Consider the following 67,963-nt stretch of genomic DNA (forward strand, 5'->3'; position numbering starts at 1 on the left):
GAGTAGTAATAAAGTATCTAGTTAGAGGAAAAGTGTAATAGTAGTAAAATATCGATCTATTTAGAAAAAAATGGAACATAAGTACCAAAGAAATAGTAGAAACAAAACACACACACAACACAAAAAGCTGGCCTCCTTTTAATATCTCCAACATAGCAATCATGCTCCACCCCCCTCATCCCACCCCCACCTCACCCCCATCCCCCAGGGCATTGGCACAGCCCTTCCTCTAACTAGTACACCCTGCCTCCCATCCCCAATTCTTCTGCCAGTTTCATCCTAAATGCTGCTTCCTCAGAGAGGCCCTTCCTGCTTCCCTGTGTAAAGTAGTCTTTTTCTGTTGTATTTTTTAATAGCAATTTTCATCACTTTTGATTATCTGATTTATTTGCTTATTGAGTCCTTTCATGTGACTTCCCCACTAAATTATACGTTTCATGAGGGCAAGAATTACCTTTTTTTTTTTTTTTTAACTGCCATACACTAAGCCTCCAGGACAGTAAGTAGTACAAAGTAGATGTTCGATAAATAATTTTTTAATAAATCATGAATATTAATATTTTCATTAGTTGAACAGTTTGAACCAACATCATAGAGGATAGTTATCTTAAAGACTTCTAAAAAATGATGAAACACGTAGTTTCTGGAAAATTTGCAAGAACAGACTTTACAAATGGTGTTCTGTGAACCATAGTCTGCAGGTCATTTGTAATCCAGCCAAAATTTCTGGTGGCTCTAATTGCCTCATGACTCTGTATCTTGTAAAGAATAATTCTAGTCTTGATATATGAGAAAGACTAAAGATGTTCAATTTTAAAAAACTATTTCAACGAGGTCCTATTTTAGAGGGTTTTCATTACATACTTTAAGAAACTGTTTGGCATATTAGGTATCTGTGGAAATAAGTCACTAAGTCTGCATGAACATGTTGAGATGAAAGCATTTGCAAATCATACCTTTTCAAATGTGGTTAAATGATTCTCTATACTTATCTATTACAACTCATAATCATTCCTACTGTTCAAAAATATTAGGGTTGAACACAACATGAAAATGGAAACATAAGAAAGATTAGTATTCATGACTCATACTACTAACTTAACCATTTTCTTTAAATTTTTTACAATTACCGTATGTTTCACATCCTGAAATATATTATTTAATATGTAATATTATTGATACTGAAGGCACAAAAATAATGTACAACCATTATTCTAAAAAATAAGCAGGTTCCAGTTGTATCTTTTGAAATTTAGACTTATAGCTAATGAAGAATGTTTAGAGTTAATTTAATATTAGATCGTAACCTTGAATGTAGTAAATAAAATGAAGAGGAACTATCTCTTCCAGAAAGCATCACAAAAGATTTTGTTTAGCAAGCATATTTGAAACAACTCAGAGCTAGAATTACTTCTAGGCTATCACAAGATAAATTCATTTTGCTTGGATTTTGATCCACCAGTAAATTTGAATTGGGGAGAGTGTCATTTTGATATTTAATACAAGAACTATAACTTGGAAAGTGAGTTCTACATGGCCTGAGACATGTAGAAATTATGTGAAAATAAGTAACTGCATACTGTTGTGTATGCAGACCGTTTCACACACCTAGTGTGAATCTTGGGAAATCTAACAGAAGCCACAAATGAAACACTTCAATAGCAACAATCCCGTAGCCTTTGGGCATATTTGGTTTTGGACTCCCTCTAGTGGTTCAACCTTTTGGCGCTTCAATTGGTACTCACTCCATAGAATCACCAAATTTGGGGTCATATTAAAAACAAATAAGCAAAAGAACCACATAACTACTATTAGAATGGTTTTCGACAAGGAGAAAACTACATCATTGATCATAAAAGACTATTGTAATTTATCCTTGGTAGGATAAATGTGGACATTAAGATAGTTGAAATAATAGTGTTGCAAATGGTTCCACCTAAAGGGACTCAGTGAATTTCAATGGCTGACTGGAAAAGCTAGTTATAGTTCTGAGTGTGGATAAGGGCCAAAGGCCCAGAAACAAGATTCCTGGTTGCTTTTACTTGCAGCCTATGGTGAGAACTGGACCTTTTAGAGAGAGGGTGAAGTAAATATTTCCTGGGTATATGGCCTTATAAGGTCAGAGAGCCCAAACCAGCATGTAGTTTCCTGGCATCAAATGCTGAAAAATCTTGATTTAATTTATTTATGTTGGCTTTGGTTATGGCTCTCAGCTATCTTATAAAAAGTCTCCTACCTCTTCCATGTAACCATACTCCAAAGATGAGGAGGAAGACTCATGTTTATTCCATTAACCTTTCACTTCCTGGATAGTTCTGCACTGTAGATATACATAAATCTACCAACTGTTTTATATGAGAGCTCTCCACATAGTTAATACAGTTAAGTCTTCTTTCCTCTGCCCTCCCCTTTTCTTTGCTCCTCAAAGCTTCTTGGTACCAGAATAAAAGAACATCTGTGAAGTACAGGCCCTGTGATAGAATAATTTGATGGGTATTTTATTCACCCCTTCAGGGGTTAGTAAAAATATTGGCTTTTATTTCAGAAAATACAAAATTTTTCTTGAAATGTTTGATTTTGGAGTCTTTGTTCTCCAAAAAGAACAGAAGGCAATAAGATAATGAGAAAGAAGAAAATGGTATGTAATGGGTGACTTACTCAGTTCAGAACCTCCCCATAGTATGCTTTTTCCTGATTCCTTTTAAGATGTTCCAGCACTGGGGATGTCTGGGTGGCTCAGTGGTTGAGCATCTGCCTTTGGCTTAGGTCGTGATCCCAGGGTCTTGGGATCAAGTCACACATCAGGCTCCCTGCAAGGAGCCTGCTTTTCCCTCTGTCTCTGTCTCTGCCTGTCTCTCTGTGACTCTCATGAATAAATAAAGAAAATCTTAAAAAAAAAAAAAAAAAAAAAAGATGTTCCAGCACTGGAGCTGGAAACATAACAGCAGAAACCAGATAAATAAATGTGGAATCTAGAAGTCAGTCATAGTGTCTGCCCTGAGATTTGAGTAGAGTAGGGGGAACTGGCATTGGTCTTAAGATCCCAGGTCTCACAATACTTTCCATTAAGAAGACATTGCTATAGAGTCCACAATAGATTATTTGCATAAGCAGAGAGAAACCCACCAGGCCCCAGTGACTTAAGCACTGTGCAATATGAATTTTGTAAAACATAAACTTGGGTTGCAGTGAAGTACAAAAAATAGAGGTAGAGAGATGTAAGATAAAAACAAGGCATATTTTCTTGACTTTGAAGATATGCAGCTCTTTTTCCTGAACAGAATTAAAAAGGATAGGAAATATATTCCAGCTGATACAGAGGAAGAGTAATCCTCTAGAACAAACATTATTAAAATGTCTATACTACCCAAAGCAATCTACAGATTAGTGCAATTCCTATCAAAATACCAATAGCATTTTTTTTTCACAGAACTAGAACAAACAATCCTAAAATCCGTATAGAACCACAAAAGACCCTGAATACCCAAGGCAGCCTTAAAAAAGAAAAACAAAGCTAGAGGTATCACAAATCCAGATTTCTTTCTTTTTTTAAAGATTTTATTTATTTATTTGAGAGAGAAGGAGCAGTAGGGAGGGGGCAGAGAGTCAGAGAGAGAGAAGCAGACTCCTCGCTGAGCAAGAAGCCCAATATGGGGCTCGATCCCAGGACCAGAGATCATGACCTGAGCCAAAGACAGACGCCTAACCGTCTGAGCCACCCAGGCACCCCCACAATTCCAGATTTCAAGTTATATTACAAAGCTGTAGTCATCAAAACAGTGTGGTACTGGCACAAAAATAGACACATAGGTCAACAGAACAGACTAGAAAGCCCAGAAACAAATTCACAATTATATGGTCAATTAATCTTCGATAGAGGCAAGAATATGCAATGGGAAAAAGATAATCTCTTCAACAAATGGTGTTGGAAATACTGGACCACTTTCTTAAAACCATACACAAAAATAAATTCAAAATGGATTAAGGACCTGAATGTGAGACCTGAAACTTTAAAAGTTCTTGAAGAGAGCACAGGTAGTAATTTCTCGGACATTAGCCATAACATCTTTCTAGATATGTCTCTTGAGGCATGGGAAATAAAAACAAAAATAAACTGTTGGGACTACATAAAAAAAAAAAAGTGCTTCTGCACAGCAAAGGAAACAATAAAACAAACAACCAAACAAACAAAAAAACTAAAAGACAGCGGGTACCTGAGTGCCTCATTTGATTAAACGTCTACCTTTGGCTTAGGTCATGATCCTAGGGTCCTGGGATTGAGTTCCACATTGGACTCCCTGCTCAGTGGGGAGTCTGCTTCTTCCTCTCCCTCTCCCCCTCCTCCTGCTCACACTGTCTCTCTCTCAAATATTTAAAAACAAACAAAAATAAAACAGAAGCCTAAAAGACAACCTACTGAAAGGGAGAAGATATTTGCAAGTGACATATCCAATAATATCCAATAAAGGGTTAATATCCAAAATATACAGAGAACTGACACAACTCAACACCAAAAAAAAAAAAAAAACCCCACAAATAATCCAATTTAAAAATGGGCATAAGACATGAACAGACATTTCTACAAAGAAGATATACAGATAGAATACATGAAACAATGCTCCGTATCACTCATCAGGGAAATGCAAATCAAAACCACCATGAGATATCACCTCACACCTGTCAGAATGACTAAAATAAAACACACACACACACACACACACACACACACACACACAAGAAGTAACAAGTGTTGGCAAGGATGTGGGGAAAAAGGAACCCCTGTGCACTTCTGGTGGGAATGCAAACTGATGTAGTCACTGTCGAAAGCAGTATGGAGGTTCCTCAAAAAACTAAAAATAAAACCACCCTATGATCCAGTAATCACACAACTCGGTGTTCACCCAAAGAATATGAAAACACTAATTTAAAAGGATATATGCATTATTGTAAATAGTATTTATAATAGCCAAATTATGGAAGCAGCCCATGTGTCCATCAATAGATGAATGGATAAAGTAGATGTGGTATATGTATGTAGTAGAATATTATTCAGCCATAAAAAAGAATAAAATCCTGCCATTTGCAACAACAGGGATGGAGCTAGAGAGTATAATGCTAAGCAACAGAAACCGGTCAGAGACAAATGCCATATGATTTCATTCAAATGTGGAATTTAAGAAACAAATTAACGAAGAAAAAAAAGGCAACCCAAAATACTCTTAAATATAGAGCACAAACTAATAGTTAGCAGAGAAGGGGTGGTGGGGGTGGGGTGGGATGGATGAAATAGGTGAAGGGGAGTAAGAGTACACTTATCTCAATGAGCACTAATATATGGAATTGTTGAATTACTATGTTGTATACCTGAAAATAATATAACACTGTATATTAAGTATACTGGAATTAAAATAAGTTTACAATTTTTTGTTAAGTTAAAAAGAAAAAAGAGTAATCCCCTGTGGGGAGGGGAGAACGAAGGTGGAAAGAGAATAGCAGGCAGTAGTCTTAATAATGTAGACAGGCATCCCCTCTAATACAGACCTCAGTACTGCTGTGCAGCAAATAGGCAATAAGCACCTATCACACCAACAGAAGAGGTTACGATCATGCTGTTGTCAAAGAACATTTAAAGAAGTGTAGGGAAGGAAAAATTCTCTCCCTGCCCTTCAAGATGGAAGAAGGGAGTAAGTCCTTCTTCCAGTTGGAGTAAGAATTAAATTTACACAAGACCGATTAAAAGGAGGAAACGCCTAAGTTTTATTATTATGTGCTCAGAGGCCCAGTAATGAAATCGAGACCAAATAAATAAATAAATAAACCAGGCAGAAAATTTTTATACAAAGAGACAATAAATCTGTGAGGAATTGACAAGATAAAAAAAAAAAGAGAGAGAGAGACGTTTGGGAGCTTTAATTAGTGAGGAATTCTAAGTGGAATTTGGGCTGAGGTAGTAGGTTAGTAAAAAAAAGTCACAAGGTTTGTTTCCACGGCTTTCTCCCCTTTCAAGTTCGTATCTCTGGTGATGAGGATGTCTTCTTAGTACAGAGAGGGTACCTTTCACATGGAGGTTTCTTTCTCGCTTTCGGGGACAGGGGAGAGTCAGTGCCCTTGTACCAGCCGTTCCCCAGGTAGCTTCAATTCAAAATAATCCGTATGCCATTGCGGGCCAGTCTGGCCGGCCTGCCCTTGGCCCCCGCAGGAGTACCGAATCCGAGCAGGACGTGCTGGTGTGCCACAGCTGGGTCAGACGGCCTGCGTTCCCTTCTTTTCTCTCTCCCAGGGATTTGAAATGCTCCGCTGTGCTTTTCCAGAGGAGGGCCGTGCCTGGACCTTCCCAACACGTAAGAACCCAGATCCAACGGAGGTACCAAGGCTGTATTTCTCAACTGCTCCAAGTCACCTTAGATGTTAACATGAGGGCAGCCCGGGTGGCCCAGTGGTTTAGCGCCGCCTGCAGCCCAGGGTGTGATCCTGGAGACCTGGATCGAGTCCCATGTCAGGCTCCCTGCATGGAGCCTGCTTCTCCCTCTGCCTGTGCCTCTGCCTCTCTCTCTATAAATAAAATGTTAAAAAAAAAAAGATATTAACATGAGAGCGCTCCAAAATATTGTGCCCGTAGGGACAGATGATGATTCTTCCAAAGCGCAGGCGGTGATGCTCGAGTCTGAGCGCCAGGGACAGGCGACTCTGCGGGGGACTCTAAATCACCCAGGTACATGGTTAAAGCCCTCCTGAAACTGGCGTAGGAGGCCTCCCGGATACCCGTAACTAAGGCTTTCCCATACGGGTCTGGAATGGGAAAACCGCTGGGTTTAGTCAAATCCGACACCGCCCCACCGGCAGTCGGAGCATCATCACGTAACTCCGCGATTGGCCCTTTCGGCCTCCGCTCCCCGGCTAGCAACGGAGGGTTGTCCCCGGCGCATGCGCGTCACCTGCTTCCGGCCGAGGAGCTGGTGTGGCGGCCCTTCCGGTCCGTGGGGAACTCCTTCCCCCAACTTTCCTCGGCTTGAGTGTGTGTGTGCGCAATGGCTCCGGACTCAGGTCCCCCTCCCGAAGAGCCGCTCTTGAAGGCGCTACCCTTAGACGCTAGGGACCGGGGCACCCAGCGCTGCCGCCTGGGCCCGGCCGCCCTCCGCGCCTTGGGCGCGCACCTGGGCTCGGCGGTGAAGATCTCTCTGCCCGACGGCGGCTCCTGTCTCTGCACCGCCTGGCTGCGGCGGGACGGAGCCGACGGCTTTGTGCAACTGGATCCGCAGTGTGCGAGCCCCGGGACGGCTGTGGGGGCCTCCGGGTTTCGGGGGAGCCTCAGCCTGAGCAGCCTCCGCCTAGTGCCCTGCCCGTCCCTGCGGCTCCTCACCGTGTGGCCGGTGTTGAGGGAGGGCGCGGACGCACCGGGTGCCTGGAACGCGGCCGCCGTGCTGGAGGCGGCGCAGGAGCTTCTGCGGAACCGACCGGTCTCCCGGGGCCACGTGGTGGCCGCTCCACCGGGGGCCCCCGGCCCGGTGGCCGCGCTGCACATCGTCCGCGGGGCGCCCAGCCCGGACCCGGCCGGCCTGGTCACCCCTCGCACCCGCATCAGCCTCAGCGAGGTGCCCCCGTCGGGAGCGGAGCCGCAGCCCGAGGTGCCCCTGGGGGGCCTCTCAGAGGCGGCCGACTCGCTCCGGGAGCTCCTCCGCCTCCCGCTCCGCTACCCCCGCACCTTGGCGGCCCTGGGGCTCGCGGTGCCTCGAGGGGTGCTCCTGGCGGGCCCCCCCGGAGTCGGCAAGACCCAGCTGGTGCGGGCGGTGGTCCGGGAAGCCGGTGCGGAGCTGCTGGCCGTGAGCGCCCCCGCGCTGCAGGGCGCGCGGCCCGGCGAGACGGAGGAGAACGTGAGGCGGGTATTCGAGCGCGCGCGGGAGCTGGCCAGCCGCGGACCCACGCTTCTCTTCCTGGACGAGGTGGACGCCCTGTGCCCCCGGCGGGGCGGCGCGCACCGAGCCCCCGAGAGCCGCGCGGTGGCCCAGGTGCTGACGCTGCTGGATGGCATCCGTGGGGACCGGGACGTGGTGGTCGTGGCATCCACCAACCGGCCGGACGCTCTAGACCCAGCGCTGCGCAGACCGGGGAGATTTGACCGAGAGGTAATTAGGGCCGGGCTGTGCGCCCTCAGGCCCTGGATGGAACCTCGGCCTCTCCTGGTCTTGGGTGGTGGCCTCCAGGCGTTTGCCACTTAGGCTTGGCAGTCAGTGAGGTTTCAGTGGGGCCGTTTGTAATGCAGAGAACACGTCCTCTGCCCTTAGGAGATCTGTGAGCCTTAATGAATACCATCGGTACCGTTAATTTTTAAGGGAACTAGGTCAGCTGTGCGTGTATTACATTCTCTTGGATTTGGAATGAGAATTAAAGTAGGATGGCCTCAAGAAAGAAGTGTATTGAAATAAAAAGGGAAAAGGCAGGGAAGAACTAAATCAAAACAGTCATTAATTCTGGATTTGTTCATTCCTTGTCAGGAGGCCAGCATCCTGTCCCACGAGTGAGAAATTACCCACAGTTGCTCCCTGAGTTGCCAGGAAGATTTGAGTATTCAAAGCTGTCCTCTATTTCCTGAGCTTTAGTCCCAAGTTGATTTTTTTTTTTTTTAAGATTTTATTTATTCATGAGACACAGAGAGCCAGAGACATAGGCAGAGGGTAAAGCAGGCTCCCCACAGGGAGCCTAATGAGGGACTTGATCCAAGGACCCCAGTTTCACCACCTGAGCCACCCAGATGCCCTTGATTCTTGATTAAATAGCTTGAATCGTGATTAATTTAAGTGATGCTTGAACTTTGTGTTAGGGTTCCGAAGAAAAGGATGATAGTTGCACACTTCTGATTAATCTCTGCAGAACTTGAGCACATTTATTTTTTGCACCATCTAGTACTTGTCTCTTGAATCAACTCCATAAGGCCAGGGACTTAGACTGGTTCACTGTTGCATCCCTGGCTCCCAGAACTTGATAGGTTCTAAAAAATAACAAAATATTGTTAATGATTATATGGAGGGCCCCCAGTTGACAATGGTTCGTCTTAATGGTTTTTCAACTTTACAATGGTGTGAAAACCATACACATTCAGTAGAAAATGTATTTAGAATTTTTAATTCTGGTCTTTTGCCAGGCTAGCCGTATGCAGTAAGATGCTCTCTTGTGATGCTGGGCAGCCAGGAGATCATGAGGGTAAACAACCAACACATTGACAACTATTTTATACTCATACATTTTCTTTTTCACTTTAGTACAGTATTCAATAAATTTTTTGAGATACTTAAAACTTTATTATAAAATAGGCTTTGTGCTAGTTGATTTTGCCCGACCATAGGCTAATGTAAATGCTCAGAATACATTTAAGTAAACTGAGCTGTGATACTCAGTAGGTTAGGTATGTTAAATGCTTTATCCACTTACTGTAATTCCAGCTTAACAGTGGATTTGTTGGGTTGTAACCCTATCTTAAGTTGAGGAAGCTCTGTACGTAATTTTCATTGTATAACTATCTGGCCAGTGTTACTCCTCTGGAGTTTAATATATTCAGAATCTATGGTATGCTTAAGAGTACATCGTTCCAATTCCAAATTTGTTCACTAAGTTTTCACATTTGAGAGAATAAAAATATTACATAATATTTTAAATTGGAAACTTTTAATTTTTCTTTTTTTACTTTGCGTATAGGTTGTCATTGGGACTCCCACACTTAAACAAAGAAAGGCAATATTCCAAGTGATTACCTCAAAGATGCCCATCTCCAGTCAAGTGGATTTGAGTCTCCTTGCCGAAATGACAGTTGGCTATGTCGGTGCAGACTTGACTGCACTTTGTAGAGAGGCTGCCCTGCATGCTCTCCTTCACAGTGAGAAGGTAGGAAGTATTGATATATGACCATGTATGTTGATCCCTTCATTAATATGGCATTAATTTGGGGATTAAACAAATGGTAAGTACATTTTCTTGCTACTTTTGATACCTTCCACAGCTATTTCTTACATATTTTTTCACATCTCCTCTCTCTGGGACTGGCATATGGGGGGACAGAGGGCTGAGTCTTCTAGGTCTATCAGGGCATGTTCCCCCATTCCCATAGTAACTCCCTAGTGCTGAAGCCCAGAACAGCCAGGAAAAAGACAGGATGGCTCCAGAAGAATCAAACATATATTTTTTTTAATTTTTAATTGGTTTATTTTGAAGCAGTTTCAGGCTTAAAATAGCAGAAATAGTATACTTTACCCGGAGTTTCCAAATGTAACATTTTACCAGTTTTGCTTTATCTTTCTGTCTTCATCTGTGTTTTTATATATATTTACATATAGATATCTCTCTCTTATGTATATATTTTGTGAAACATTTGAGAGTATACTGTAGTCATAATGGGCTTTTATCCTTCAAATCTTAAGTGTATATTTTCTAAAATCAAAGACTTTAATGACCATACAATTATCAAGATGAGGAAATTAATCCTGACACGATAACTTTTACCCAGTATCTATAGACCTTATCCAAATTTCATTATCTGTCCCATTAATTTCCTTTATAGCAGAAATTTAAAAAGGAAAAAAGAATAATAGTAATCCTAGATTACATATTGCATTTAGTTATGATGTCTTAGTATATTTTAATTTAGAACTATTCCTTAGTCTTTCTTTTATGCCTAACTTTTTAATTTTTTTTTTTAAGATTTTATTCATTTATTCATGACAGACACAGAGAGAGAGAGGCAGAGACATAGGCAGAGGGAGAAATAGGCTCCATGCAGGGAGCCCGATGTGGGATTTGATCCCGGGACTCCCTGAGCCAAAAGCAGACACTCAACCGCTGAGCCACCCAGGCATCCCTAATTTTTAATTTTTAAAAAAAAAATTTATTCATTTATTTGAGAGAGAGAGTGATAACATGAGTAGGGGGAGGAGCAGAGGGAAAGGGACAGACAGACTCTGCACTGAGCACAGAACCCAATGTGGGGCTCAGTCCTCTGACCCTTAGGATCATGACCTTAACTAAAACCGAGAGTTGGACACTTAAGTGACTGAGCCACCCAGGCGTGTGGCTAACTTTTTAAGACTACACGTCATTTATTCTGTAGACTATCCCTTAGTTTGGGTTTGACTGATGTTTCCTCATGATTTGATTCAGCTTTTGCATTTTTGGCAGGAGGATCACAGAAATACTGTTCTCATTGCATCCGGTTTTTTCCTTATTAATAAATAAATATTTTGTAGAGAAAGTAGTAACCTTTTCTAACCCAGGAGAAGATTGGACTCCTGGAATTTTTATTTAAATTTATCTTTGGTATTGAAATCTTTAATTCATGACTATTTTTTTTAAGATTTTATGTATTCATGAGAGAGAGAGAGAGAGAGAGAAGCAGAGACATAGGAAGAGGGAGAAGCAGGCTCCCTGGGAGGTACCTGATATGGGACCTGAACCTGGGACTCCGGGATCACGCCCTGAGCTGAAGGCAGACGCTCAACTGCTGAGCCACCCAGGCATCCCCATGACTACCTTTCTTAAAAATATTTAGGATGTTAGCTTAAATATAGTAATTTTCAGCACCATGGATTGGAAAAATCTCTTCACCATGTATATAATAAGTAATCCTTAATCCCTAAACACCTTCAGAAAAAAATTAATTTTAGCCCCCAGAGGATTCTGGGATGAAGTTTACAATCTCTGTTGTAACTATTATAACATTAAAATTGCCCTTTGATCTTATAATTTTTAAAAACCAGTTTTGAATTAACTTCAATTATAAGAGGACAATCCAAAATTTTGAAAACTTTTTACCTATGTAATTTACACCCTTGCTCATTTTCATTTATTTTTACATGTACGCTGAAGGTGGGAAAGGAGTTATGTGAACTTATAAATTCTCTTCTGGATTTAGAACCAAAACTGCTGTCAGATCCCTGGGTGGCTCAGCAGTTTAGCGCCTGCCTTCGGCCCAGGGCATGATCCTGGAGCCCCGGGATCAAGTCCCACATCAGGCTCCCAGCATGGAGCCAGCTTCTCCCTCTGCCTGTGTCTCTGCCTCTCTTTCTCTCTCTGTGTCTCTCATGAGTAAATAAATTTAAAAATATTTTTAAAAAAAGAACCAAAACTGCTTGAACATTTAATGATACTTCTCATGCGTGGAGGTGTGAGTATATGCCTTCTGAAGGGAGGATGAGAGTACCAGGGGCTGAAGGGAGATTTACACTTAGGATTCCCTCTGCTTTTGAAGTTCCAGGTTTGACCTTAAGCACCCTGGCTTAGGTGGACCAGCCAGCTGCTACTTCAGGAGCGGCCTGCCCAGGCATAGTTACCACAGGTGATGACTGAGTTCATAAACAACCAGGGGAAGTGGAAGGAAGAAAGGCAAAAAGGAAGAAGGGACAGGCATCTAGGAAGGTACTGGCTTCATCTTTTCCATCTTTACCCCTCAGGCAGCTGAGGAGCAGCTGCTGCTATCAGGGCAGACAGAGGATATGTTAAAGTTTGTGAAAAGGCTAAAAAACGTCAGCTTTTTGTGAAGTACTCCCACTGAAGGATTTAGAATTTAGTTTAATACATACATGTATATACACAGAGGGGAAAGAATTTTGTCTGTGTGAAAGGGTTATGACAGGTGAAATAATGTACATATAAGTGATCTTTGTTGATGTTGCTTAAAAATTAATTAGTATTCAGGTACCCAACATTTAATACTCCTAGCCAGTTAGAAAAAAAAGAAAAAGCTGTTTAAAAATGGTGTTCTTTGTGAGAAATTAAACCAGATGAATACATTATAAAGAAAGTAAAAATTGCCTGAAATCTACCCCCGCAGAGATTAAAATTTTTAGGAACATTGTTCAGAATAGCTCTATACATATATATACTCTTACATAATCTTCTATAAATGGGATAAAATAGTTTGTTGTTGAAAATGGAAATTTTTTGACAACTCTATGTTCAGAATTTGATATGAGGGCAAATCTCAAATATAATACAGGTATTACAAATACAAGCAGTTTTTAACAAATCTGCTTTACTAAAATGATAAAGGAAATTGCAAGAAAAATTCTCTAAAATATAATCTTAAAGCTGAACTTTCTTCTTTCTTTAAAAAGTTATTTATTTGAGAGAGAGAGAGAACATGCCACGGGGGGGGGGGGTGGATGGGGGACAGAGGGAGAGAGAATCTTAAGTAGGCTTCACACTGAGCTTGGAACCCAAGGTGGGTCTAGATCTCATGACCCGAGCTGAAACTAAGAACCCATGCTCCACCAACCGCACCCACTCAGGCACCCTGAACATGGCATTTCCAAACATAACATAAAACCTAATGGCCAAAAAGGAAAATATTTATTAATTTGACCATTTGGAGATGGCAGAACAATACATAAATAAAGACAAGACAGACAGACTGGGAAGAATTTATTTGAGACACAGGGTGTGCGGGAGGGAGAGAGAATCTCAAGGAGACTGCACTGCACATGCCCCTCTCTGGGCTATGACAGAAAGACCAATTACCTTGATACAGGAAGAACTCTCACAAATCAATGTGAAAAGACCAACAATCCAAGAGAAAATGGGTAATAAAATATGAACAGGTAGTAGACAGTAAGAGGATTACAAATAGCCAGTAAACATGAAAAATTCTCAACTTTACTTTCTTTAAAAATTAGTCTTTCGGGAGCGCCTGGGTAGTGCACCAACTCTTGGTGTCAGCTCAGGTCCTGATCTCAGGGTCATGAGATAGAGCCCACAGAGGGGCATGCTCAGTACAGAGTCTCCTTTAGATGCTCTTTGCCTCTCTCTCTGCCCTTCTGCACACTGTCTCTCAAATCAATCAGTCAATCAATCAATCAATCTTAGTATCTGTTGCTTAAGCAGGCAATAAATAAATCTTTTTTAAAAAATTAGTCTTAAAAAAAAAAAATTAGTCTTTTTCAGGTTTTAACTCTTTATTTTGAAATAATTAAAAAGTTTAGGGAAAGTTGCAAAATAGAGCACTCCCAATAAACCCTCCATCCAAATTCATCAATTTTTAACATTTTGTCAAATTAGCTTTATAATTCTCCTTTTCACTCCTCTGCCTGTAAATGTATATGTGCATACATATTACCTACTTTTTCTGAATCATTTGAGGATGAGTTGCATACATCATAACCCATTCATTATCCATTTCCTAAGAAAATGTATGTCCCCACATGTGACCACAGTATGGTTATGTGTAATCATATTTAGGAAATTTAATACGGATACAGAACATCAGATCTACAGCCCATACTTTGATTTTTGGTGGTTGTCTTGATCTTTTTAGCATTTTTTTCCCCTTTAGTACAGGATCTAGTTCAGGATAACATATTGCATTTAGTTTTTAGTTTCTTTTAATCTGTAATACTCCCGTAGCTTTTTTTTTTTTTTAAGAGGGAGATAAAATGTTGCGGGGGGGTGGGGGGGTGGGGGTGGCGGTTGTGCAGAGGGAGAGAAAGAGACTCCACACCCAGCATAGAGCCCCACACAGGGTTTGATCTCATGACCTGAGCTGAAACACAGGAAGTGGTTGACATCCTCTAGGGATGAATAGTGGAGAAAGCTGGGGGAGGAGACATTTAATTTTTTTGTATTGTGTATGTAAATTTTATAATGATAACAATAGATTTATAAATTCAGAAGAACATTTAAAAAAAGAAAGAATTGTGCTCCTGTACTATAAAACAGGCCCATGTAGTTTTTGGTCTGATTTTGCTTTTGGGGATTTATTTCTTTAGAACAAGGACAACCCAGCTATTGATGAAACAGACTTCTTTGAAGCTTTTAAAAAGATTCAACCCTCATCATTTCGAAGTGTCATTGGACTGATGGATATCAAACCTGTTGACTGGGAGCAGATTGGTGGCCTTGAAGATGTAAAACTGAAGTTAAAACAGGTGATACAGAATTTGCTTATGCCACTAGAATAGTAGGGTTTAAGTGTAACAGTTTTATGATGAAGACAAAGGGCTTAGACTATCTTGCTGACATTGGTAATGCCATCCTGATATCACAATCCAGGGGGCCTTTTTTCAGTCCTTGTTTAACTGGCCTTCTAGAGACATCAAATACCATTTTTCATAATTTCCTACTTCACCCTTCTTTTATTTTTCCTTTAAAGACTTTATGATAGAGAATGGAGTCAGCAAATGTTTTCTGTAGAAGGCCAGATAGTAAATATTTTAGGCTTTGTGAGCCATCCAATCTCTTTTGCAATCACTCAACTCTGTTTTCATGGCATGAAAGCCGCCATAGATAATATGTAATTAGTACTTGTATTCTGGTGGAATTTTATTTATAGATACTGAAATCATGTAATTTTCACATGTCACAAATATTCTTTTGATTTTTTTTTTCCCGAGTATTTAAAAGTGTAAGAATGATTCTTAGTTTGTGGGTGGTAAAATAGATTTTTAGGTTGTAGGCCTGAGTTTGCCCTGAAAAACTGGTAAAAGCACAAAATTATAAAACAGTATGGTCTGGGTGGCCACTGGTTCTCACTGTGGCTGTGAGGGACATAGCTCTCCAAATGCTCTCATTTGCATTTCATTTTTAGAAATTAATTTTGTTAATTTACCTTCAGGTAATTCTGCCATAAGCAACTAGGTTTCTCAAACCACACAAACAAAAGACTGATTTATAAGTATCACTGTAACTTACTCATCTTAGCTAGAAGTTACTCTGCTGTGAAACGTAGATTCCTTGTGTCTATAGATCAGTACATTTATAATATTCCCTAATTTTTTATATGCACTGTTGCATTTTTTTAAAAATACTTATTTACTTGAGAGAGAGAGCACAAGCAGAGGGGCAAGGGGCAAGGGGCAGAGGGTGAGGCAGACTCTCCACTAAGCAGGGAGCTGGATGAGGGGCTCAACCCCAGAGCCCTAAGATCATGACTGATCTTCACAAAGTACTTAAGAGATTAGCCACAACTTCCTGTTGTAAACACTGTTTCTGTAGCTTTCAGCTGTCAAGCTTTCCTGACTTTCAGAACACTCCTTTCCCGTACCTTAAATGTTAGTGCTCCAAGTTTCTGGGAGGCCTCCTGGAAGAAACTCATTCCATGAGTTCATGATTTTGATATCCAGGTCTTCAACTGTCCCTGAAAACTATTAACTTGAAAAATCTTTATATCCAGCAAAGATGGATTTTTGTTTGTGGTGGTGGTGTTGTTGTTTTAAAGATTCTATCCATTCATTCATGAGAGGCAGAGACATAGGCAGAAGGAGAAGCAGGCTCCCTGTGGGGAGCCTGGTGTGGAATTCTCTCCTAGGATGCCTGGTCATGACCTGAGCCAAAGACAGACACTTAACCACTGAACCACCCAGGTGCCCCAGTAGTTCTTTTGATTATTAGAATTGCTTAGCTGCCTGCCTACCAGGTAACTTATAGGGATCTCAAAGAAATTCAAAGCTCAGCTATTCAGCCCCTTCACACCTGAGTTCCACACCTCTGTGAATATAGCCAGCCGCCCGTGTCCTAATCAGAAGCCTGGCTCAGTCACTTGAGCATCTGATTCTTGGTTTCAGCTCAAGTCATGATCTCACGTTCATGGGATTGAGCCTCATGTTGGGCTCCATGCTCAGTGCAGGTTCTTTTTCCCTCTTTCCTCACTTCCTCCCCCTCCAGGCCCTCCCTATTCATGCATGCTCTCTCTCTCTCTCTAAAATAAATAAATAAAATCTTAAAAAAAGAGAGAGAGAGAGAGAGAGAGAGAAAGAAAGAAACCCTTCTAAATGCATGGGTCATGCCATATGTGCATGTAATTTCTCTGGATTTAGAACATAATCCCTACAAAAAAAAAGTACATAATCCCTGCATAAAAGAGAGTTACATTTTATGTTCAAATCCATCCTTTCAACACCATTGCCACTGCCTATGACACATCCAGCTTTATTATTTTTGCAGTCTGAGTCATTGTGAGAGAATTTAACTGGTCTTCCTGCCTCTAGTTTTATTTCTTTCCAGTCCATTCTCTATACTGCTTCCTCAGTGTTCACTAAAACTTTCAAGGTGCAGCACCATCTGACTCCTCTTTCCACTTCAACTCTATTGCTCCTTGCTTCTCCTGTTCTCCCCTTTGTTCCTGCTGACTGGTGAGATGAATTAAGAGTTTTTGTCTCTGTGCATACTATTCCTTCTCTGTGGAAGCCCTTTGCTGACCTCATTGTTAGTTTATAAGCCAGTCCCTCCAACTAAAATCTGAGTTCCCTTGGTAAGGACTTTTTTGTAGTTTTGTGGGTGAGGGTTTATACCTAATCAATCTACACTGCCTGGGGCAGTCTCAGTTCTGCTGCCTCACTAGAAATAAGACCTGGGCAAGTTACTTAACTTTTGTAAGCCTGAGCTTCTGCATCTGTAAAATTATGATGATAAAAATCACCTACCTCAGAGATAAAGGGGACTTGTTTACTATTTAGTTTAACATTTGTGGAGTGCCTACTTTGTGAAGGTGTCGTTCTAGGTTTGGCTATTTAGAGGTGAGCCGTATTTACATTCTAGCAAGAGCAGAATGACAAACCCAACATGGAAAAATAATAATTTCAGATAATGAATGAGCAAGTGCTCCCAAAGTAAAAGATGGACAGTAGCATAGAATGTCTGGGGTGGGGTAGGGGTTCTGCTTTAACTAGAGTGATTAAAGAAGACCTCTTCAAGGAAATGACATATGAGCTGAGATGGAATGATGAGGGATGGCCACACAGGGATCTTGAAGGAGTGTTCTGGCAGAAAGAGAAAAGCAGTAAAGGCCCCGAGATGGGAACATACTGGAGTGTTTGGGAAATAGGCTGTATAAAGCTTTGTAATCACTGGTAGGAAGGAGTTCAGATTTGGATTTTATTCTAATTCTGATGGGAAGTCATTCTTGAAGGATTTGAAGCAGGAAATGATGTGACCTGACTTAAGTTATAAGATCATTGATGGCTGTGTGGAGAATGGACTGCATTTCCAGCTCATAATAGGTACCAGAGAATTGTTGAGTGAAGAAATGAATTTACTGAATTATTTGATGTTTTATTATTATACTAAAATAATTATCTCTTATTGTATACCATCCCTTTTTGTGTACTTACAGAGTATCGAGTGGCCTCTTAAATTCCCTCGGGAATTTGTTAGGATGGGCCTTACACAACCAAAGGGAGTTCTCCTGTATGGTCCCCCCGGATGTGCTAAAACCACCCTGGTGAGGGCCCTGGCCACAAGCTGTCATTGCTCTTTTGTTTCAGTGAGTGGTGCTGATCTCTTTTCTCCTTTTGTTGGAGATTCTGAAAAAGTCTTATCTCAGGTTTGTTCATTTATTTTCTCCCAAGTACATAAGTGTCCTTTTGAATTTTCATGGAATGCCTTAAAAATAAACTTATTATTAAAAGTATTAGTGGCCTTTTTTCTAATTAGAAAAGTTATATTCGTTTATAGAAAATTTAGAAATTTCACTTCATCACTTTTATGGAGTTTTAAAACTCCATAATATTAACTATCTTTTGAAAACATAATTTTTAATCTGTACATAATACTGTATGGTTTTCTATTCTATTTATTTATTCCCTAGTTCTTAGACTTTTAGCACCTTTCTCTGTTTACAGTTTAAAAATTATAATAGTAATGCAGAAAGCATATATTCACTAGAATACCATATAACATATGGCTTTTCAATAATTTTATTTTCCTAACAAAAGGTATTTCGACAAGCAAGAGCAAATACTCCCGCAATTGTATTTTTGGATGAGATTGATTCAATCTTGGGCTCCCGATCCATCAGCAAAACAGAATGTAATGTTCAAGAGCGTGTTCTTTCTGTTCTCCTGAATGAATTAGATGGGGTAGGACTGAAGACTACAGAAAGAAGAGGAAGTAAATCAGATCAACAGGGTAAATACAAGGAGCTGAAAATAAATGAAGAGGTATTTATTAGCCAGAATATACCAAAAACCCAGGCCAACATTAAGTACAATGCATATACACTAGCTTTTCCTATGCTGGATTCATCTCATAGAAGGAATTATATAATTTTGGTTTGACTCTTGGAATTTTCATAGAGCTGCTAAAAATTGGCTAGGAAAGAGGTAAATTTTATATTTGTAATAAGTTATCTTAAATACATATGAACCTGAATTTTATTTTTCCTAAGGTTTAGAAATATGACTTTACATATTGCTAATGGGAAAGGGAGTTTATTCTTATTTTTATATCATGAAGAGCCAGTGTTTATCCCTTTTTTAAAAATTTAAACTCAATTAATTAACATATATTATTAGTTTCAGAAGTAGAGGTCAGTGATTTATCAGTGTTCATCCCTTTCTAAAAATTTTTATATGAAACAAAACAAAATATTGTTATTACCAACGATTTTAGTATTCAAACTTCCAGTTTTCTTGAGGAATGGGTTTCTTTGGTTATAATGAAATTAAAATAACCTTTGGAAGTCCCTTCCTCCCTTTCTGAGTCTCTTCCTTAATAGTGTTTGATATAGTTAGATTATCCAACAGATCATTTTTCTTTTGTTCTCTCCCATTTGAAAAATCATTCCATGGAAGGAGAGTCTTACACATTAGGAACACGTGAGACTAGAATTTGAAGGGATGCATGAGGTTTTTTCTTTTCTTTTCTTTTCTCTTCTTTTCTTTTCTTTTCTTTTCTCTTCTTTTCTCTTTTTTTTCTTTCATGAGAGACAGAGAGAGAGAGAGAGAGAGGCAGAGACACAAGGCAGAGGGAGAAGCAGGCTCCATGCAAGGAGCCTGACGTGGGACTTGATCCGGGTCTCCAGGATCAGGCTCTGGGCTGAAGGCGACACTAAACCACTGAACCACCTGGGCTGCCCCGCATGCGGTTTTCTAATCAAATTTTCTCATAATGCAGGAATTCCTTCTACAGTATCTGACAGGTGTTGACTCAGCCTCTGCTAAAATACTTGCAGATATAGGGAACTCACTACTTTGAGAGATCAGATTACTGGAGGAACTACTCTGATTATTCATATTCAGTTCAATTAAAAATTTTTTTAATTCCAGTGTAGTTAACATATAGCATTATATTAGTTTCAGGTATACAATATAGTAATTCCATATATTACTCATTGCTCGTTGAGATAAGTGTATTCTTTAATCCCCATCACCTATTTCACCCATTCTTTCCCTCCTCCCCATTTTTCTCTATAGTTAAGAGTCTGTTTTTGGTTTGTCTCTTAAATTCCACATATGTGTATTTGTATATTCCAAATATGGTATTTGTTTTTCTCTGACTGGCTTATTTCACTTAGCATTATATTCTCTAGAGCCATGGCCGGACTTAATTATTTTTTATGGCTGCATAATATTCATGTGTGTACACACCACATTTTTCTTTACCCATTCATCTATTGATGGATACTTGGGCTGCTTCCATAATTTGGCTATTGTAAATAATGCTACAGTAAATCTAGGGATGCATTTATCCCTTCAAATTAGTATTTTCATATTCTTTGGGTAAATACCTCATAGTGTGATTACTGAATCATAGGGTTGTTCTGTTTTTAATTTTTTAAGGAAACTCAATACTGTTTCTCACAGTGGCTGCAACAGTTTGCCTTTCTACCAGCAGTGCACAAGAGTTCCTTTTCTCTACAGTCTCACCAACTCTTGTTCCTTGTGTTTTTTATTTTAGCCATTGTGACAGGTGTGAAGTGATATTTCATTGTGGTTTTGATTAAATTGGATTATTTGTGTGTTTTGGGTTATATAAGTTCTTTATATATTTTGGATCCTAATCCTTTATTGGATATGTCATTTGTAAATATCTTCTTCCAATCAATAGATTTTCTTTTAGTTTTGTTGATTATTTCCTTTGCTGTGCAGAAGGTTTTAATTTTGACATAGTCTCCCAATAGTTTATTTTTGCTTTTGTTTCTGTTGCGTAAGGAGGCAAGAAAAGATATTGTTATGGCTGATGTCCGAGAAATCACTACCTGCTCTCTTCAAGGATTTTTATGATTTCAGGTCTCACAGTTAGATCCTTAATCCATTTTGAGGTTTTTTTGTATATGGTCAAGAAACTGATCCAGTTTCAGGGTGCCTGGGTGGCTCAGTCAGCTTGTCCAACTCTTGATTTTGGCTCAGGTCATGGTCTCTGGGTCATGAGATTGAACCTGAATTGGGCTCCACACTCTGGGGAGTCTGCTTATGATTCTTTCCTTCTCCCCCTGCCCCTCCCCTGCCTGTATGCTCTCTCTTTCTCTCTCTCAAATAAGTAAACCTTAAAAAGAAAGGAGGTCCAATTTCATTCTTTTCCATGTTGTTATCCAGTTTTCCCAGCACCATTTGTTGAAGAGACTTTTTCCCATTGCACATCCTTGCCTCCTTTGTCAAAGATTTGTTCGTCATATAATCATGGGCTTATTTCTGGGCTTTCTGTTCTGTTCTGTTGGTCTATGTGTCTGTTTTTGTGCCAGTCCCACGCTGTTTTGATGATTACAGCTTTGTCATATAAACTTGAAATCTGGAATTGTGATGCCTCCAGCTTTGTTTTTCTTTTTCAGGTTGCTTTGGCTATTCAGGGTCTTTTATGGTTCCACACAGATTTTAGGATTGTATGTTCTAGTTCTGTGAAAAATACTATTGGTATTTTTATATAGATTGTGTTAAATCTGTAGCTTGCTTTGGGTAGTTTGAACATGTTAACAATATTTGTTCTTCAAATCCATGAGCTTGGACTATCTTTCCATTTATTTGGGTCATCTTTAGTTTCTTTCATCAGTGTTTATAGTTTACAGAGTACAGGTCTTTCATCTCCTTGGTTAAGTTTATTCCTAGGTATTTTATTATTTTTGGTGCAGTTGTAAATGGGATTGTTTTCTTAATTTATCTTTCTGCTGTTTCATTATTCATGTGTAGAAAAGCAACAGATTCTTGTACATTGATTTTGTATCCTGTGACCTTACTGAATTCATTTATCAATTCTACTACTTTTTGGTGGACTCGTTCAGGTTTTCTTAATATAGTATCATCTCACCTGCAATAGTGAAAGTTTGGCTTTTTTCTTGACGTTTTGGATGCCTCTAGTGCTTTTTGTTGTCTGATTGCTGTGGCTAGGACTTCTAGTACTGTGTTGAATAAAAGTGGTGAGGGTGGACATTGTTGTCTTATTCCTGGCCTAGGGTGAAAGCTCCAGTTTTTTACCATTGAGTATGATATTCGCTGTGGGTTTTTATATATGGTTTCTATTATGTTGAAGTATATGGCCTCTCAGCCTACTTTGTTGAGGGTTTTTATCATGAATAAATGTTGTACTTTGTCAGATGCTTTTTCTGCATCTATTGAAATGGTCACATGGTTTTGTCCTTTCTCTTACTGATATATCATGTTGATTGATCTGTAAATATTGAACCACCCTTGCATACCACGAATGAACCCTTTTTGATCGTAGCGAATGATTATTTTATTGTATTGTTGCATTTGATTTGCTAGTACTTTGTTGAGTATTTTTGGCATCTATATTCATCAGAGATATTGGCTCTTCTCTTTTTTCACCATGTCTTTATCTGGTTTTGGTATAAAGTAGTGCTGGCCTCATAGAATGAATTTGGAAGTTTTCCTTCCACTTCTATTTTTTTGAATAGTTTGAGAATAGGTATTAACTCTTCTTTAAATATTTGGTAGAATTCACCTAGAAGCCATCCTGAACTTCTGTTTGTTGAGAGTTCAATAGACAATTTTGAATGCTTAGCAAGCATGTAAAAGGCCTTGCCCTGGCTGCTTTTCTGTATTTCTTATCTTCATCTAGGATTTACACATCTGCAGCTTATGTTGTATATTTCTGCCTCTAGAAAGAATAAATAAATAAAAAGTAAATCTCTCTCATCCAAGATATTAGAGCCAGTGTGATTCATAGCCATACATCTCCATCTCCAAAGTCACATGTTTTGTTCTTTCAGGTCATCCACTTAGGTTATAATCATTCACTGGGGCTCAGGTGTGTTCAATAGGTATTCTCTGCTGTGGTATAAGGCTTTCCTTTGGTTCTTACATGGAGAGATGTCCCTCAGGATTAGCTAGTCCCTTCACCACACAAAGTAGTTCTTTGACTAATAATTTGTTTTAGCATACCTTGATATCAAAAAACAGCAGCAACCTGTTTTTTCTCTGGTGCTGAGCAGCCCGGGTGGCTCAGCGGTTTAGCACCTGCCTTCAGCCCAGGGCCTGATCCTGAAGACCTGGGATCAAGTCCCACCGTCAGGCTCCCTGCATGGAGCCTGCTTCTCCCTCTGCCTGTGTCTCTGCCTCTTTTTTTCTCTCTCTCCTGAATAAATAAATAAAATCTTAAAAAAAAAAAAAGATGGTCTTAAAGAAAAAAAAAAAAAAGATAGGAGGTATAAGTATTCTGGTCCTAAGAAAAGGATATACTCATTTAAAAATAACTGAACATTCTGGTTTATAATTTCTTAAAAATTTAATAATTGACAGTTTACTGAAATTACTTTATGTTGTGTGTTTTCTCTCAGAGTTTCAAGAAGTTTTTAACAGAAATGTCATGATTGTTGCTGCAACAAATAGACCTGATGTATTAGATGATGCCTTGTTACGACCTGGAAGATTGGATAAGATTATTTATATTCCACCTCCAGATGAAAAGGTAATCATTGCACATGTTTAGTGTATGTGAGGATTTTTAACACATCAATGTCTGAGCTCTAAGGAGCCTAGCAGAATTGAATCCCAAACTGGATATATACGTACATGGTATATGACTTACACTGGGTTCTCATTCTTCTTTGCCTGGTAGCCCTTCATAAAATCATAATTTTGATCTGCTTTTGCTGGATACTCTAGGCCTATTTTCAGAGAAACATAAGCCTAAAAATAATTACCTTTTTCATCGCTGAGGCAGACTCAAAATACTGAGCTTGTTACATCTACTTAAACATTATTTTACAACTAGAATGGAGGAATCTTAAAGTATTAAAAGCAGTTGGAGATTATTTGTATCAGTATTCTTATTTTATAGTGGGAAAGTTTGAAATTAGAGAGATTACACAGTTTCCATAGTCAGAGAATCAGTAAATCTTTGCCCTTTTAACATCCACAGCCACAAGCAAGGAATGGTTAGTCAACAAATTTTTTCCATCCTTCCTAAATGGAAAAAAAAAAAAAAAAAAATTAAATGTCTATTTTTAAGTTGTATCCAGATAATTCATGTTTTTGCTTCTTAAACCATGTCTGATAATACTATTTATACCCAAAATGAGGGCTCATGTGTCTCTTAAATGTACCTATAGTTGGCTATTTTAAAAATTATTATAAAAGTATTAAAAGTTTATCATGTCATTATTTTTACCATTATCATATGAACAATTGATGAGTTACTCTTCTTACCTCTTCAGAAGTGATTATTATTATTTATTAAATAAATATATACACAGCTGTAGTATGACAGGAAACATTAAAATGTTTTAATACAGCTTTGTGTCAAACATAAATGTTATAATAAGATTATAAACATTTAAAAATTTTTTTTCAGGGCAGGCTTTCTATTTTGAAAGTCTGTACAAAAAATATGCCAATGGGGCCTGATGTTTCCTTAGAAAACCTAGCAGCAGCAACCTGTTTTTTCTCTGGTGCTGATCTTGGAAATCTTTGCAAAGAAGTAAGTTAATTAGCGAAGGAACATATGGTTGACAACATTTCTTCATTTATTCAGATCTTCTCTACCCTTCCCTATCCTTCCCTACCCTTCCCTACCCTTTCCTACCATACCCTACCCTACTCGAGCTTACAGGTTCATGGCAGGTTGCAAAGAGGGAAATTATAATACTGAATTGACAATTGATAATATGTAGTGAATCAGGAAGTTTAGGGTATTACGGGAGCACTTGTGAAGGACACTGACCCAGACTTGTGGGCGACTGAAGTAAGAGAGAACATGACATTGAAGAGCTGGATAATGGCCAGATCACACAGGTCTTTATAAGCCACTTTAAGGGATTTAGACTTTGAAAGCAAAAGAAGCTAGGTGTTTCCCTTTCCACAAACTTTTATTATATATTATATTTTATTATAGGTACTCTTCAGATAGGGGTGCCTGGTTGGCTCAGTCGGTTAAGTGTCTGCCTTTGGCTCAGGTCTCAGGGGATCAAGGGGGAGCCTGCTTCTCCCTCTCTTTCTGCCCCTGACTGTGTTCTCTCTCTCTCAAATAAAATCTTTAAAAAAATGTACTATTCAGAAAAATGCACAGATCATAAGGATATAGTTCATTGAATTAACATAAAATGAACACTTTTATAACTATCAGGAAAGGGATTATTATCAACACCCCAGAAGCTTCTCTTGGGGCTTTCCCAATCTCCCTCCCAAAAGGGAACCACTCTCCTGACTTCCAACACTGGAGATTAGTTTTGCTTGCTTTGGAACTTTATATAAATAGGACTGTACAGTATATTTTTATATCTGCTTCTTTAACTCAGGATTATGTTTTGAACTTCATCTGTGGTTTTGCCTATAGCGGTAGTTTGTGCATTTCTATCACTTTGTAATATTCTAGGTTATGAATATACTGCATTTATTCATTTTTTTGAACATTTGGGTTACTATTTTTTGTTACAAATTATTCTGCTGTGAATAATCTTGTTATGTCTGTTAGTACATGTATAGATAAGTCTATTTTATATATGTATATACCTACCAAGAGAATTGCTGGGTCACAGAGTAGGTGTTTGATCTTTTCCTTTAGGATCAGTGCTCTGTTCTGTTTAAAAACTCCTATTCTGAAGTCAGAAAGATAGTTTCTCATCTTTAAATATATATATGGACTCATAGTGTACGTATTATGCTGCAACTAGCTTTTTCTTTTTTCCCATTTAAGAAGAGATGATGGTCTATTAAGATAACTTTTAATCGCCTTATTTAACTTTTTAGTGTTTTCAGTGTCATGAATATTGGAATTCTAAGAAGTGGGACAGAGGGTTTTACCCCAGATTTTAAAGTATTACCACAAATTGTTCAAAAAAAAAAAAAAAAGCACATTCATTATTTCCTCCTGTTTGTGTTTTATAGGCTGCCTTGCTGGCTCTGCAAGAAAATGGATTAGAAGCAACCACAGTGAAACAAGAGCACTTTCTAAAATCACTTAAGACTGTAAAACCATCCTTAAGTCCTGAGGACTTGACTTTGTACGAAAACTTATTTCAGAAACAAGGATTTTCTAACTTAGAAGATATTTAAAAATTAATGTTACATCTCTGCTCACAGATTAATTGAACTGTTAAATTGCCCTATAGTTTTTGCAATTTTGCACTTTTAGAGTTTGTGTGTTATTTCCTGTAAATAAAAGAATTTGTACCAGATAAGCTAAAGCTAAAGCTATCTTATTTCTAAAAATATATATTAAATATATATTATATATTAAAATACCATAATTTAGGAACAAAATATATGGGTTTTTTTTTTTAAGATTTTTTATTTATTTGATCAAATATGTTTTCTGGCCCTCTGTCCCTCTCCACGCTCTTTGGAACCCCCATTTTACGTAGATTTTTCCTTATGAGACTATCATTTATTTCCTTTAACCTTTCCTCATGGTCTTTTAATTGGTTTTCCTCTTTTTTTCCTCAGCTTCCTCTTTTTATTTATTTATTTATTTATTTATTTATTTATTTATTTATTTATTTATTTATTTATGATAGTCACAGAGAGAGAGAGAGAGGCAGAGACACAGGCGGAGGAAGAAGCAGGCTCCATGCACGGGGAGCCTAATGTGGGATTCGATCCCGGGTCTCCAGGATCGTGCCCTGGGCCAAAGGCAGGCGCCAAACCGCTGCGCCACCCAGGGATCCCTCGCAGCTTCCTCTTTGCCATCAGCTTGTCTTCTGTTTGCTCAGTCTTTCTTCTACTTCAATGACCCTCATCGTTAGGACCTCCAGTTTGGATTGCATCTCATTTAATTGATTTTTTAATTTTGGCCTGATTAGATCTAAATTCTGCAGTCATGAAGTCTCTTGATTCTTTATGCTTTTTTCCAGAGCCACCAGTAGTTTTATAATTGTGCTTCTGAATTGACTTTCTGACATCGAATTGTAATCTAAATTTTGTAACTCTGTGGCAGAGTACTGTTTCTGATTCTTCTTTTGTGGTGAGTTCTTCTTTCTAGTCATTTTGCTCAGTGCAGAGCGGCTGTGTGAGCAGACTGAATCAAGAATATCAACCATGACCTAAGTAAATTTCAACCTAGATGATTCTAACGAGGTCAGAGACCAGAAATTGAAAACAGATCAGAACAAAATAAAACAAAAGGACCACTAAAGTGAAAAATATATTTTAAAACAAAGTAGTAAAAAATAAAAGGCCAAGAATCCCAAAGGAGAAGAAAAAAAAAGGGGAGGACTGGGAGATGATGTTGATGACAAAGTTGTAGTGGAGGCAGAATGTAGTCTACCTGAGGGGTAGAGGGTGATCCTCTTGGTTCTGAGTATATTAAGGTCTGTATGTTAGAAGATGCTCAGTCCCAAATTTATATAAACCAGAAATACTTGTAGAGAGCCCCAACATTGACCACCAAAACAAAGGAGATAAAAGAGGGGGGCAGAATAGGAATGAGGAATCTCACAGAAAACCAGCACAGTATACCACTTGGTTCTGGGTGCATACTGGTCATGTCTTAAAAGGTATTAACTTATGCCATTGTAGAACAAAATGAGGCAGAGAAAACAAAACACACAAAAAAACATATCTTGTATATCTCCCAAAATTGAGTATGTTGAAGGGAATCTAGAAGTGGAAAGTATATCTAAGACTTGTAGAAATATGAAAGTCAAAAAAGGAAGAATCTTAAAAATGAAGAGGTGGTAAAATATTGTAGTTAAGGTGGGAAAAGAAAAAAATTGGAAATTTACAGTCTTGATATAAAACCGAGTTGTACTGGAAAATGGAAGAAAAAAAATAGGAGGGGTACCCTCTGGTTCTATATGCTGTAAATCCTCAACTTCCCCTGGAGCTTTCCAGTGCTGCTGGGTCAAGAAGTTGCTCTTCCCCTGTCCTTCCAGCAGGTCTTCTGGGGGAGGGGCTACTGTGCTGATTCTCAGGTGTGTGCACCTGGGGGAGGTGCCCCGCCCCTACCAGGTGCGCGGCCCAGTGGGAGCTCTTGACCCCGTGAGGCCCCTGCTCCCTGTTGGCCCCGCTCCGTCCCAGGCACGCGGTGACACCAGGAGAAGCAGCCCCACTGGCGGCGGCCAGCTCTCCAGCCCCGGAGCAGCTCTTGGAGCAGCTCTCGCAGTCACTACTGCAGTCTCCCGGTCCGCACGGGCCAGGATGCTCCGGGGACGGGGGTGCTGACCTGCGCAGCTTGGAGCGCCCCGGGCTGCTGGAGCGTCCTCGCTGTCCTGGGCCCTCCCCGCCTCCGTCTGTCCCAGGGGGAGCGCAGGATCCCAGCTCTGTCCCCCAGCGCCCTGGGCTCCGGGGCCTGCGCTGCTGCAATGCGCTCCCGGCCGGGGCTGCGGAAAGCAGCAGGCGCTGCCCCCTCCGTCGGGAGCCGCCGCCCGAGCTGCTCCCCGAGGCCCGCCCGGCGCGCTCCAGCCCTCGACCGAGCTCGGCCCGCGGGGTGCGGTGCGCTCTCCCCCGGGCGCACTTCCTCTCCCGGGGACCCCGGCAGGCTGGAGGCTCCCCTGCCCCTCCTGCGCTTCTGCCCCAGCTCCCGGCTAAGCACCTTTCCGTCCCGGAAGAATCCAGCGCGGGGTTTTAAAGTTCCCGCTTCTCCGAGGCTGGACGTTCCCGTCCTGGAGGCTCTCGCCTTGGGCCTTAGCCCGGCTCCTCGCGGGGGAGGGGGGGGCGGCGGCTTCCCCCACTTGATTATTTTTTTTCCGCCTTCCTACCTCGTTAGAAGCGCAAACCCTTCTTTCTGCAGCGTTCCAGCTGTTCTCTCTTTAAATCTCAGGTGGAATTCGTAGGTTTTCAGGATGGCTTGAAAGTTATCTAGGTAAGTTGGTGGGACCAGGTGAGGTGAGGACCCTACTCCTCCGCCATCGTGCCCTGTCCCCCAAGATTTTTTATTTATTTGAGAGAGAGAGTGCACACAAGTGGCAGGGAGGGACAGAGAGAGGCCGACTCCCCACTGAGCATGGAGCCTCCGTGGGGTTCAATCCCAGGACCCCAGGATGGTGACCTGAGCCAAAGGCAGATGCTTAACTGAGTCACCAGGCGCCCCTGATTTTTTTTGTTCAGATTTTATTTTTAAGTAATCTCTACACCCAATGTAGGGCTCGAATTTATAACCCCAAGATCAAGAGTGCATGCTCTACTAACTGAACCAGCCAGGTACCCCTGTATGTTGATTTTTGTAGTGGGGATGGTGGTTGCTTTTGTTTGTTTTGGCTTGATTGCTTTTTTTAAACTGTATTTTGAAATAATTTCATACTTACAGAAGTTGCAAGAATAGTACAAAAAGAACTCTTATGAACTCAAACCAGATTCACCAATTTTTGACATTTTGCCATATTTGCTTTCTCCTTTATATATACACACATACATGCACACACAGTATTTTTCAGGACTATTTAAAAGATTTTATGATCATGCCCCTTTACCCCTTGATACTTCAGGGTATATATTTTTTTAAGATTTTATTTTTAAGTAATCTCTATGTGGGGCTTGACCTCACAACCTCAAGATCAAGAGTCACATGTTCCACTAACTGAGCAAGCCAGGTGCTGTTTCAGTGTATATTTCTTATAAATGTGATTATTTTCTTAGATAACCATGGTGTATTTATCAAACTCAGGAAATTTAACATTGATAGAAGAACATTTTAATCTATCCAGTGATTTTCATCTATTGTCCCAACAGCAGTTTTTTTTTTTTCCAGTTATGGAATCCAGTCTAGGATCATACATTGCATTTAGTTATCATGTGTCTTTAGATTTGAAACAGTTCCTCAGTCTTGACCTCAACATTTAAAGAGTACACACCAACTATTTCATAGAACGACTGGCTTCTGGTTTGTTTGTCTGATTTTGCATCATGATAGATTCAGGTTATGCACTATCAGTGGAGCACTACATAAGGGCTGTGTTCTCAGAGATCACTGCTAGAGGCACATGACTCTACATATCAGTGATGTTGATTTTGATCACTTCTTCACGGTATCGTCCAATTCCTCTACATATAGCTATTATTTTTTCTTTTGTAATTATAAGCAATTTTCCTTTAAGATTTTATTTATTTTATTCATGAGAGAGGCAGAGACAGGCAGAGGGAGAAGCAGGCTCCCTGCAGTGGGCCTGATGTGGGACTCGATCCCAGGACCCAGGGATCACGCCCTGAGCCAAAGGCAGATGCTCAACCTCTGAGCCACCCAGGCATCCCTAATTATAAGCAACTTCTAAGGACATAGGTTATATGTATGTTTTTATTTCCTTTTAAAACAAAAGTTAATTCGAATGTTAGTAAAAACAAACACAAAGAAAATACTTAGGTATTTAATCTTTTAGTTCCTTATGCATGTATAGATCATTTTTTATTTATTTAATTTACTTTTAAAGATTTTATTTATTTACTCATGAGAGAGAGAGAGAGGCAGGGACACAGGTAGAGGGAGAAGCAGGCTCCCTGTGGGGAGCCTGATGTGGGACTCGATCCCAGGACCCCGGGATCACACCCTGAGCCAAAGGCAGATGCTCAACCACCGAGCCACTTAGGTGCCCCTTTGGCTCAGTTTTTTTTTTTTTAAATTTTTATTTATTTATGATAGTCACAGAGAGAGAGAGAGGCAGAGACACAGGCAGAGGGAGAAGCAGGCTCCATGCACCGGGAGCCCGATGTGGGATTACGATCCCGGGTCTCCAGGATCGCGCCCTGGGCCAAAGGCAGGCACCAAACTGCTGCGCCACCCAGGGATCCCCTTTTGGCTCAGTTTTAATGTGATTTGAAGATGGCTCTGGGCAACTTCTAAAACCTGTGTTCTTAATCAGTGACAAAAGAACACTTCAGCTTCTAAGCACCTGGGAAGTCTGAACAGCTTTCCCTATACACTGAGCTCAAACTCCTTTCTGAGCCACATTAACAGCCATAAGCAATATAGTGTACTCCTAGACAGTCCAAAATTAGGAAATCCAGTTTTTGCTAAGCCTGGAAACTAGGCAGTCATTGAAGGATGGGCAGAAAGAATTTCAACAAAAAAATAATATTTTATCTTATTTTTAAGTTTTTTAATGGTGGTCAAAATTTATTGAGTGATAGTACAAAGCTCCCAAAGAGGGAGGGGACCTAAGGGGGTTGCCCCAAAACATAGTATTTTAAAGAGTATTTTTCTTATAAAGATTGAGCTGGGCTGATTAAAATCTAAGTTGAAATTCCTAGAGTGGGAGCCAAACAGCTATGGCTCAATGCCCCTGCAAGACTGGCTAGCAGCAGCTAGAGAAGGTTCTAGAAGTTACTGGCAATTGGAGTGGAGTGGGGAGGCTCCCACAGTGGATTATAGGCTTTGGAGCAGAGACAGAGAGTGATCCTGGTGTGTGTCCTGAGTGGGTTCTTTGAGGACTGCCAGAATTTGAAGGGTGGGAGCTGTGCCTGCAAATAATCGGGGAGAAAACAAATTACATATTGACCTTGCATCTCCCACAAGGTCCGTAAACCTGGGCATTAATTTAAAGGAAGGAAAATGTGGCTGTCTGGGTCTAATTCTCACTGCTGCAAGTAGAAATAAGCAGATCTTAAAGGTTATATGGACACATGGTATCTGTATATACAATTTGTGAATTTTTAAAACATTTTATTCTGAACATTTTCAAGTGTTCTTGAATAGAGCACTATAACAAACTCCCACATACTTACCACCTAGACTGACTAATCATTAATATTTTGTCTCATTTGTTTTTTAGCGGAAGTTTGTTTTTTTCTGGTTTTGGTGGGATTTTTTGTTTTGTTTTTTAGCAGAAGTATTTTAAAGTAAATCTCAGTCATCATATTTTTCCCTTAAGGGGTACCTGGTCGGCGCTTTTGGAAAAGCATGCAGCTGTTGATCTCAGAGCTGTGAGTTCAAGTGTCAATGTTGGGCCCAGAGCTTACTTAAAAAAACACAAAACACATTTCCCCCTTAAATACTTCCATACACAATCCCTAAAAGGGGGGCGGTATTTTTGTCATAAACATAATACCATTATCATACCTAACAAAATGAACAACACTTCTTTAATATCTCTCATGTCTTGGGCAGCCCAGGTGGCTCAGTGGTTTAGTGCGGCCTTCAGCCCAGGGTGTGATCCTGGAGACCTAGGACTGAGTCCCTCGTCGGGCTCCCTGCATGGAGCCTGCTTCTCCCTCTGCCTCTCTCTCTGTGTCTCTCATGAATAAATAAAATCTTTAAAAAATATATCTCTCTCATGTCTGGCCCACATTTGGTTTCCCTAATTGCCCCCAAATATATATCCTCACTTTTTGTAAGTTTTCTCAGACCCCCTTAGTTGGAATTAATGACCTGTCTTTGGTGCCAGGGGTTATTTGCAGGCACTAACCCCCATGCCTGGGGTTATTTGCCGGCACTAAATTTTAAGAACCTTGAAAAAAGACACTCATATCTCATTAATCTTTTAAATATACCGTGCCCCTGCCCCCAGGCTAATGCCTAGACTACTACAAAACACCGAATTTTGCAAAGAAGCAATACTGGAAAGAAGCAGGGCTCTGAGTTTAAACACTTCAGTGGCAAGGGCTACACACTGTAATTTTAATCTGGGAGACATGATACATTCCTGTAAAATTTCTTCCTTCCTCCTCCCCTTTCTCTCTCCCTTCCTTTCTAGAAACACTTATCTTTAATTGTTAAAAAAAAAAAAAAAAAGAGGCTTTTTAAAGAAACTCCCGACAAAAGGAGTTTTAGAAATCCTGCAGAAGGAGCATTAAAAGGCTCCTTTGGGGATCCCTGGGTGGCGCAGCGGTTTGGCGCCTGCCTTTGGCCCAGGGCGTGATCCTGGAGACCCGGGATCGAGTCCCACGTCGGGCTCCCGGTGCATGGAGCCTGCTTCTCCCTCTGCCTGTGTCTCTGCCTCTCTCTATCTCTCTGTGACTATCATAAATAAATAAAAAATTAAAAAAAAAAAACCAAAATTGTTAAAAAAAAAAAATAAAAGGCTCCTTTGATTCTATTCAATACAAACCACAGAGAATTAATGTTGAGGTTTTTTTGTTGTTGTTGTATTGATTAGTGAACCTAACCAACCAGAGAATGTCTCCAGTTACAGCTCTGGGGTTACACAGTAAGAACCCTTATCTGAAGTGGGTATGAAGCTACATTTATGATCTGCCTTATATAAAACAAAACAAATCTTTGCAAATAATAATGACTACTTATTGAATGCCTACTACTACCAAGGCAGAATGCCATGCACTTTACATACATTCTGATATGTTTTCCAACTGCTTCCTGTAGTAGATTTGTTCCCATTTTACAGATTTATAAACTAAGACTCTTAAGGGTTAAGTAGTTTCCTTGAAGTCAGTCAGCTGATGAAGTGTGGCAGGGCGGGCTCTGAACTCAGGTCTCTGTTTCGCTGCAAAGCCCATGCCTAGAACTAAAAACTGAGGTTGAAACAGATCTGGGCCTGGTCCTTTCCAGAGAACATGATGTTTCTGTTTTAATATTAACTCATAGCTTTGAACTTCAGTTTTAAAATAATTGTTTTAGGGATCCCTGGGTGGCACAGCGGTTTGGTGCCTGCCTTTGGCCCAGGGCGTGATCCTGGAGACCCGGGATTGAATCCCACGTTGGGCTCCTGGTGCATGGAGCCTGCTTCTCCCTCTGCCTGTGTCTCTGCCTCTCTTTCTCTCTGTGTGACTATCATAAATAAATAAATAAACTTTAAAAAAAAATAAAATAAAATAATTGTTTTAAAATAAACATTTAAAAAATAACCGAGCTAGTGTTCCTGGCTTAATTGCAGGAAGAACAATGGTGTTGGGTACCAGACAGACCTGGGTTCTGATTACAGCCCTGCCACTTCCTGGCTACGTGACTTGAGCATCTCCGAGCCTAAATAACATACTCACCTTGCAAAACCGTTGAGAAGATTCCAGCACAGAGTCTGACACATGGGCCTGGCTTAATGGAAATGTTAGCACTATTTCCGTGGTTTTGCAGACTCCTGCATGCTCTGTACGAGGCACCTGTGCTAGTTTAGGGGCGATTAAAAGGAGACTGAAGCCAAAGACTGTGTCCTCTCCTATAGATGGAACTCTTCCCAAAGCTGATTGTTTCTTCTCCCTCACCTCCTGATTTTTCCTATTAAAAAAAATAAATAAAATAAAATAAGGGGGAAATGGAAATTTTAAAAAATCAAATGGAATAAATCAGGACATCATGAGAGTTCTCCTGAAATGAATTTTACAATTTAATTTTAAATTAAATGTGACGGAGCGCACGCACGTGCGCTCCATCACATTTCGGAGCTGTTCATGTGACTGGATTGATTTTAATTTACCTGCCTGCACCTGGGAGCCCCACCGTCCCCCACTGTGCCCCGCCCCCGGCTCTGCGGCTCCTTTTCCGGGCCGCCTATTAGCAAACTTGATTTTCCCCCAGGCCTTGGCCATCGGAACTCCGCGGGTTCTCGGGGGCACCCCTAGCAGGCGCGCGGCCGGGCTGGGAGCGGCCCCCAGGGTCCACGCCCGGCCTCGGCCCTCGCGGGTCGGCGGGTAGGGACCGCGCCCGCCGCCAGGGGGCGCCCGCGCCCGCGTTTGGCTGCGGCGCGTCCGCGGGCAGGACGTCCTGCAGGGGGCGCCGGGGAGCCGGGAGCCGAGCGGGGAAAGCGAGTCCGGCGCGGGACCCCCTCCGCCCACGCCCGCCCCGAGTCCGCGTGACCCGAGCGGTCAGTATATAAGCCGGACGCCGAGGCGCGGCTGCGTGTTCTGGGCGTGTGCGCCGTCCGCGCGTGTGGCCCGGCGCCGCCTCCCAGGTGAGCCGCCTCCCAGGTGAGCCGCCTCCCAGGTGAGCCGCCTCCCAGGTGAGCCGCCTCCCAGGTGAGCCGCCTCCCAGGTGAGCCGCGGGAGGCCGCCTCGGGGAGTGCGTTGGCGGCTCGGGGCGCGCGCGGGGTTGGGTCCTGGGGGCTCAAGTTTTGATCAGTATCTTGGTTTGGGTTTTGTTTTTTTTTTAATTGGTTTTGTTTTAATTCTAGATTTGGCTTTCTGCGCAGAGGTCATCATGAACTTTTTCCAACTCCTGATGAAGAAGAAGGAAGTAAGTGTTTAAGGCCATTGACATTCTGGACTTAAAATACTGATTTTTTAACGATGGAAAAGATGGTGCAGATTTTGAAGAAAGTGTAAAACGGTATCTGGCTATTCTGTTATATTTCATATGTTTCACATCGAAACGTCGGAATATTTACCCTCCACCTGTTCTCTCTTAGCTTATTCCTTTGGTGCTGTTCATGGCCACAGCGGCGGGCGGAGCTTCGTCTTTTGCTGTATATTCCCTTCAAAAATCGGATGTCATGTAAGTAGGCATCAGTTGGGTTTTTGTTTTTTTTGTTTTGTTTTTTTTTGGCATCAGTTGTAAACACGTTGTTGAGCGGTGTTAGATTGACCTTAGTAATGAAATGCGTGGTTTCAGTTTCCGAGTTTCACCCTCACAATAAGAGTGTCAAATTGTGGACTTGGAGGTGGGACTAGAAAGCATGCTGCTACCAGAGGACTGTTAAATTACGACATTAATGAAATTAGTTTGTTCCTTGTATCTAAATATCTTTTCATCCGTTGGCCCTCTTCCACTTCTACAGCAAAGTTTTTTGACTTACGTTTTAAGCTTTAGGATTCTTTAATTTTTAAATTTTTATTTTTTATTTATTTATTTACTTATGAGAGAGAGACACACATTGAGAGAGAGAGAGAGAGAGAGAGGCAGAAACACAGGCACAGGGAGAAGCAGGCTCCATGCAGGGAGCCTGACGTGGGACTCTGGGACTCGATCCTGGGTCTCCAGGGTCACGCCCTGGGCTGAAGGCGGCGCTAAGCCGCTGAGCCAGCCGGGCTGCCCAAGTTTTACTTTTTTTTTTTTTAAACTGAAGTTTTGAAATATAAAGTTCTTAAATGGCCTTTGGGGTGCATATCATCAAACTGAAATCATTATTTTAATGAGATTTTTACGTTTCAGTTTATTAGAAAGATCTTTCCTTAATGTGATAGAGTTTATAGATTCAGTTGTCTACAATCAGCTCTTGATATAAGAAGCCAAAATACCATGAATCCTGGAATATGAGGAAGAGAAAAACTTGAAACTGATCTTGGCCCAGCGCAGGGCTGGAAAGGGCAGTAAGGCCAGGCTCTGGCAGAGGGGACTCACACCGTGCGGTTCACCACCTGCAGGGTTCAGGCCCAGACCCTCTGCCTCTCCCAGAAACCAGAGCCAGAACATTCTTGGTTGGCTCTTATCCTGGCACTTCCATTCCCGTTGTTATTCAGCTTATGGGAACTTTCTCTGATCCAGCCCAACAAAGGGAATACAGACCTTCTATCCTGCAGAGGAACTGGTCCTCAACATTTGAGCCAAATCCTGAGGCTCCCTTACCTAACCTTCCATCAATTTCAGTGAACTAACAGGTGAATGCCTAGTTATCAGCCTGGAGTCTGTCCCATGATGTCCCAGCATGTTTATAGACACAATGTCAGAGTTGGTTTAAATTCACTTACTTTAGTGTTTAATCAGCTTTCTTTTATTTTTAGCCTTGATCGGAAAAGAAATCCAGAACCTTGGGAAACCGTGGACCCTAGTGTACCTAGCAAGGTATTGCTACATTGGAGTGGTTTATGGGGAGCCTGGGTAGCTTAGTTGAGCGTCTGCATTCAGCTCGGTCGCAATCCTGGGGTCCTGGGGTGGAGCCCCACATTCAGCTCCCTGTTCAGCAGAGAGCCTGCTTCTCCCTCTCCCTCTGCCTGCAGCTCCTCCTGCTTCTGCATGCACTCTCTCTGTCTCAAATAAATAAAAATAAAATATTTTTTAAAAATTAATTTTTAAAAGGTTTATGAGATGTCTGGATGACTCAATTGGTTAAGTGTCTCATCTTGAGTTCAGCTGAGATCATGATCTCAGGTTGTGGGATCCATCTTCAAGTGGGCTCCCTGCTCAGCATGGAGTCTGCTTGAATTTCTCTCCCTCTGTCTCTCTCCCAGCTCATGCTCTCTCTGTCTCTCTCTCTCTAAAGTAAATCTTTAAAAAAAAAAAAAAAGTGATTTACATTTTACATTTAGCCTGAACTTTAGCACCCTTGTCAGCAAAATGGATTTAATACTTTCACTTTTAGAGTGCCGTTTAGTGTAGTGATAAGGGGAGTGCTGTGGAGTTCTGGAGATATGGTTCAAATCCTTCTTCCATTATTCACAGGAGATTTTGGACAACTGGCCTTTTCTGGGGCTCTCAGAATCTCTAAAATGGGCTTAATAAAAAGATCTATACCTCAGAGTTAAGAGGATTAAAGAATATAAAATATATAAAATTCTTTAGCATAGTGGCTAGATATTAATATTCATCATTATTGTATATGCTATCCCATTGTATCCATTATTTATCTAAAGTTAATATAAGGGGATCCCTGGGTGGCGCAGCGGTTTGGCACCTGCCTTTGGCCCAGGGCGCGATCCTGGAGACCCGGGATCGAATCCCACGTCGGGCTCCCGGCACATGGAACCTGCTTCTCCCTCTGCCTGTGTCTCTGCCTCTTTGTGTGTGTGTGTGTGTGTGTGTGTGTGTGTGTGTGTGTGTGTGACTATCATAAATAAATAAAAATAAAAAAAAATAAAGTTAATATAAGGTCTGTTGTGATAACAGGAGCTCCGAGAAACAGGAGTGGTATTCTGTTTAAACAAAATCAGCGGGACGCCTGGGTGGCTCAGCGGTTGAGCGTCTGCCTTTGGCTCTCGGCGTGATCTCAGGATCCGTGATTGAGTCCCACATCGGGCTCCTTGCAGGGAGCCTGCTTCTCCCTCTGCCAATGTCTCTGCCTCTCTCTGTGTGTTCTCATGAATAAATAAATAAAATCTTTAAAAAAAAAAAAAAACAAAATCAGCTATTAGTCATTCATCCTTTTTTATTTTATTATATTATTATTATTAAGATTTAATTTATTTATTCATGAGACACAGAGAGAGAGGCAGAGACACAGGCAGAGGGGGAAGCAGGCTCCATGCAGGGAACCCGACGTGGGACTTGATCCCGGGACTCCAAGATCATGCTCTGAGCTGAAGGCAGATGCTTAACTGCTGAACTACCCAGGGGTCCCTATTTCATTTCTTTTTAAAAGAGTGAGCACAGGCAGGTGAAGCTTCAGGCAGAAAGAGAGGGAGAAGCAGGCTCCCTGCTGAGCAAGGAGTTGGATGCGGGCTTGATCCCAAGACCCCAGGATCATGACCTGAGCTGAAGGCAGACACCTAACTGACCTAGCCACCCAGGTGCCTTTCACTCATTCTTTTAAGACTATAGCAAAGTTTTTTGTTTTTGTTTTTAACATTTTAAATATTTTGAAAGTAAAAAACATTGAGTCTGCTGGAATTTACTTAGGTCTGTCAGGAAATTTTTTTTTTTTTTAACAGCTTTCAAATAGCGGAGTTTGACCTAGTGAGGGATATTTAGAGTCTTTAAAACTATCTCTATCTCTAAACCAGAGCAAGACAAATACCTTATGATCTCATTCATATGTGGAATTTAGGAAACAAATGAGCAAAGATGAAGGGGCGGGGAGAGGCAAACCAAGAAACAGACTTTTAACTCTAGAGAACAAACTGGTGGTTCCCAGAGGGAGCTGGGTGGGTCAATGGGGGAAATAGGTGATGGGGATTAAGGAGGGCACTTGTCATGAGCACTGAGTAATGTATAGGGTTAATGAATCATGGGCACTGAGTTATGTGTAGAGTTGCACACCTGAAACTAAGATGGCATTTTATGTTAATGATACTAGAATTAAATGTAAACATTTTTTAAAAACAGAAAAAAAAAAAAAAAAAACCAAAACCTACCTACATCTCTTAGATCTTGAGGTAATAGAAACCTTGTAAGGATAAATGAGAATCTCTGAATTTGAGTTTTTTGGAAGGCAAGGACTTTACACAGCTCTGCCCCTTCTTCCTTATTGCATAACTTGGATCATGTGTACCTTTGTTGAGTAATTACAATGAAGAGATTTGGTTAAGAGCCTACTATGGGCCAAGCCCCTGTGCTAGAGCAGAATGCATCCACTCACCAGGAGCAGACACACTTTTTGAACTTATAGATTACATAAAGCCGAGGGCAACTTAGAAATCTAGCACCTGTTACGTGAAAGTGGGCAAATATACATGGTCCTTCTTTCTGATCCTATACCACTTAGGAACCCAAAGGCTTTTTAGAGCCCATGTTACTGTTTTGTGCATATTTTTAGAGATGGGGAGAGATGGTTCCTTGGCTATAAATATTATGGTGATGCTCTTTCCAAAGAGGAGTGTAGACAAATCTCAAAAAGGGACATGAGAATGAAGGACAGATCCTAAAACTCTTTCATGTTTTCCTTCTTTTTTTTCCAAGCTTATAACAATCAACCAAGAATGGAAGCCCATTGAAGAGTTGCAGAAGGTCCGAAGAGCCACTAAATGACCAGCTCTTGCTTCTTTCTTTCAAAGAGTACTCTATGAATCTAGTGGAAACATTGCTGCACAAACTAGATTATGGATACCAGTGTGCGGAAATGCTTCTGCTACATTTTTAGGGCTTGACTACATTTTCGGACTCGGGATAGGAATTATGAAGGTAGTATAGCAATGACCACATAGTTCAAAAATAATTTTGTGTTTATTTTCTTGTTGTAAATTTAATTTTGTGTATTGAAATTTTAATGTTTATGATGCCCAAATGGTTTCCTTAAAGTGTATAGAGATTTATAAACTGAATTGTCTATAATAAAATACTATTTGTGCAATATTTCTTAAAGATACATATTTAAATGGAGGAGGAAGTCCTTTTATGGGAGAAAAAACACATTTTTAAGCATGGAGCTACATTTTTAAAATAATACACAGTGCAAATTTCTATATCAACTTTTCCTGTAAGTGGACTCATTCACCAGAAATTTATGGAGCCCCTGCTGTTAGCTGTGCACTTCCTGGGCCAGTGAGATAGGAGAGTGAATAGAACCAAATTTTGGGGGGTGATGAATAAAAGATGGTGAGCACAATGAGGAAAGTAAAGAAGATATGGGAGATGAGACTTGCATGACAGTTGGTCTTGGAAGGAAGTGTTGGGGATCACGGTGGTGAGTAGGAATGTGAGGCATGCCAAAATTGGCCCTGCACATCCCAAGGCTATCAGAGATGCTCCTACAAGGGTTGGGGAGGCAGGACTGGAGACCTTTGCCTGCGCTCTCTAGTGGGGGGCCATCTTCACTCTGGCCAATGGTGATTTGAACACTGAAGGTGCAACCAAACCCAGCATGCCATTGACTATTCTTAAAAATGGGACCAAGTAGGAATTGCTTTCTATTACCTTTATATATATATAAAAAAATTAGGATGCTTGGGTGACTCAGTTGGTTAGGCATGTGCCTTGGGCTCAGGTTATGATCCCAGGGTCCTGGGATCAGGTGCATTGGGCTCCCTGCTCAGTGGAAGCCTGCTCAGAGGCTCCCTGCTCAGAGGGAGCCTGCTTCTCCCTCTGCCCCTCTCCCCTGCTTGTACTCTCTTGCTCCCAAATAAATAAATGAATAAAATATTTTTAAAAATTGAGATATAACTCACATACCATAGTATTCATCAATGTAAAGCGCACACTTCAGTGGTTTTTAGTATATTCACACAAAACTTTGCAACCATCTCCACCATCTAACTCCAGAGTATTTTCACCACCCCAAAGAGAATGCTGTACCCTTTGGCAGTCATTCCCCCATTCCTGACCCCGCTGCTCACAGCCCCAGGCAAACACTGATAAGTTTAGTCTTTCTTTATGGATTTGCCCATTCTGGACATTTCATATAAATGAAATCATAAATTATGCAACCTTTGTGTTCAGCTCCTTTAATAAGCGTACAAGATTCATGCATGTTGTGCCTTGTATTTTATTCCTTTCTATATCCACTGTATGGATATACCACATATTGTTTACCCATCCGTTGATGGACTTTGGACTGTTTCCACTTTTTGACTGTGAGCAACCATGTCCAAGTTTTAGTGGACCCATACAGTTTCAGTTCTCTTGTGTATATACCTAAGTTCATCAACTATTTTAAATAAAAACGATAAATGCCTTTTAAAAATTTCCATCTGAATAGAGTAGAAATTTAAGAGGCTATCCTATCACCTTCCTGGCAATAAAAAATAACTAGCGCTTGCTAGAGACTTTCATCATCTGAGAGGACTAAAGCAGGATTACTGTACCGACCTCGGTGGTTCCTTATCACTTCCAGTTTTCCCAGTTGAAAACTTTCAATGGTTGATCTCAAGGTATTACATGTACCAATTAGGAAGCATAATTTTATTTGCTTAGGTTTTTTAAAGTGCAATATGGTGCCATTTAGGCAAATAAAAATCAACAGTCTTGTGAAGGTTGGCCAACTAGGAGAGTAAACTGTAGAGTGTTTTCTGGGGGGTAACTGTAGTTTACAACTTTAAAACACAAACTTGATTGAAATGCAGTGGCTTTAAGGGGTGAACGTGGCAATGGAAGGTTTGGGAGTGGGACACCCCAAGAGCAACATTGATGCTTAAATTTCAAAAGATTTATTGATTTCATTTTTGGTTGTGTTCTTAGCATTTGGCCCAAATGTTTTATTTTGAAATTTTTCAGATATGCAGGAAGTTGGAAAATTAATAGAAAGAGTACTCATACTTTTAATTGAACATTTTGCCACATTTGCTATATCTCTATATTAATATGCTCTTTTAAAATGAACTCTTTGAGGGGTGCCTGAGTGGCTCAGTCAGTTAAGCCTCCAACTCTTTTTTTTTTTTTTTTTTTTAAGCCTCCAACTCTTGATTTTGATTTAGGTCATGAGATTGAGTCCTTGTCAGGCATGGAGCCTGCTTAGGATTCTCTCTCTCCCTCTCCCTCTCACCTCTGCACCCCATCTCATGTGCATGTGCTCTTTCTCTCTCAAAAATAAATAAAGTGAACTCCTAAAATATAAGTCCAGACTTCAAAGTTTGTTTTTTTATGCCTAGGGAAAGGACATTCTAGCTGACTGTAATACTATTATCATTCCCAAAAAGATTTACATTATTTTTTTTAAAAGATTTTATTTATTCATGAGAGACACAGAGAGGGGGGTGGGACAGGGACACAGGCAGAGGGAGAAGCAGGCTCCATTGCAAGGAGCCTGACGTGGGACTCGATCCCGGAACTGGATCACGCCTTGGGCTGAAGCCCCAACCGCTGAGCCACCAGGGATCCCCAGGGATTTACATTAATTCAATAACATGACCTAACATACAATTCATTTCCACTTCTCTAGTTGTAATGTCCTTTATAGCTGTATTTTTATGTTCAGAATCCAATCCAAGATTCACTTGTTGCATTTGTCTGTTGTAGTGAGTACTTGACAAATACGTGGTTGTAAAAATGACTCCAAAGGAGCCTGTGTAGAACGGCTTTCCCTATCGAGTTTGATCTGGAGAAGATTTTCCTGGATGTGGACTTCGAATTTTTTCATTTGAGATATAATAATAATTTCATATAATTGAAATATTTAAGAAATTGTACAATGATTGAGCCTTCACTATATGCTAGGCATCTTGCTGGCCTCAAGAATCTGACATAGGAAAGGCAGACATGCCTATGAACAAATCAGAGCAATACAGTGACAAAGCAAGGATAGAGATAAGCACAAGGTACAAAAGAAAGCTTCCCAAAGAAAGTGGATCCCTGAGAGGCTGATCGGTCTGGTTTGAAACCCCAATAATTGGAAGTCAGCAATTCAATTGAGATAGACGTACATATTTACCAGAGCATAGAGGGCTTAAATAGCCTACCTTCTAGAAACTTGAAGTTGTTTAATATATGGAATTTAATACTGGAGTGTAATAGATGGAATGTGTAGGGCCTTTTATGCTATTAGCCTGCAGGCACTAAGGAACCAGAAAAGGGATTTAAGTTGTGGAAGGAGAGAGTCTTCTGACTGGAGTGCTGGCCACAGCAGACAGTATAGGGCACGCACACCGGCAGGGACTTTCTGGTTGGCAGCCAGAGACCAGCTGTTGCCAGTGGCAGCCGAGGGCACAGGTAGTGAGGGACACAACCATCCGAGGCAATGGCACAGGGAAGAGAAAAAAGGAGGGTGTCTTTGAGAGCCATTCATCAGAAGACCTTCAGGCTCATTGAATGTGGATGGAGTATCCCCAAAATGACACCCTGGTTTCTCACCTGAGTAAGTGAGTGGGTGCTGGTGCCAAGATGGAGAGTATAGGAGGAAAACAGTGGAATGATCCAGGGTGGGTAAATAAGGGAAGAAATTGAGCTAGACTTTGGAATTGTGGTTTGAAAGTCTCGTGAGCTATCTAGGTAGGTTACTTCTGGAGAACTGCAAGGGGGTGTGTGTGAGGCCAACGGTGTGGGTGAGGCAGCCCACAGAGGGCAGAGGGCATCTAAGTGAGATAAAGACCACATGGGGAGGGATGTCACCACGAAGCAGGGGCTAGAGGAGGACGACCTGGTCCCTGAATGAGGACTGAGCAAAGCGACTAGGGAAGGAGACCCAGGAAAAGTGTCCTGGAGCCCAGAGAGGAAGGAGTGCTCTTCCGGGTCATATTTTTCCAGTTTGCAATTAAACTGAAGGCCAGAATCCTTTTAACTTTATGGCTTTCAGCCTTAAGCAAACATCTATAATTCTCTCTTATGTGAAACTAAGATGTGAAGGACGCTTTCTGAATAAAGTTAAAATCACATTCCATATCACTAAAAATTGGCCTGAGATCTGACAAAATACTCATTCATCATTTTCTCCCCCTTGGGAAGATTGTCTCACATTTTAGTTGAGACTTTCTGGTAGAAAGTGAAAGTCTAGGCTCTGAAATGAGACTGTTCTGCCACTTACTACCTATACTGCTTTGGACCAGCCTCAGATTCCTCATCTATAAAACTAGGTTAATTTGTACCCACTTGGGTTAATTGTGAAGACCAAGTGCAACAATAAAGTACCGAGCCTGGTGTTTCATGTGTGCAGCATTAGTTGTTCAAAAAAGTGTACCCTTCTTTTCTTTTTTTAAATGATTTTCTCTGTAAAGTAGGAGGGTCTTACTGTATTTAAAATTATATTCTCCCGTGAGTGGGAACATTGACTGTTTGAAATTCACACATCCCTACCTCTAGGGACTGGTCCACCTTGGGTGCACTTTGCCCCAGTTATAAACCTTTGTGAGAGCATAAACACACCCATAGATAAACATATCACCTTGACTCTCTCCTACATAGAGACCTAACTAGAGATAAGAACCCCTACACATATGCCCACGCAGATGATCTCACATCCAGAACACATATAATAACGAAAATATTTATATTTACATAATATAAAGATATATCCTTAAAGACAAATGCATTTTAGTGATCATTATAGTCACACATGTATATTACATAGATTCTCATATTCAAACATGATGTGGTTTAAATAAGGAAGGCAGGTAAAGCAGAGTGCATGTACCTAAGGGAGTTATAGAAATCAAATTAGTTTTTCTGGCCCTTATAATGTCTTTTCCCTATGGTTAGAAAGTTGCCTCAGATAATTATGTGATTTTTCTCTAGAAATTAAAGCTTTTGTTTTGGTTTTGGTGGTGTTTGATGCCATCATTTTTAGTTAGCTTTAAAATAAAAATTAGAATAAAATTAAGGAAAATGCCAAAATTCAGAACTCTTGTAGACATGCTAAAACCACTTTTTTCATTCCCTTGGTATGACTTATAATACATATATAATAAAGTACTGCTTATTTGTTTTGTTTTTCAAAGATTTATTTATTTATTTATGATAGAGAGAGAGAGAGAGAGGCAGAGACACAGGAGGAGGAAGAAGCAGACTCCATGCCGGGAGCCCGACGCGGGACTCGATCCCGAGACTCCAGGATTGCGCCCTGGGCCAAAGGCAGGCGCCAAACCGCTGAGCCACCCAGGGATCCCCAAGTACTGCTTATTTGGAGGGTGGGCATGCTGTTTAAAAAATTAAACTCCGCTCTTTTGTATGTACATCAAGTAAATGTTATGTGATTTTTTCCTTTACACAGTGTGTGTAATCGTGACATTGATATTCTTCCTTGGTGATTGTTAAGGCCGTATTGCCTCAAGCAAGGTAGCCTGACTTATTTTATAATGTCTTCACATAAATGAGAAATGGATCTGTACCACAAGGCAAATGTGACCTGTTATTTGCTTGTTATTTGGAAACAAGTTCATTGAGTCAACCACAGAACATTTCTCAGATTTTAAGTGTAAGATTTTTTTGAAGTGGCACTATTCACTTTTTAAATTACTATTATTTTTTTAAGATTTTATTTATTTATTCATGAGAGACACACGGAGAGAGGCAGAGACACAGGCAGAGGGAGAAGCAGGCTCCCCACAAGGAGCCTGATGTGGGACTCGATACCAGACTCTGGAATCATGCCCTGAGCCAAAGGCAGACGCTCAACCGCTGAGCCATCCAGGCATCCCTACTTTTTAAATTATTTTTTAAATTAAGGTATAGTTTAGATATAATAAAATGAATAGGTCTTAATGGTTCAGTTAGAAGAGGTTTAATAATTATATATATCCATGAAGGCATCATGCAAAACCAACTATTGAACATTTCTGTCACTCCAGAAAGTTCTCTTATGACACTATTTTTTAATTTTATTTTTTGCTTTTTATTTAACAAGTAAAATAATTTAAAAACAACAACTTTAAAGTTTTTGGAACAGTGATGAGCGAATTGCTGCTGGAGTTCTGGATGTACCCGGGGTCCTTGTTCTCTCATGGTGAGACAGGACCTATGGGCAGGACTGTGCATTTAGGTGTATATTTGACCAACACAAGTCAAAGAGGTGGAAACCACTGGAAAGCAGACAGCACGAAGAGCTTTTCATCAGGCAATCCTAAAGTGCCTTTTTCCTCTTCTTTGCCTCTGTATCCTCCATGGTTCCTTTTCTAGCCGAACTTGTCACAATCCCACATCTCTCCTTCCTCTCTTGCAGCTTCTCATCATCTTCAGACTCTGGAGATTGAAGAGACATTCAAAGCTCAAATCTTGGAGCTCGTTCCTTTAGTTAATCCAGGCTAACCGTAGGCTTGGCGTCAGATGACCAGCCTTTGGATGGAACTGAAGAAATCCCAAATCTTGCTGCCCGGGCAGCTTTCTTAACCCTCCAAGCTCACAGGTACGTCGAATCATTCGGTGATCTCCTGCATTCTCTCCGTCTGTGGTATCTCAGGTGTCGTTGTTACCACTTTCCTCTGTGCTGCCACAGCAGCAGTTTTCTCAGAGGGTTCTTCCTCTTTGACAGACTCTTCTTCCTTTGTCTCACCTCCAGTACATCTTCATTTGCCTCTTCAGCTTGCTCTTCAAGATATGCCTGGAGCCTGTTGATGAGATCTTGTTTGACTCCTTTGGTCTCCAGACCACGAGCAAGACCTTCCTGCTTTATTTAGTTCAGCAAGCTTCAGCTTATGGAGTGCCACCGTCTCTGCCGCCATCTTGTTACCCCTCCAGTCCACTCTCTGTGGCACTTTTTTTTTTTAAAGATTTTATTTATTCATGAGACACAGAGAGAGAGAGAGAGGCAGAGACACAGGCAGGCTCCACGCAGGGAGCCCGACATGGGACTCGATCCTGGGACTCCAGGATCATGCCCTGGGCCAAAGGCAGGCGCCAAACTGCTGAGCCACCCAGGGATCCCCTCTGTGGCACTTTTTAAATTAAAAACCACCAAACTGGGGCACCTGGGTAGCTCAGTTGGTGAAGCATCTGACTCTTGATTTTGGCTCAGGTCATGACCTCAGGGTTATGGGATCAGGCTCCATGTTCAGTGGGGAGTCTGCTTGAGATTCTCTCTCTCCCTCTGCCCCTTCTCTCTCTCTCTCTCTCTGTCCACATATATACACATCTTTAAAAAAAACAAACACCAGCCCCTCATTGGGCTCCCTGTTCCATGGATACCCTGCTTTTCCCTCTCCCCACCATTCCCTGTGCTTGTTATCTTTCTCTCTGTCAAATAAATAAATCTTTAGGGATGCCCAGGTGGCTCAGCAGTTGATCATCTGCCTTTGGCTCAGGGCGTGGTCCTGGGATCCAGGATCGAGTCCCGCATCAGGCTCCTTGTGGGGAGCCTGCTTCTCCCTCTGCCTGTGTCTCTGCCTCTCTCTCTGTGTCTCTCATAAATAAATAAATAAAATCTAAAAAGCCTCCCCACCAAACTGCACACTTCAAAAGGGTGAATTTTATGGTATGTGAATTATTGCTTTCCCTCAAAAAAAAAAAAAAAAGGAATCTGCTCCACATTTACTTGCCATCTCACCTCAAGAATTAAGACAGGTTGGCATATTTTTCCCCATCATATGAAGTAATCCCCTACCCTAAATATTATACTCAATTTGCTTTTTTTTCTGAAAACAAGAAATTAGACATCGCTAAAGATGGTAGGAAGCGCACAAACAAGGTCACTCGGACCAGGGCTTCTAGTTCAGTCCTCTCAGTGACAACAAATAGGCTTCCCTATGCTCTGGTGTGCAGAGACCTGGGAGCAGAGTCTGGACGCTGGGTTTACCTAGTGTCTAAGGGACACAAATATTACCACCCACGGAGGACAGGCCCAGGCCGAGGACCAGAGCTACCACGGCAACAAAGCTATCCCGGCAGTAAATCCTCTCCAGGGCAAGGCTGTAACCACGTGAAGCAGGGGAAGTTACAGTTGACTTCTCAGCTGGGTTAGCATATGCTTCACCAACTCCCCTGCCACTGGTATATGTCAGAGCTCGCCCAGAGAGCACGGAACCCCCCATGTCACTAAATCAAGTCCCCCACTATCAACCTGCTGAATTCTCTCCGTAGAACAGTGGTTCTCAGCTATACATCAGAATCTCCTGGAAGGCATGTTAAAATATGGATTGCTGGGCCCTAAACCCCAAATTTCTGCTTTGATACATCCGGTGGGGGGGCACCCAAGTACTTGGGTTTCTAACAAGTTCCCGGTGAGGCTGATGATGGTGGACCAGGCACCAGAGTCCGAGCATTGTGTCGAAGCTTCACTCCATATAACATTTGGTAATTCGTGGGTCATTCTGCCCAAACCTGAGCCAGGAGTTGAACTCTTGCTACCAGGAGAGAGGGTCAGGCCAGGCATGGAAGGCTCAGGGGTGGGACACCTCTCCCAGCCGGGGAGACTGGCTGCCTACTGAATCCCTGGCCTGGCAACTAACCTGAGAAGCAGTGGGTTTATCAGGCATGCGGGTAAAGGCTTGTGCATTTGTGAACATCTTCATTTCTCTGCACAAGTGACCACCCATATCAGGACAGATGACAGTGGTCCTGCCAGTGACGATCGAATCATTCATTGATTCAGCCTTGCAGCTGACACAGTGGGCCAGGAACAAGCAGATGGGTCAGCACCGGACTCTGGGCTCTGCCGGTCGAGAGAGCTGGATGACTGGGGCAAGTTTCCTAACTTCTCAGAGCCTTGCTTTGCAAAGGGGGATTCATCTCAGGAGGAGGCCTGTGGGGTGGGTTAATATTTAGAAATCTTTTCACTGTGATATTACATTCCTGCATCATTTCCTCATTGCTCTCCTTCCCTGCAATTTGTAAGCCAGGAGTATTCCTTGCCTCGGGGTGAGGGCTGCAGATGCGAGCCCCCTCCTACTTCCAGGGCAGATGGGTTCCATGGCAACATCAACATCACCTGGGACCGTGCCCCAGGCCGACTGAATCTGAATCTCTGGGCTGGGGGAGGCCCAGGAGTCTGTTTTAACACACAACCTCTTCAGGTTATTATACGTGGCTAAAGTTTGAGAAGCTCTGGTCTAGACCAAAGAAGTTTCAATGAACAGACTTTAAAGTCCATAGTTGAGGGGTGCCTGGGTGGCGTGACTGGCTAGGCCTCCGACTCTTGGTTTTGGCTCAGGTCATGATCCTAGGGTCATGAGATTGAGCCCTGCATTGGGCTCTGCACTCAGAGGTTCTCTCTTCCTCTCCCTCTGCCCCTCCCTGCCTCCCAGATAAACAAATAAATATATATGTTTTAAAAATCCAGAGCTGAGACCATAGCTTAAAAGCCAGGGTGCATATGTACACAGCATGCTCAGAGGGAAAGGGTGTTTCTTTGGAGGGACAAAGCCTGAGAAGCAGCACAGAATTTACGTTCTGATCGTGGAGACGGGAGGAGTTTGTGAGGATGTAGTAGCTACCTGTACATTCAAAAGGAAAACCAATTTGATCAGCAGGAAGGAGAGAGAATGAGAGGAGGTGAGATTGGATCTTAAGAGTCCCCTTCTCAAAGACCCCAGGAGGCCCGGCTTGCAAAGGTTTAATTACTAAGTTGGTCAGAGCCTCTCTGGAGCTTCAGGGAAGAGACAGGCAGGAGTTATGATCAGAGGCACACAACCTGGGAAGAAAAGTCGAGACTGAGAAGCCATCGCAGGGCCACTTGCACCCCAAGTTACCGAGGGAGTAGACATGGAGAGAAGCCAGTCAGAAGAGAGAAAGCGAGCTGAGCAGAAAGCCAGAAAGAAGCCGAGCTGATGGAGACAGCGTCTGCCCTGGGCCAGTAGGATTATGAGCACGAGCTAAGGGCCCTGAAAAGGCAGGAGCGCAGCTCAGAGGCAAAGCAAGGGGTGGGAGGTAAGGGGGCGAAGAACTGTCACCAGCCACCTCCTGATTGTTGACAGTTTGGTCTCTGAGTATCAACTGGCTGGTGTGAGGGTCACTTCTCCAGGCCTGCCCCTGACCTTACCCTGTGCTGCCCCTGGGGAAGTTTCCAGCTGGCGTCATCCCCTGTGGGTCTTTGGCTCTAGAGGAGCTGACACTGAGGAGGGCGTCCCCTCAGGGTCCCAAGGCTGGGGAAGGGGCCTTGGGAGGCATCTGGGCTGCACTGCCCTGCACTGTTGGGCAATGAGGGTGTGTCCTCGGGGTTCCTGGAAAGTTGGCTCATTTCCTCCACGGTCACCGAAAACTACCTCAGACGCCCATGGTGAGGTCAGTTCCAGTTTAAGCTGCTTTGCATAAAAAAACAAAAATCCTCTTTCCTCTTGACCAGAACACTTACACCTAAAAGCTTGAGGTGGCATTGAGCAAGGATGGGGCAGTCAGGAGACTCGGGCTTCCCTGGGGCCTTCGGGGCAGTGCAGACCCTATGCAGGCCCTCTTCCCTACACTTACAGTCCTGTGGCCCTTTTCTTTAGAAACCTTATCGCAGTGTCATTTTAAATGGATTTGGGCAATTAATTAACTTCTTCCCCCACAGGAGTGGAGCTCTGTGAGGAGCTTTTTTTTTTTTTTTGCTTACCATTGGATCACTAGCAGCTGGCGTGTGCCTGGTGGATAGCAGGCACTCATCACATATATTTGTTGAATAAATGAATACTTAAGATGCCCGAGATTAAGTATGCCAAAAGTCAATCATGGCATGAGTCTTCACAAAAGGATTCCTTACTGGGTTTTGTCATTCAGAAAACATTTGAGGAGCATCAGCCTGTGCTGTGCACTGCACTAGGTAATGTGGGGAGGGAGCTTATACAAAGGGAAAGGAAACAGGATCTCTCCCCACCTTTCTTTTTTTTTAAATATTTTATTTATTCATGAGAGACACACAGAGAGAGGCAGAGACACAGGAAGAGGGAGAAGCAGGCTCCCTGTGGGGAGCTTGATGTGGGACTCCATCCCAGGACCCCAGGATCAAGCCCTGAGCTGAAGGCAGGCACTCAACCACTGAGCCACCCAGGTGTCCCTGGGATCTCTCCCATTATGAATAAGTACAGGCTGGGGGTGAAACCCACCCTGCACTGTGGCTGCTCTGGTGCTTCATTCAGTTGTTTTCCTGTAAAGAAAGCTATTTCCTGTAGGGGCATGGTGGGGTGAAACCACAGGTACATCCTAGCCCCAAGATGAGAAGAACAGGCACTAAGTGATGGCTTCTCTAGGTCAGGCAGTCGGGAATCATGACTTAGAACCAGAGAGGCAGGAAGTTTGGCATTGGGAGAGATCTGGAAGTAGCCCAAGTCCGTTCTCCCCATCTCCCGGGGTAGGAGCCCGGCACTGCCCAGGGGACTGTGTGATCTGGGAAGCCCCAAGTTTGTTGCACTGAAAAGCTGCACCTCAAGTGCTGTGTGCAGATCCAATGAAATTATGCTCATGACACCTCTGTGAGGAGCAAGGGACTCAAGGCACCCAGCAAACGAGGACAGTGTCCTTTGTGCTCCATATGCCTACACCTCACTACCCATCTCCATCCCATTGGGCCCTGGGCTCCTAAGAGGGTTCTGGGCAAGGTCATGCTTGCCATTGGGCAAGGATGCCGAGGTCACCCTCTGCTTTTGATACTTGTTCCCTGAGTCACTGCCTGGGCTTGAGAAGGGGAAACCCAGCCTTGCTGCTTGCAGCCACATAGCCTGGCTCTGCTGGCTCTGGGGAGCCTCCTAGTCCCTGGGAACCTACAAGTGCAGGGGGGCCAGTGGCTGCTGAGTCTGGCAGTAGCCAGACAGTGGGCCCAGTAGCCCTCTCCCCACTCTGCTCCCACAGGGCCTGCCTACCGGGACGTGTGGGGGGTTGTTTTGATCCCTTCGGGCCTGCAGCCCACAAGCCATCCACCCAGGGTCCTCACATCAGCTGTCTTCGCTATGACCCACAGATCTTGGCTCCTTCATACTGAAAGCTGGGTGGCTGGCGGCCTGGAAAACCCATGGACTCCCACCCCCTCCCCTTACCTACCCACATGGAAACCGTGGAATTTCCCCAGTAAGTTGTCTCTGGCAACTCCAATGTTACAAGAAGGTCAGAACTGGTGAAACATCGAGAGAATGCCAGGGAGGAAGTGCCAGCCCTGCCTACACTGTCTGGGGCCCCTCCCAAGGGGACAAGAAAGCTCTGTGTCTGGACAAACAGGACGCTGACACAACCAGGAGCATCTCGGCTACAGGTGGGTTTCCCTTTACACTTTTGACACCGGGCTCCCTCATTTCACAGGGATTCTCAGCCCTGGCTGCACATTAGAACCCCTGGTGCCCAGGCTGCACCCCCCATCAATTACATCAGGATCTCTCGGTGGCACCAGGGTGGGCACCAGTGCTCTTTAAAGCTCTCCAAGTGTTTGAGGTATGCAGACGATCTTGAGGATCACTAATTAAGAAAATAAAACACTTGGGGTGCCTGGGTGGCTCAGTTGGTTAAGTGTCTGCCTTTGGCCCAGGTCATGATCTTGGGGTCCCAGGACTGAGCCCCACATCGGGCTCCCTGCTCAATGGGGACTCTGCTTCTCCCTCTCCCTACTGTTTCCCCTGCCTGTGGTCTCTTGCTCTTTCTCTACCAAATAAATAAAATCTGTATAAAAAAAGAAAGAAAGAAAAGAAAGAAGAAAGAAAGAAAGAAAGAAAGAGAAAGAAAGAAAAGAAAAGAAAAGAAAAAAGAAAGAAAAGAAAAGAAAAGAAAAGAAAAGAAAAGAAAAGAAAAGAAAAGAAAAGAAAAGAAAATGCTTATACCAGATCTTTCTGTTTGGGCATGTAGTGTCTGAGGGCAGCCTGGGTTCAAATCCTGCCCCCATGACTTACTAGTTACGCCATTGCAAGTCTCTCCACTTGTGAAAGCCTCAATCTCCTCATCTGTAAAGTGAGCATAATAATAAAGGTGCCCACCTTGCAGGGCTAGCATAAGAATAAATGCAATCGGGACGCCTGGGTGGCTCAGTGGTTGAGTGTCTGCCTCAGCCTCAGGTCGTTATCCCGGGGTCCTAGGATCGAGTCCCACATCGGCTCCCCCACAGGAAGCCTGCTTCTCCCTCTGTCTATGTCTCTGCCTGTCTTTGTGTCTCTCATGAATAAATAAACTCTTAAAACAAACAAACAAAAAAGATTAAATGCAATCACCTGCTTGCACCAGCAGGTCAGTCAGATCAGACATTTCCTTCCAACTAGTCCTCTTCTCTGCCTCTCTGTACCCCCAAACTCTAAATTCCTGTGTCTACTCCAGCTTTTGAGTTTCTAGTACTTTGTCCAGGGCTTTGCACATAATGGTATTCAAAAAGTATGTGTTGAATAAATGAGCTGGAAGGGGATTCTTGTGTAACATTGAGACTTGCTTCCTAATTTAGCTCTGGAATAAATCCAGGGTCCATATATTGATTTTGATTAGCCATTTCTTCCTTTTTTTTTTTTTTTGAGTGTCTACTATGTGCCAGGCTCTAAGAATTTGAAGATAAAGATACAATCACTATCATTGAGAAGTTGAGAGTCTAGTGAGGACACAGACTCATGAGCTTGTATTTTCTTTATTATGCTGTAAGGGGGGGCACAGAAGCACTCCCAGCACACTGTGCCTGGGTGGGTGGTAGGGGGAGAGGAAGGGGAGGATGAGAGGAAGCTCTGCACAGAGGTTGGGAGATGACCTTTGACCTGGGTCTAATGAGAAAGAGCTGGCTCTATGGAGATGCCAGGAAGGGCATTAAAGACAGAGGGAACAGCACCTACAAAGCCAGAGAGCCCTGGAGGGTGTGGTGCAGTCCGAGGATGGTTTGCTATGGGAGGAGAGAGTTTGGGGTCGAGACTGGTGGGGGAGATAGGCTGGATGGGCAGGTTACGGCCTGAATTGCAGAGGTTTGAGGGCTGGGCTCATTGGAAGGGACTTTACCCTGTCAGGCAGGGAGGGCCCAGTTATGTTTGGGAGCCAGGGAGGTAAACAGCACACCTGCGCTTGGCTTCCCTCCTCACAGCCATCCTAGCAGCCACTCCTTCCAAGGGCCAGTCCTTCCTCTGGGTTCCTGCCTGGGTGAGGCCTGCCAGGTGGGGTCAAGCTTTGCCCCCACTTCTGGGTCAGAAGGTCAGCGTGGGATTTGGAGGTTAAGCAGCTGCAGGTGGGGCCTTCCAGACAGAAGGAAGCCTCCTCCAGAGAGGGAGGGGGCTTGCAGAGTGGGTGGAGGACGATGCTCACCTCCCTACTAGACCTCTACTGCTCAGAGACCTGGCCTCAGCTCCAAGCCCTGACTGGAGGTGGGGAAGTGCAGGAACCCAGACGCATCAGTGAGGCTGGCCAGGGTAAAGTGCTAGAAGCAGCTGGGGGCTAGCTGCCCCAGCCCCCATGGAGGGTCCCTTCCTTTCCCGGCTGCCCTTCTGTCCCCCAGCAAAGTGTAGCTCACAGGAGTTAAGCCCAGGGCCAGATACCAGGCTCCAGGGGGGTGGGTGACAGTGGAAGGTCAGCCAGGGGCCCTGAGCCGAGAGCCTGAGGAGAGTGAGGCTGGGCAGCAGGTCGCCTCCCCTCAGCTGCCCCACCACACCGGGCCTCCCGGGGCCTCCTGGGGCCCAGCCCTGCCTCCTGCTTAGTCATAGTCACAGTAAAGTCCTCAGGTTCACACGCATCCTTGTCTTGAGAATTATTTCCTTGTACCTTTATTTGCATGAAGCTCCAGCATTTTTCTGAGTATATGATAGATATTAAGATAAATTTTATAATTAATTTTTTAGATGCAAACACTTTTTTAGGCGTGGATGGATTAAGAGGATCTGGCTGACCTTCCACTGTCACCCACTACCCTGGAGCCTGGTGTCTGGCTCTGGGCTTAACTCCTGTGAGCTACACTTTGCTGGGAGTCAGAAGGGCATCTGGGAAAGGAAGGGACCCTCCATGGGGTCCCTTATTAGGAGTGAGGGAGACCCAAGTGGCTAGAAAGGTGCCCAGGCTTATAGCCTGGCATGTGTACCACCAAAGTCCTGCAGGACTGCGCACACTCCACCACTGTCCTTACCTCGGGGCATCGTTACAACTTATGATCTCTTTATGTGGCTCTCCCCTAAGTAGGCCACGAGCCCCGGAGGGCCAGGCCCGGGCCCTATTCACCTTCCCATCCCTGGTGCCTGGCACAGTGCCCCGCACGCAGTACCTCTCAGTGGGTGTTTAATGGATGAAATTTTGATTGGAACTTGTACGGCCTCAGGAGCTCAGGAGTGCCTGAGGGTAATGAGGGTGCCGAGCAGGAATGACACAGGTGACAGAGCTGAGGAGAGTTCAGTACGCAGGAGCTGAACCGTGTGGAGCTGAGCTCCTGAGGTGGTTCTGCCCATGGGGGAGCCAGGCCCTTCCCTGCGGTGCCCCGGGAGAGTCAAGGGTGTTTGTCGCCACGTGTGTGGGGCGCTGGCCAATGTGTAACAGGCACTTGGGGCAGAAAGCCCTAACCCGTAGCCTTTACTGGTTTCTGTGGTGTAAATATCCCTGCTGTGACCGTTTCTAGGTGTCAATGTGACAGCACTGAAGGCAGAATTGGGACAGTCTTAGCCTCTCCTGTAATACCCCCTCCGCTCAGACACAGTAGGTGGAGATGGCCTCAAGAGCCTGTGTAATTACAACCCACAATTATTTAGGAAATGATGAGTTTTAAGTATTCATTGCTCATTGCTTTTCAGAAGTTAGAACTTATTTTCTTTTTTTTTTTTTTTGAAAGATTTTATTTATTTATTCATGATAGAGAAACAGAAGCAGGCTCCATGCGGGGAGCCTGACACGGGACTCCATCCCGGGACTCCAGGATCACGCCCTGGGCCAAAGGCAGGCACTAAACCGCTGAGCCACCCAGGGATCCCCTAGAACTTATTTTCTTGTCAGTTTTTATAATTTCATTTTTAAAATAATGGCTGTTGAACAACTGGTTTGCCAAATCCCTGAAAATTTAACAGTTCACTCTTGCAAGCAGTACAGATTGGCCCCAGGAAACAACTGCTACCTGGGCCAAGAGAAAAGGGAGAGACTCCAAACCCCAAATTTTAGGGGATAACATTTCCACCAATGTGGATCTCCTCTGGCATTGCCTCCCTGCCCCGGCCCTGGACACCGTTGGTCTGGGTGGCAGGGGATGGGCAGCGAGCCTCAGCATCCCTGTTTATAGTAAGGCCTAGAGGCAGCAGAGCCTGGCCCTGGGCACCCCTCTACCCGCAGACATGGGCTCTCCTGGTACTGGACCCCTGGGCCCTGGGCCTTACCCAGAGCCCAGTCTCTAGACACCTACCCTAGCAGCCCAGAACCAGGGAGTTTGAGTGGCGCAATGCCCTTTGTCCTTGAAGGTGTGAAATCTTGCGGCGGTTGGAACTTCCACATTGTAGATGATGGGGCAAAGCCTGCTTTCTGAGCAATGAAGAAACCAAAAGAGACTAGAGCCTCTTTTCGTTTATTTCTCAGAGGCTGCAATGCCAGGCGGGTAGTGCTGGGTCTGAACGGACGTGGGACAGAAGAGAGCCTCAGGGCTGCCAACTCAGCCTGGACCCCCTTCTGCACAGGAAGAAAGAAAAGCACCGAAGAGTTCATTGGGCATGTTCTAAATGTGTCCGTCTTTGCACTAGGTCTTGGTGACAGCAGAGGTGGTGACACATAGCAGTGAAAACTGTCTTGGTGACCCCAGGAAATGAGTCAGAGTTGTATGACCCCAGAGTTGTATCTCTGGCTTGATGCTCCTGTGTTCCCTCCCGCCCATGACCGTTGTGGAGGCTGAAGGAAAGAGGTCCCCTTCCACCACATCCCAAATATGCCTCAGTCCCTGGTTGATGTCTCTCCCTCAGCTAAAGGTGGCTTCCCCTTGTCCGTGGTCACAGCCCCTCACAAGGCAGCCTGTCTCATCGGGCTCCCTCCTAGCTCCCTCTCCAAGGAGCTGTCTCTACTTACTTGTAGGGCTTCTGCATCCTCCTTGGGATCCTCCTTTGAGTGTGGGATTTAGATGCTCAGCTTTCTAAGCTCAGGAAGGCTAGGACCTTGTCATTCACTCACTCATTCATTCATTCACTCACTTATTCATTCATTGGGGAAGGGGATTGGGGAAGAGAAGCAAGATGGAAGGTCCCTCCAAGACCATGTGTGGGGCAGCTCAAGGGGAGCATCCACCTGAGATGCAGAGAAGACAGGCCACTCATCACATTTCAAGCATGTTCACTCTACAAACACCGTTTCCATCACAGTGGGTGGGCTGGTTTCACACCATGTCAGTTTTCAGCAATCACAAAATGTAACTAATGAAAAAAAAAAAAAAAGGAATAAGGAAGGGGATGTAGAAAAATATCTCACCCCTTCTCCAACCCTAGTTCTGCTGTCCTCGCAGACCCTGTGCTAGGGGGCACCTGCCTTCTATGAGGCATGCCTTTGGCTCAGGTCATGATCTCAGGGTCCTGGGATTCAGCCCCACATTGGGCTCCCTGCTCAGTGGGGAGTCTGCTTCTCCCTCTCCCTCTGTGTTCTCTCTCTCAAACAAACAAACAAACAAACAAACAAACAAATAAAATCATCATCATCATCTTACAAAAAAGAGTGAAACAGTTTCTGAGGATATTTCCCAGATTCTGTTTGGTGCCTACTTGCCTGAGGACAGCCTCACCCCTGCTTTTCTGCCTTGTGGTAAAGAACTTTTTATTCTTTTATTCTGAGCAAAAAAGGATTAATGTGTTGTTCCCTTTAAGAAGCCCAGTCTTGGGATCCCTGGATGGCTCAGCGGTTTAGCGCCTGCTAACCCTGCCTTCGCCCAGGGCATGATCCTGGAGCCCCAGAATGAGTCCCACGACCCTGCATGGAGCCTGCTTCTCCCTCTGCCTGTGTCTCTGCCTCTCTGTGTGTCTCTTATGCATAAATGTTATAAAAGTCTTAGAAAAAAGAAGAAGTCCTATCTGTATTCCATGTAGCTGCATAAGGGCTTAAAGTTTGATTTTTCTTTAACGTTGCTTATTTATAAAATATCTTGGGAGGTTTAGCTGAAATTCAGGCATTCAGTGGAAGGCTCAGATGTGAGGCTAGGGCGCCATCTACTGGTCACTTCTGAGTATAACAAAATTGAACTTGCATTGAGCCTCCTGTGCCGGTGAAAATAAGGTGATTTGAGAGTTAAAGGTGGAAAAGATGCGTGCAACAACAGGTGTAACTAACAAAGGATCTGGGTCAGACTCTATGAAGAACTCCTAAAAATTAACCTAAAGAATACAATAGAAAAATGAGCAAGAGACTTTTAAGGGCGCCTGGGTGGCTCAGCAGTCGAGCATCTGCCTTCCGCCCAGGGCGTGATCCTGGAGTCTGGGGATCGAGTCCCACATCGGGCTCCCCGGAGCCTGCTTCTCCCTCTGCCTGTGTCTCTGCCTCTCTCTCTCTGTGTCTCTCATGAATGAACAAATAAAATCTTTTTAAAAAAAGAGAGACTTTTAAGGGGACAGTCCATAAAAGAGGACTTCCAGTGGACAATGAATTTAAGAAAGATGGTCAACTTCTTACTGAGGGGAGGAAAGAGGTGGAGAAAATACCGAATACCGAGGGGAAAAAAAAAAATCTCCTAAGTAATTCAGATTTTACCCACTAGGGGGAGAAATTTCACCTCCGTTTGCATCAGGGAAATGCAAATAGAACACCCGAACTACCACCACGTACCCTCCAGAATGGCTAAAACTGAACGACTAACAATACCAAATTGGCAAAAATATGGGGCAACAGGTACTCTCACACACTGCTGGAGAAAGTGCAAAGTGACACAACTGTGAAAAGTTGTTCGACGTTATTTTTTAAAAGTTGAATATAGGGGTGCCTGAGTGGTGCAGTCAGTGAGTGAAGCATCTGCCTTTGTCTCAGGTCTTGATCCCCGGGTTCCTGAGGTTGAGCCCCCACATCCAGCTCCCTGCTCAGCGGGGAGCCTGCTTCTCCCTCTGCCTGACATTACCCCCTGCATGTGCTCTCTCTCTCTCTCTCTGTCAAATAAATAAAATTTAAAAAAAAAAAAAAAAAAAGCTGAACACAGACATACTCTAGAACATAGACTTCTTGGTATACACCCAACACGGATGTGTGCACATGTACACTAAGAGGCATATGGGATTGTTTATAACAGCATTATTGATAGTAGCCAAGAACTGGAAACACCAAGTGTCCATGAAAAATCAGCTGGATAAATAAGTTGTAATATATCAATGCAATGTAATTCCTAACAACAGACGAAGCAAACAAAAAACTGGGCATAAACTTAACTTCTGAAGGAAGTTAGGCATAAAATAATGCATGCTATATGATAATAATTGTATAAGGCGCAAAACAGCTTACGTTAGCTGTCAGGATACCGGAGATCTCAGGCATGGGGGATGGAAGCAGGGATGGGGACCCAGTATGAGAAGGCCTTCCGGGCTGGTGATGTTAGGTTTCTTCACCCGCGTGGTTATAGGAGTATGTTCACTTTGTGATAATTTATCTTTGATTTGAGCACTTAAAAAAATATTTAACACTTCAGTTATAAAGTTAAAAAATGTTAAATGGAAGTATAGGGTGGAATGCCTAATCAGGAGAGCCTAGGCAAGAATGTGAGACACCAGAAACTCAGGAAAAGGACAGAAGTAGGTGTTGACTGTAAAAACAATCTCAAGGCAATTCAGATTCTACCCTCTAGGGGGTCTGCCCCCCAGCCCCACTCCTGTCCTTTCCCCCTGAGAAATCTGGCCTTAGGCAAACATTTTGTTTTGGCTTTTTCTCTTTTGAATTCTTTGTGCAGGGAAAATGTCCACAAGTGGAATAATTTGGTCAAAGGGCACAGCTACTTGAATGTCTTGTTTCATAAACTTTGCCAGACTGTCCTCCAGAGCAACTTAGAGCAACCCAGAAACGCCCCCAAAGTACACCTTTCCTCAAGGCTTCCCAACAGTAGGTTTTAACAACAGTCCTTCAAAAGGTGAATGGGTAAATAAACTGTGGTGCCTCAAGACAACGGAATGTTTTCAGTGCTAAAAAGAAAAGAGCTATCAAGCCATGAAAAGACCTGAAGGAAGCTTAAATACACCTTACTCAACGAAGGAAGGCAATCTGAAAAGTTTAAGCACTGCAGGACTCCAACTGTGTGACATTCTGGAAAAGGCTAAACTACGGAGACAATAACCTAGTGGTTGAGGAGGACTAGGGAGGAGGGCTTGATGAATAGGTGAGCAGAGGGGATTTCTGTGGCAGTGACACTACTCTATATGGTGCAATAATGGTGGATACATAACACTATAAATTAGTCCACACCCAGAGAAGGTACAATGTAAAGAATGAAGCCTGGTGTAAACTCTGGACTTTGGGTGATAATAAAGTGTCAGTGCAGGCTCACCAATTGTAAGAAATTGTAACCACCGTGACAGGGAGTGTTGATACCGGTTGTGTGTGTGTTGAGGGGAGGTCTATGGGAAATCTGTATCTTCCACTCAGTTTTGCTGGGAACCTAAAGCTCCTCTAGAAAAAATAAAGCCTTAAGAAACACCCTTGCAGATGCAGAGAGAAGTCAGCTAAACAAAAGCCTGAGGGAGCACTCTTGGGGGCCGGAAAGATCAGAGAGGGCAGTTCCTGGATGCACTGAGAGCTGGGTGTGGGGTGGGAAGGGGGAGGGGGTGGGAGGGGGGAGGGGTCGTTGAAGGCGGGGCGGTAAGTTCTGGAAGAAGACACCCAAACAGCTAATGTAGGTGATTACTTATTAGGGGATGGACAGCGAGAATGGTGAGAGCCAGAAGAGTTGAGATGTTTGCCATGTAGCTGTCTATATGGCTTTAATTTTTGAACCATATGATGGTTTATGAATTGAAAATAGAGGAAGTTTGGAACCTAGTAATGGAAAAGGCCAAAATAGGTCCAGTGGTGCCATTACTTGGAAGAGCACTGGTGACCTCAGGGGAGAGATTTGGTCAAGAGGAGGCAGTAAAATCCAGCCTAGGAAAGGAAGGTGAGAAGGAGGAGAAGCAGAGTCAGACAGGCCACCAGCTGGCCTGACCTTGCTCGGGAGGGAGGGAGGGAGGGAGGGAGGGAGGGAGGGAGGGAGGGAGGGAGGAAGTGGGGCAGTAGCCAGGGGCAGGGCCAGGATCAAGGGAGGTTTAATTTGCAGTTCTGCAAGGGAGAGATTTGAGATACTTACTGAGGGTGAAGGCATGACCGGGAGGGGATGGGGGAGGGTTGAGGGCCCAGGGGCTAGTGGAGCACAGAGGGCGGGGCGGAGAGCTTGGTGAGCCTGCCCAGGGGCCCAGCGCAGTGGGCTGTGGGGTGAGCCCTGGGAACAGGGAGGCCACAGGGGCCTCCAGGAATTTTGCAGATTTATGCTCCGGGGGCGGGTTGCGCAGGTGGCTTCTGGGGCCCTTACCAATCTGCTACTTTGTGTGATGACTGAAATGTTCTCCGTCTTTGCCATCCAGTGTGGTAGCAACGAGCCACATAGGCTATTGAGTGCTTGAAATGTGGTGAAAGTGACTTAGGAACTGATTTTTTTAGAGGGTTTTTTTTGTTGTTTATTTGGGAGAGAGAGAGAGAGAGAGAGCGCACATGGGTGGGGGTAGGGGCAGAGGGAGAGGGAGGGCTAGGCTCCCCGCTGAGCAGGGAGCCTGATGCAGACTCTTAACCCACTGAGCCACCCAGGTACCCCTGGATTTTTAATTTTATTGAATTTTTTTAACACTCAATTTTAGTTGAGATATAGTTAACAAACAATATCCAGCACATATTTAAAAAGCACAGCTTAATAATATTTGGTATGGGGATGCCTGGGTGGCTCAGCAGTTGAGCGTCTGCCTTTGACTCAGGTCGTAATCCCGATGTCTGGGATCGAGTCCCACACTGGGCTCCCCACAGGGAGCCTGCTTCTCCCTCTGCCTGTGTCTCTGTCTCTCTCTCTGTGTGTCTCATGAATAAGTAAATAAAATCTTAAAAAAAATAATATTTGGTATGTGTATGACCCCCATACCTGTGAAATGATCACCACAGTCCCGACGGTGATCCGGTGATCCCGACAGTGAGCATCTTTCTCAGCCCAGGGTCTCCGCATGCACCTTTGTAAGCCTTCCCCCTCACCCTCCACTGCTCCTCCCCGTCCCCAAGCAACCGTGGACCTGCTGCTTCCAGTCTGTACAAATAGTTTGAATTTTATATAAGTGGAATTATACAATATTTATTTTTTTGTCTACTTGCTCAGCATAGTTATTCAGCGATTCATGTCTGTTGTGTGTATCAATAGTTCATTCCTTTTTATCACTCAGTAGTAGTCTGTTGTATGGATACACTACAATTTTTTTTTATCCATTCATCTGTGGATGAACATTTGCTTCTTTTCTCTAGTTTTTAGCCAATGCAAATAAAGTTGCTACGAACATCATTAGGCGAGTCTTTGTGTGGACATATGCTTTCATTTTTCTTAGGTATATATCTAGGAATGGAATGGCTGGAGCATATGGTAGGTGTAACTTTATGGCGTTATTTAGTTTTAATTAATAACAATTAAAATTTAAATGGCCACATATAGCTAGTGACTACCACATTGGGCAGCACAGTTCTAGAGGGTATTTATTACTCTAGTGATTCTGTACCAGGGAGAGACTTTCACTCCTCCTCTAATGTCAGAATTTATTCACTTATCATTCATTCAGTGAAGATCTGTTGAGACCCACTCTGTGCCACTCGTTGTGTTAGACGCTAAGGATGGGATGGGGCAACATGCATGTGGACTTAAGTTTCTTAAGTGCTTACACTATCTTAAGGACAGGGTCCACATGCATCTTGGGTGGTTGGGTTATGGGTGTATTGAGTCCACCGAGGAATGAGAGGAAGAACTCAGTGTGACTATAGAGTAGTTCAAGTCTATATAGGCTGCAGGGATGGCCACAGGAGGGTGCAGGATGAAGCCTCTCCCTCTCCTACTGATGTAGCCTGTGAAAATAAGAACCAAGTACAGGGATGATGGTGTGTTTGGAGGATAAGGGGGTAGTCTGTGAATTTGAGGTTTCAGGTACTGGGAGACATTGGCTGTGCTAGGATTCATTGAGCCTGTCCTAGGGACACGGTAGGGGGCATTACAGGCAGTGATTCAGCTCCCGGGAACTCCCTATAATCTGAGCCTTCATTCTGTCGCTGTGACATGATAGAGACACATCTCGACTTATGTTTCCCTCTAGAGAAAACCTATTTTAGGTCCTGGTTTAGTGAGTGTGGGTGTATTGAACTGAGAATCTTCTTAAGAATTTTTAGGTCCTTCTGCTCATGACTCACGGTTTCTGCCTTGGATGCCTTGCCCAGAAGCAGCCCTAAGCCCAGGATCTTGGTGGGAGGAAGTGCCAGCCCAGTAAGATGTCCTCCTTGAACTGATGGCATGATCTGTGCTGGGGTGGTTATGAGTGACTCAGATCCTGCATCGCAATTGTGTATTGAAGTTATGACTTTGAGGTTGTTTGTAGGATGTCAGGAAGGCTTCTAGTGAGGCCAGGGAGGCTCAGGAAAACAAAATGGGAACATTGGCAGCTGCAGCCACCGTTCAGTGAGCACCCAGCACGTGCCAGGTGCTCTGTGGGCATCACCTCACGTAGTCCTCAAAACAATCCCAAGACCAGGTGACATTATGACCTCTGACTTTAACAATGAAAAAACAGAGCCCAAAGAGGTCAAGTAATTTACCTAAGTTCATACTGATGGAACCTGGATATAAACTCAGGGTCACTTCCACCCCGGTGAGAAGAGGCTGATGGTCAAGATGATCTGACCTGAAATCTCAGATAACAGTTTGTTTCCATCCTTAGAAGAATCCCTGGTGTCAGTGTCTACCTGCATTATACTAAGTAGATGTGTCTAGTCAAGATACTCAGGATTTCTCAGTCATGGAGCAGGAGGAGAGGACAATTTATTGAACAGCAAGCACTGTGCTAGACGTTTTATGGACATCACCATAGTTCACTCCCAAGCAGACCTGGGAAATCCAGGATGTTACCTCCTATAGCTGGGAGGTCTAGATGCTTGCTAAGGTCACCCAGAGATTAAGTTCATGGAGCTGAATTTGAGCCCCACAGGCTGGACCCAAACTCGCCCTTGCCATCACACTATGCCACCTCTCCTCGACGGCTCACCGGCTCACCGACAAAGTACACAAGAGAGGAGGCAGGAATTGCACAGCCCCTCAGGGTCTTCACTTATTAAAAAAAAAAAATGCTAGTAAGCCTCAGGCAGTTCTGGGAGAGATGAGGTCAGAGTTAAGGTAACCTGTCCATCCGGTTGCACAATTGTTGAAGCAGGCACATTCCTTCCCCGCTCCTCTTCACACTCCCCCACCCGCAGCTGCACACGCAGCCAGGTTCTTGCTGTGGCCCAGAGCAGCCGAGAGCAAAACGAAATTCAGCATTAGAGGATCCCGAAGGGCTAAGAGCATGGATGCTGGGGCCAACCCGTCTGGATTTGAATCCCAGCTCTGCCGCTTGCTAACTGACCTTCGGCCAGTTTCTTAAACTCTCCTCGTCTCAGTTTCCTCATCTGTAAAACCAGGGCAATAATAACTCATAGGGTTGTTTGGTAAGATTCCCGAATACCTAAAAAGCTTTTAGAACAGTGCCTGGCATGTACAGTGTGAAGCATTCAATCAGTGTATTATTATTATTATTATTATTATTATCAGTAATACTATTATTCAGACAGCCAGACTGAGGGCCAGCAAAACAGAATAACTTGTCCAATGAGACACCCCAGCAAAGCTGAGACGAGAATCTGTTATTTTGCCTCTTACTGTACTTGTGTATAACTCAGTTAAATGTTTTAATAGTGACAATAAAGATTGACATAAACCCCATCAATACTTTCAAAGTAGTGTGAGCTGTCCCCCAATTTCAAGCTGAAAATAGTAGCTGTTCATCTTCTAAACGTTAAGTGTCTTTGCAAAACAAATGAGCTGTCATCGGCAAGCCTGGGATTGACAGGAACTAGTCCTGGCTACCACAGAATACACAGATTCTGTAAGTGATAATAAGTACTGGCTGTTAACACCAATTTAGTTGCAGTTAATTGTGTAATTGGGGTGTTTCAGAAAAGCAGCTAATTTCCGTTGTAATCTTAGAGATAGAAAATAACCAGAAATTCTTGAATAGCTGTACTATAATTATATATATCGTTTAAGTATAAAAAACCCACTTCTTTGGGGGCACCTGGGTGGCTCAGTCAGTTAAGCATCTGCCTTCAGCTCAGGTCATGACCCTGGGGTCCTGGGATTGAGCTCCGCATCAGGCTCCTAAAGAAAAAAAACAAATTGGCTCCCAAAACCCAATTCTTTATTATTGGGAGATGGCCAATCTGGAACATTTTTTCAGAGGTACAGTTTTATGCTAGGGTTTCAGTTACATTATGGGAAAGAGATTACAGCATCGACAATGGGGGTATCTTAGGGCTCCTTAAAAAATTCCCATGCAGGGGCAGCCTGGGTGGCTCAGTGGTTTAGTGCCGCCTTCAGCCCGGGGTATGATCCTGGAGACCCTGGGATGGAGTCCCACGTTGGGCTCCCTGCATGGAGCCTGCTTCTCCCTCTGCCTGTGTCTCTGCCTCTGTGTGTGTGTGTGTGTGTGTGTGTGTGTGTGTGTGTGTGTGTGTGTTTCTCATGAATAAATAAATAAAATAAAAAAAATTTCCATGCAAAAATGGATATTATACTTTCCAACATTCTCACAGGCCTCCTGTGTCTCCAACACTGGAAATTCAAAGGGAAGACCTAGGTCCCTCCCTAGGGGCTAGCCCAGTGGTGGCTCTCACAGTGACCAAACAGGGAAGACAGGCACAGCGGAGGGGCTCCTAATCCACATAGGGAGGGCAAGGAAGGCTTTCTGAAGGAGATGATGTCTGAGGAGAGTCTTTAAGGATGAGTTGGGTTTTGTAAGATAAAGAAGTTGGGGAAATGATCTTCCAGATAAAGAAGGGGCAAAGGAGCAGAGACTAAGAAAGTTGGCCTTATTCTGAGACCTGCAAGACTAGCACTGCCCAGTGAAGTAAAAAAAATGATAGGCAGTGCATTTGTAAAGAGATTAACATGTAATAATAATGTGTTCTCAGCACTTTTACTCTGTAGCTCATTTAATCCTTATAAATTCACATGAGGTAGGGACAGTTAATATTACTGCTTTGCAGATGGAGACACTGAGGCACAGAAAAGTTCAATAAATGATCCCAAATCTCACTGTTAGGAAGGGGGCGGCCAGGATGGAAATCTGAACAGCCTGCTCTGAGTCCATACCTCTGTGTGAGCTCACAGGGAAAGCATCTATTTGGGTTGGAGCTACCTACTAACTAACCCGGATATCTACTAGATCTTACCCACTCCCAACCAAGATGAGATCAGCTTCAACCCATAATTCCATGGCTTGTGGGAAGTTCACTGACTTCCTGGAAATTTCTGTGAATTACTGGAGGCTTGTGTCATGGGTTCACATTCTCGATGTAGAACTTCTGAACTGTTTCTTCATTTCAATCCTGTCTTGGTGATGGTCCAGTGGTGGGTACAACCCCTTCTCCTTGATTTAGCGACCCTTCCCTCTCCCCAAGCAATATAAGCGTTGACTGAAGATTTGGGGGATTGCTGTGACCAGTGGGTCCTAATGTATGTTGACTGTAACATGAAACAGCCCCTCCCCCAGGTGCAGAAGTGCACTGTCTTGGGGGCAAAGCAGTGGCAGGCTATAGAGGAAACCCACAGGAAAGCCCCCTGTGGCTTGGGTCCCAACCCTTCCCAGTCATGGGAATGAGGGCTGAGGAATGAAGAGAGGAAAGGCTAGTGACCTCATTTAGTACCATTCTAGTACCTTAGAAAACTAGAACTCAATTATGAAATAAACTTCTGGCTACTTTTTTACCAATCACACATCTAAATGCTAGAAAGTTGAGTGTTCCTGAACTATTATACTTCCATTACTTTTATACATCTATTATCTAAAACTTGGTTGTGATTTTGACTACATTATTCTACACTGGATCCCTTTTGTATTACTTGTTTACTAATTATAACTATTTAAGAGTTATGACCTTCCAATCCTGCATTATGCCTCTACCTATGTGACATTGGCAAGGCACTTAATTTCTGGTCTCCATTTCTTCATTTGTAAAATGAAGATTATAATATTCATCAAAATACCATCATGAGAATTAACTATTAGAGTGCACAGTACGGTGTCTGAAATGCAGTAAAATCTCAAAAAAATGTTAGCAAATATTTCCCCCGTTAAACCAAAAGTTGGCTGTGATTTGGTATGGCTGACACATGAGAGGTAGGGAGTAGTTGTGGACAGGATGGAACTGTCGGTGGAGAAGTGAGCAGTCACCAAATTAGAAGGATTTTGTATGTCATTACCAAGAGGATGGATTTTATCCTACAGGCAGGCCACAGTTTCTCAAGCCATCCCTAATGGGAGTTTGACCTGTTTGGAGGAGTGAGGATATGACCCAAGATGCTCTCCAAAAATATAATATTGTTACATTTCCTATTTAATTTTTAAAATACATAGGAATTTTGTGTTATAATCTATAATATGTTCAGTGGGAGGGAGGTGATCTTCAAAGATCAATTATAAGATTATAAAATGAATGGCATCTGGAAGTAGTCTCAATATACCTTGTAAAAAAATTCCAACCAATTAAATCAACTTTTTGAGATATCCCAGTTTCAGTTACTGGTATCATGAGAATGTTTCTCAAACCAAATATATTTATATTTTATATATTTATATATATATATATAAATGGCTAAAACACTGTAAATTATGTAATATTTTGTCTTAGAGCTTTAAAAAATATGCTGGACTTTACACAAAAAAGCAAAGACAGGATGGAATGGGATTGTATTCAGATAATGCTGAACTCCAGCCAGACTGTAAAGTGATTAAGAGCCTGTTGGGGGATGCCTGTGTGGCTCAGTGGTTGAGTCTGTCTTTGGCTCAGGGTGTGATCCTGGAGTCCCAGGATCGTGTCCCACATCAGGCTCCATGCACGAACCTGCTTCTCTCTCTGCCTATGTCTCTGTCCCTCTGTGTCTCTCATGAATAAATAAATAAAAATAAAAATAAAATAAAAAAGAGCCTGTTGGAACTAGGAT

General features: G+C 43.0%; 2 protein-coding genes and 1 pseudogene across 8 annotated transcripts; 2 read left to right on the plus strand and 1 right to left on the minus strand.

Moving 5' to 3' along the window:
- Positions 1–6,961: 6,961 nt before the first annotated feature.
- Positions 6,962–26,323, plus strand: AFG2B (AFG2 AAA ATPase homolog B). 2 transcript variants are annotated; one of them, XR_011997368.1, is made up of 8 exons: positions 6,962–8,123; positions 9,691–9,876; positions 14,745–14,903; positions 18,086–18,295; positions 18,687–18,911; positions 23,483–23,613; positions 24,499–24,624; positions 26,031–26,323. XR_011997368.1 is itself a non-coding variant. In XM_025998643.2 (8 exons), exons 1-8 carry the CDS (start codon positions 7,029–7,031, stop codon positions 26,196–26,198), a joined length of 2,268 nt encoding a protein of 755 aa, XP_025854428.1. In that variant the 5' UTR covers positions 6,963–7,028; the 3' UTR covers positions 26,199–26,323. The 2 variants fall into 2 exon arrangements, 1 of the variants encoding a protein (XP_025854428.1); XM_025998643.2 differs by having other exon boundaries at positions 6,963–8,123; positions 18,687–18,879.
- An 8,504-nt stretch (positions 26,324–34,827) lies between these two features.
- Positions 34,828–39,900, plus strand: C15H15orf48 (chromosome 15 C15orf48 homolog). Of its 6 annotated transcripts, none has more exons than XM_072740893.1 (5): positions 34,828–34,912; positions 35,132–35,193; positions 35,366–35,451; positions 36,678–36,738; positions 39,508–39,900. In XM_072740893.1, exons 2-5 carry the CDS (start codon positions 35,158–35,160, stop codon positions 39,574–39,576), a joined length of 252 nt encoding a protein of 83 aa, XP_072596994.1. In that variant the 5' UTR covers positions 34,828–34,912; positions 35,132–35,157; the 3' UTR covers positions 39,577–39,900. The 6 variants fall into 6 exon arrangements, with proteins under 6 accessions (XP_072596994.1, XP_025854114.1, XP_072596996.1 ...); XM_025998329.2 differs by having other exon boundaries at positions 34,861–34,992; XM_072740895.1 differs by having other exon boundaries at positions 34,861–34,960.
- A 6,130-nt stretch (positions 39,901–46,030) lies between these two features.
- LOC112919881 (SAP domain-containing ribonucleoprotein pseudogene) lies at positions 46,031–46,628 on the minus strand (annotated as a pseudogene).
- Between the last annotated feature and the right edge of the window lie 21,335 nt (positions 46,629–67,963).

The sequence above is a fragment of the Vulpes vulpes genome, chromosome 15 (assembly GCF_048418805.1).
Source record: "Vulpes vulpes isolate BD-2025 chromosome 15, VulVul3, whole genome shotgun sequence".
Taxonomy (NCBI): domain Eukaryota; kingdom Metazoa; phylum Chordata; class Mammalia; order Carnivora; family Canidae; genus Vulpes; species Vulpes vulpes.

Bases quoted from the DNA above. Each gene is read 5' to 3' on its own strand.
- C15H15orf48 (XM_072740893.1), top strand. From the start codon at position 35,158: ATGAACTTTTTCCAACTCCTGATGAAGAAGAAGGAA. The intron at 35,452-36,677 runs GTAAGTAGGCAT...TTTTATTTTTAG, and splicing joins CTTCAAAAATCGGATGTCAT to CCTTGATCGGAAAAGAAATC. The intron at 36,739-39,507 runs GTATTGCTACAT...TTTTTTTCCAAG, and splicing joins ACCCTAGTGTACCTAGCAAG to CTTATAACAATCAACCAAGA.
- AFG2B (XM_025998643.2), top strand. From the start codon at position 7,029: ATGGCTCCGGACTCAGGTCCCCCTCCCGAAGAGCCGCTCTTGAAGGCG. The intron at 14,904-18,085 runs GTGATACAGAAT...GTGTACTTACAG, and splicing joins TAAAACTGAAGTTAAAACAG to AGTATCGAGTGGCCTCTTAA. The intron at 23,614-24,498 runs GTAATCATTGCA...ATTTTTTTTCAG, and splicing joins TTCCACCTCCAGATGAAAAG to GGCAGGCTTTCTATTTTGAA.